The sequence below is a fragment of the Vulpes vulpes genome, chromosome 16 (assembly GCF_048418805.1).
Source record: "Vulpes vulpes isolate BD-2025 chromosome 16, VulVul3, whole genome shotgun sequence".
Classification (NCBI taxonomy): domain Eukaryota; kingdom Metazoa; phylum Chordata; class Mammalia; order Carnivora; family Canidae; genus Vulpes; species Vulpes vulpes.
The window spans coordinates 17806901-17878989 of record NC_132795.1 but is presented as its reverse complement, the minus strand read 5'-3'; the positions used below and the strand labels follow the sequence as shown (position 1 = coordinate 17878989).

The 72089-nt window shown below is 39.5% G+C and overlaps 1 pseudogene; it reads left to right on the top strand.

Moving 5' to 3' along the window:
* The first annotated feature begins 45166 nt into the window (after positions 1 to 45166).
* Positions 45167 to 45266, top strand: LOC112922953 (U6 spliceosomal RNA; annotated as a pseudogene).
* The last annotated feature ends 26823 nt before the right edge of the window (positions 45267 to 72089 follow it).

Here is a 72089-nt window from a genome sequence, read left to right as displayed (position 1 = left end):
GAACTTTTCTGGTTTAAGGATTCTATGATTAAAAACAAAACTTTAAAAGCCATTACATTAATAGGCCTCATTTATAAACCATCAACTAAAATATCACCTGATAGACATCCTGCTTCTAGTTTTTAGGAAAAGGCAAAGTCTTTTCTTCATTCAGAGGCACATTTATATATTTGGGACATGTACAAATCAAGAGATATAAATGCAGATTGGACTGGAAATAACTGTTGTAAGATATTAAATAAGTCACATCATTATCATAAATACCATTTTACTTATATTTATGGTTTCCCATCTCATTAACTCTTCTCTACTTTTCCATACTTAAAAAACAAGAAAGTACCTTTTCCCTTGATTCTCCAAGTTCTTCATTCTTTTTCTTACTTCTAAAAAGCATCCACAGCTATCAGTAGTAGTCTAAGGGATATATGTTCTGTCCTTAAAAGAGCAAAGAGTTAAACTAAAGATTGTTTTACATTCATGCATTAATTCTAGCGATAATGATAACTGTAATGATAATAGTGTATCAATTGGGTCTCAGAAAAACAAAACCAACTCCAGGTATTTCAAGTAGAAAGGGATTCAATGCAAGAGATTGGGTAATTGTAAAACCATTGCAAAGGCTGGAGGACAGAAGACCAAGGAAAGCCAACATGACCTCAGGCACTAGCTTTCATATTTAAGAAGTTGCAAGAACTTTTGAAAAATGCTGGCCCAGTTAATAGGTGCCTATGCCCCTGAAGCACATGTGAAATTGAGCTCCTGGTAATAGAGCCAAAAAAGAATTCGGGTCTTAATTTCAGTTCACCAGTCTTTCTACATCTTTTTTGTTTCTCCTCATTAAACGTGCTATCATTGTCCTGACATATATACCCGCCCATGTCTTTATCCTTGCTTTGCTAGTCATTTCCTCTTATTTTTAAGCCCTTAGTCACACAAAGAATGAACTGCCTGTTCTATTAAAAACCATATAGACTCTTGGAATTCTTGCTCCTGGAACTTCCACTCTACAGCATATCCAATATCTCAACAGGCACCTACTTTGGGGGTAAAAAAAAAATGTAATTTTGCTTGTGAAATAATTTGGCTACAGATAGCTAATTTAATTGGAGATTGGCTATGATTTCTTGGCAATTACTTTGCATAGTTGGAAATTCTTGCAAAGTCAGAAAAACTTAACTTTCAAATTGTTTAAATGTAATGAAATATTTAGGAGCAGTAAACATGATAATTAATGAAGTTGGCCCAAGATTACATTTTGTAGACATTTAAACATGTATTAAACTCACTTTTGCAGTTTTAGTTTTGAAGCTAATCCATTTTTTTTTCTGGTCTCAAACCCTAAGTTTTGTGCTTCTATAGTGCTGAATGGTGAAAATGGTTCAGAACCCTACTTCTTTCAGAGTTAGTTCCTGCTGTCTCTCTCTCCTCTCTCTCTCTCTCTCTCTCTCTCTCTCTCTCTCTCTCTCTCTCTCTCTCTCTCTCTCTCTCTCTCCTCCCTCTCTCTCTCTCTCTCTCTCTCTCTCTCAACATCACCAAGCTTAGCTCCTGGAACAGGTGTGAGCCTTCACACACTGCTCCCAAAGAATGGAATGACCTCCACTATCCCCAAACACTTCCGGGCCTGGTACACACTCTGCAAGGTTTACAAGTCTTTGTTAAACCCACTCACAGGACCCACCTTCCTAGAACTTGATCTATTCCTCTCCTCTCATGGAAACTAAAGTTTGATTGAGAACATTTGTTTCCATGTCTGTGTCCCTTCTCAAAACAGGGACAATTTGAATGGTCTAAATGTTTATTGGAGCACAGATCCTTATACATGTGGAATCCACTACTAAAAACATTGTGAATGAATACAAATTTATTAAGTACCTTCCACGCACTCCTATGTGCAAGATAATATAGGGAGTATCAGTGAAGGGTTTAATATCATCCTTATCACTATCCAGACACCTCCAATTCTTTTCTTTTCTTTTTTTAGTTTCTATTTAGTTATTTGAGAGAGAGAGAGAGAGCACGCACACACACAAACACAAACACACACAGGCATGCTTGAGCAGAGGGGAGGGGCAGAGGGAGAAGCAGCCTCCCCACTGAGCAAGCAATCCAATGCCTGGCTCTGTTCTCAGGGTTCTGGGATCATGACCTGAGCAGAAGGCAGACACTCAACCAACAAAGCCACCCAGGCGCCCCTGGACACCTCCAATTCTTAAGAGTTTTGACCTGGGAGATGAGAATGATAAATATCATTCCTTAATTAACTAATTAGACTTAAAATTCTGTATTTGGTGTTGTAAGTGTAAACATTTCTAGTTTATTTTCATATGCTTTTCTTTTTTGAAAACTGTATAACCAAAATGTGGGCAAAATAATATGGTGTAATAATGTGTCCCACTGTGGTAGGTTTTTGAATATCAGAATATGTTCATATACATAATTTTATTTGAGCCATACAGATAGTATGGCAAAAGCAGACCTGGTAATATCATCCCCACCTTATAGATAGAGAAATGGACGGTTCAGGAAGCTAATAAGAGGCAGAGGCAGAATTTAGGTTGATATCCAATCCCAGCTCCACTCTCTCATGACACACTTTGCCCCAGGTTCCAGAATGTTAAATTGAAGGCAGAATGGTTATAAATTAGCAAGTTGGATAATTCAGCAGTGAATGTAAATGAGAGTTATAAGATAAATGACATTTAGTGACATTAATTAACTGATTAAATTAAACCTGATATTTTAATCAGAATTTGTTTGTGTAAAGTGCTAGATAAAATGAAATGTAGTTTAACCTAGTTACTTTTAAAATTTCAGTTACCATAACAACTTCTTGTGATTTCAATTAAAGGTGGTCTTTTCTTTATATTATTTTTAGAACTTTAGTTACCATAACAACCAGATGCCGTGTATTTGATCAGTTAAATTATTCCCAAAGAGTTAAAATATGGTGTTCTCTTGGAAACAATCAAAATATGACAAGTGGCGTGTCAGGAATTAATGCCCAAATGGTGACGCAGACTCAATTTTTCAAGGAGCTCACATGTGAAATAAACGACCAATGAATCTTCCTTTGTATGTTGGGCTTATGATGTTTCTCAGTTACAGAAATCAAAAAGAGATTATTTATCAATTGGAGGAAAGTGGAGATGTCAGGTTCTGGGGTAATATGAATTGTCAGAGCTACAAAGAGAAATGATGTAAATGATAAATTCGTTTTCACTGGGTTTGGGGGCTTTACAGGAAACGGTATTACTAGGGCTTCGCCCAAGCTGGGGGTGGGGAGAGGAATTTGGCTTTTCAGAATAGATTGCGTCTGAAAAGAGCTCTGCCTTTCTGTGCTCATTTCCTCCCTCCCCCTCTGCCCATGGAGGAGATTTTTTAAAGGAGGCTGCTCCTATGTGAAGGAGCAGGTTTCCCCCATCAATGAGAAGAGCCACCACATACTGATAAGCTCTGAAATTAGACATCGGGTACAAGGGGCTTCAGAAACAGAAGAATGGCAGATGGAGAGGAAAGAAACGCCCCGGGAAGGGTTGGAGAACAGGATGAGGCCAAGCAAGGGAGGGGGGCAGAAAAGAAGGAGGGGCAAGGTAGGCAAAACAGCCTCCTGTGTCAGCCTCCACATGCCCCTGGTAGGACAGAAATAGGCGGACGTTTAAAGTGCTGATGGCTACCACTTCCAATCATTCAGGAATCTTCCTGACATATTGGGCCCAAACGCACAGCTGAGTAACTTCAGGAGAATTCCTTTGCTCTTGGAATCAAAGTCCCTCACCTATTTGAGGTAAATTGGCCCTCCCGGGCAGATGTCTTTCTTTATTTGATGGGCACCCATGCACAGTGGAGGCGGTTAAGGACAAAAAGGCACATCTGGCTGCCCTGAAGGGAGGGCCAAGCTGCCCATTAAGTGACAGATAAAGATGGCCTCTCCCTCTTACTTGCCCTCTGCCCATAAAATGTGGAGAGAGCTGCCTTTCTGCCCACTGCTGGATGCAGAAGCCATAGACTGATGGTAGGAGTGTCAACCGTGGATTCCGGGTTTAATTATAGTCCTCTTGCTTAATGAGGTTTTGTGAGGAGGAGGAGGTGGGGGATTCGTGTGTGCTCATGTGGCTGGGGGTTATTTAATTAAAAAACAATAAAGCTACCAGCTGCTGCTGGTTAACAATCTGGAACCCTCCTCGTCCTCCACACAGACAAGAGCAGGCCGCAGAGAGATGAGGCCTCTCTAACCTGCCCTGTGCTCGGGGTATGTTAGCACCCCACATCACACCACCCAGTTCCTTCCCTAGCTCTCTGGCTGCCAGAAACATTCCTGTCAGAAAGATCTACAGAGCCAGACTATAGAAAAAAAAAAAAAAAAACACACATCCTACCCACCCTCTTTTCTGGGTGTGCTTTTGGAAAAGAAAAAACATGTCTCTGGAAATAGGCACAGGCACATTGACCAGAAACTAGTATGTTCCAGTTCTCCTCCCCTCTGTGTAGCTGACCGTGGAGTTGGGAAGGAACATCTCCCACTTTCAATTGCAAAGAGGATGGACATGTGGCCTCCTACTAGTGAGGTTCCCTGTCAAGTGTTCCCAAGGCTTGCCCACTTTTAATAATCACCTGGGGAGCTTGTTTAAGGGTATATTTATATATGTTTTAAAATACATGTACACATAGCTTCCCAGGCTCCTCCCTGGAGCTTCTGAATAAATTTGTCTCTGAATCTGTGCTTTGTTTTTTTGTTTTGTTTTTCTTCTTCCTCTTCTCCTCCTCCTCCTCCTACTCTCTTTCTTCTTCTTTTTTAGAGAGCAGGGATGGGGTGGGAAGGTGCAGAGGGAAAGGGGGACAGAGAATCTTAAGCAGGCTCCATTTGCAGCGGGGAGGGGGCTCCATACGGGGCTCTAGCTCACAACCCTGAGATCATGACCTGAGCCGAAATCAAGAGTCAGACGCTTAACTGACTGAGCCACCTGGGAACCCCACTGAGTCTGCGCTTTTAGTAATAGTTAATTTTCAGTCCAAAAAATTTAAGAAATTCTCTTATCTCTTTGCTTGTTCACGAGGGACCAACGCAGGGACTGGAGAAACAAGGGTGGAACAGAAAGGGCTTCCAGTGGGGGACTGGGGCGGGGGCCCAGTCCTTTCATATATTTCCGTTACCAACAAAGGACCAAAGCCTGTCTATGATTTTCACTTTTAGTGGAATCTCCCATCTCCTAACGCAGCCAACTCAGCTAGTGGGAAAGTCATCTAACAAAAGTACACTGTGTGTTTCTAGGGGGGTACAGCTCTGTACTGATTAGGTGTGATATCTAACAACGTTCTTATTTCCACTAGAAGTTGAAGGATTCCCATGGCAAATTATTGACTCACTAGTGTGGTACTTACACCAGGAGGCCCCACTTACTAATTAATCAGATTCACAACAGACTTTCAGCTTTCACTCCCTAATGACAACCATGCCTTTTGCCTGGGACTGCCTAGGGCTTTAGCACTGAAAATCCCATTCTGGACAACCCCTCAGTCCCAGGCCAACAAGGCACCGGTAATAGTAACAGTGCCTTTCTTAAGTTTATTGAGCCTGATTTTTGGCTAACCCCAGGGAACCATGAATCTCACAGGAGTATCATCCACCTTGGGATACTCAGCCTCATGAGAGCATTCTCTGGACTCCACTAGCACCCTGTCTCCCATTTTCTCCTCTTTACTTATCAGTTGGCCAGACAACTAGTTTATACTCTTCCCAGCTTCCAATCACCTAATCTTCCTGACTAGCAGACTTTCAGGTCTGAAAGCCCTGTATTCTCCAAATCAAGGTCTCCTGTGACTTTTGCTCTTTTAAGTCCATCGCATAGGATGGCCTGGGATTAAATCATCTTCGTAATTACATTTTATTTGCATTTCTAATGTACAATTTGCATGACAATTGTTTATGTCTCAGTCACATTGGCTCTGATCTAATCCATATTTATTTGCTAGGAGGAGAATTATAATGGCAAAATGCTGTGGGCTCCTATTCAGAAAAGCTGACTCCAAATCCTGGCCCTGACATTTCCATGCTCAGCAGTCTTAGATCAATCAGTTTTGTCACATGAAAAATGGAGACAGTGTTATGGGTTGAATTGTGTGCCCACCCAAATTCATGTTGAAGATCTAACCCCCAGTACCTCAGAATATGACCTTATTTGGAAATAGGGTTGTTGCAGATGTAATTAGTTAGAGGTCATGCTGGAGTAGAATAGACCCTCAGTCCAACCCAACTGGTGTCCTTATAAGAAGGAGAAATTTGGAGACACCCACACACATACACACGGAGAATACCATGAGAAGACTGGAGGTATGCTGCTACAAGTCAAGAAACTACCTGGAGATTGTACCAAATAGGGGAGAGGCCTGGAAGTGCTTTCCCTAGAGCCTTCAAAGGGAGCATGATCCTTAATCTAGGACTTCCAGCCTCCAGAACTGTAAGATACTTCTGTTGTTAAGCTACTCAGCTTGTGGTGCCTTGTTATAGCAGCTATAGCAAACTAATACAGATTATAAAATCTATTTCAGAGGACTTTTCTGAGGATTAAATATATGATTATTTCTGTGAAAGTACTTGGTGCATGGGAGTCCTTAATGAGTAACAGGAAAAATAATATGGACAAGGTGAATTACCAGAAAATTATATGCTTGGAGTTGCAGTGTCAGGGTTTCAACTCCATCTCCTGCCCTCTTACGACTTACATAACAACAGCAAACCACTTCCACCTCTAAGTTTTCTGCTCCTCATTTCTCCTCTATAAAATGGATATAACAGTACAAGCTTGACTCTAAAGCTGTGGTGATTAACTAAGAGAATATGTGAAAATGCCTTAACCGGCCTATAACGAAGGGCCACTTGGCTTTTTCCCTTACAATGTAGAAGGTACAGAACCATAAGCTGCCTCTTCTCTCAGCAACTACCCCCACCTATGCCCCCTTAGCCCCTCATCCGAGGCCAAGAGCTATGGCAGCTGACAGATAAATGGAGCTTGAGATCCTGCCAATCCTTTGTGTGCTGGGGGAAGGTGGAACCATAAGGACTCCCCCTTTCCTTTCTTTCTCCCTGCCCACCCTCCCATTTGAGGGCAAGTTTCATGCTTCTTTTCCCGAGGATCAAAAGAGCTATGACTCTGATGGTTGATGGTTTAAACCCCCTTTCCTTTCTTTTTTGGAAGAAACAATTTGATAGCTATAATTATTCCTACAGACCCAATTATTTTCACAGAAATTAAATATGTCTGTGGTAGTACTTCAATAGATCAATGTGTTTGTTATACTATCAAAACCACTTTTTTCCCCCTGCTATGTTGAAGAAATGAACAATTGAGTGCCAGATTGCAGAACTGAGGTTTTGTTTAATATTTACTGCTAGCAGGCACGTTTGCTCTTCAAAAAAAAAAAAAAAAAAAAAAAAGCACAGAGCAGGGCCACTTGTATCCAATAAACCTCATGATTGCAATTCATGTACAACCCCTCCCCCAGAATTAAGCATATACTATTGCTAAGGAAATATTAGCTCCAAAATGAATAGCTAAAGCCTTCAAATATGAATGCCCTTTGAGCCAATCAGTCTACTTATAAAAATTTTTCCTAAGGAAAGAAATATTCAAGTGTTCAATGATGCAAAGATTTGTATATTAGGAGGGTGCAGTGGGGAAAAAGAGAGTATTCAGTGGAGATTACATTTTTTTAGAGAAACCTAAATTTAAATTATAGGAAATTAGTCCAATCAAGTATTGTTCATTTTATTAATTACGTGTTATCTAATCATTAATAATGGAAAAATAGACTGCTACCTATTGACACAAAAAACCTTTTACCGTGTATGGTTCAATGAAGCAAGTTATAAAACAGTATATAAAATATTATTCCAGTTTTGGGCTAAATGTTTAGATCTATGGGGATGAAGAGTATGAGAGAAAAGAGAAGAGAACAGAAGAGAAAGGACATATACCAAAATATTATAGTGGTTATTTCTGGGTGGAAATATTATTACTGATTTTAGCATTGCTCTTCATCTCTTTCCCTCTTTTTCATTTTTTACATGAATGTGCATTATCTTTATAATCAGAAAAGATCATTAAAGCATTATTAGCCCAGAAACCTTAAGGGGAATTACTTTAAATCAAAGGAAGCAACAGGGTACAGCATTTCCCAAACCACATTTTAAAATATGTAGTAGGAATTCTTCGAGGCAAGAGTTTCATTGTAAAATAAGTTGAGAAAACACAGTTTTTATTCTCTCTCAATATATACAGTGTTGGATGTTAAGGACTTTGGTGGTGATCATCTTTCAATATATACAAATATTGAATCATGTTGTATAGCTACAACTAAGATAATGTTGTATGTCAATTATACCTCACTAAAAAAAAATACAGCTCACATAGACACAGTTAATCAATGCCGCATTCACCTGTTTATTCTACATGCATCCTTTATATTATGTATATATATTTACATTTTCTTAGTATTATAAAGTTCTAGAATAGATTTCCACATTTCACCTGCAGTTGGGAAGGCAGAGGATATATTAAAGTTTTCTTATTGGTTTTCTTCCTGACACTCCAGAACACCACATCCTTAGGATGAAACCAGCAACAGTGGTGGTCTGGTGAGGATTGGTGACAATTTAGTTCATAATTTCCTCCTACATTATGCAAGTGCCAATGAGTTATAGCATCATATCTAAAGCAGCTTGTCTTCATCCAGTGTCTCCTCCTATTTTTTCTATTTCCTATTGCCTCCTGGGCTGATAAACTGTTACATGGAATTCCCTGGAAGTACCAGCAATCAAATAGAAAATGGAAGCTTTGAGGAGACACTACGCTCCTTGGCTAAGATTTCTTTCCAACAACTTCCATCCCGTCAGTTAAGTGACATCTGACACAAATGGTGCCATTACATCATCAGAAAGAACTTCCCTGAGAATTTAATTGGATATACCAATGCTGGCATTCACCAACCCTTTTTCACCATGATAAAAGTGCTCCTTAAAAAAGTATCCAAGTTCTACCTGTAAGCCATGTTCCAAGAGGCCTGAGAGCCCATCTGCTGACACAGTATATAATTTCTTTCTACAAATAGCTCTCGTGCATAAATGTGGCTGTATATAAATGTTTGCTAGCTCCTGTACTCTAGCAAAATCAGTCAAGAAATGATAGATACCAGCTTAGATACAAGTCAGTATAGGGGAGAAGAAGGGCTCAAAGAGGTATCAGTGATGACTCACATTCTTCATGGGTGTTGCAACCAAGTTGGAGATAAAAATCTGTTACTTTTTTTAAGTAAAGGCCTTCTAATAATAGCTATGTGTGACAGGTGCCAAATGTCCTGAGCTTTTGCTTTATTCTCAAAGGCAGGCATATGCCAGTAATGTCCACTGCTATATAAGCCTACGCAGTGCCTTTTTCCTGCTCTATGAGCTTGAAATGGAGAGAATTCGATCGTGACTAGTTTGCAATTGGTGGTCACCCCAAATCAGGGTTTTTCAACCGGGCACTACTGACATTTTGGACCAGATAATTCTTTGCTGTGATGGGGCTGCCCTGTGCATTGTAGGATATTTAGCAGCATCTCTGGCTTTTACCCACTAGATGCCAGTAGCTTCCTCCCAGTTGTGACAACCAAAAAATGTCTCCAGACATCGTCAAATGTCCCCTGGGAGGCAAAATAACCCCTGATTGAAAATCACTGCACTAGATTATTCTTATTGTGGTTGTTTTGTGCTACCAAGCTGGAGCAAATTCCCTCCAGAATTCCCTCTGTTGCATGGTTGCAGGTTAGCATAGATTACAAGCGACATTTTGTATAAGATTTGGGAGGTAGATTGAAGCCTCAGATGTTTAGTTATGTTCTGCAGTTGGTGGAGAGCACCAGGCTCTGTGACCACCCATGTGCATTGTTGCTGGTCTGCTGGCTCACCACGCTGGCATGGGTGGGACCCTGGCCTGCAGCCCCTCTAGCATCTGACACATCTTTGCTGGCTTCCCTGGGTCTTATGTTGAAGGGCACCAGCTTTTCTTCCCAGTTGCTAATTTATCTGACCTATAGTGACTTTGGGTTCAACACTAGACACAGAGGAAGCAGCCCACACAGACTGCTTCACCAGCACCCACAACTGAATTAGGTCTAATCTCTATAATAAATCCTTTATTCTGTGCCACTCACAGCAGATTTTTTTTCCTCTGATTGAAGCCTGGCTGATATACTTGTAAATGGGGGATTTCAGGGTACAGTGACATTTTGGAGGAGAACTGGAAGACTTTCCAACATTCATCCTACCCTAGATAATTAGTCTAAGCCAAACCAGGTGGTTCCATCCCTCTTGCCAAGGTTTGGTTCAGAGATGGGCAGAGCTAAGTCAATTTAAGCCAGCAAGATGCAAAGAGAAGTTTGCTTGGGGTTTCTGGAAATAAAATTCAATCTATCTCATCCAACTAGAAATAAACACAAAAGTATGCTGTAACAGTTGCTGCTGGCATCCATCATGTGACCATGTGGAGAACCAGCTTTAGGATAATGCTGATACCACTGATAGCAAAGAGAAAAACCAAAAGAACCTAGGTCTGAAGATACTTTGAGCTGTGGAATCAATAAACCCTGAAGCCTTCCCTCTTTCTGAACTTCCTTTTGCATGAGATAATAAATTTCCCTATTGTTTAAGCCAGTCTGACTGGAATTGTCGTATTCTCAAAGTATCTCTGGAGTCGGGTTTAGACCTTGCATACAAATCATTCTCTTCTCATTTTTTAAAGATGACTTAACCTGGTCACCCTGGGGCGAAGGCTCCATTTCTTTTTCAAATGTAGTGTGCTGCTTCTATTCAGAACTGGAAGTCCAGATGGTCTTACTTGGCTGCGTCTACCAATTTAGGTTGAGGCCTCTCTGCCTACTTCTTTCAGCCCCAAACATCACCTAATGCTTTTGAGTTAAAATCAAAGGACAAATAGAACTCAGCAAAAACATTTTCCAGGACCTTCAGTCATGTGTGATCTTGTTTCCGTTAGGACCAGGATTTACCTGAAAGATTTGGGTCTTCTCCCACTATGATCAACCCACTAGCAATCCTGGGAAGCCCACATCCAATAGAAAATAAGCAATAATAGAGGCAGCAAGTTAAAACCTCCCAGAGTATCAGTGCGTCCTTTTATCTATCTGGGACCAGCCTTGTCACTCTAAGCTTTTGGATCACTCTTCCCTTCCCCACTCTTCAGAAACTCAGTCCATGGGGACAATAGAGTAGAATGGAAGTCATGGAGGGGCTGCTGCTAGCAAAAGTGCCTCTGGCTCCAGATGGTTACAGTGGCAAAGGGGGTCCTAGCTGGATCTCATCTCCCATTCACTCCCTCTGCCTGGCACCTCTGCACCAGGACACAAATGACACAGTCCTAAGTGATAACCCTGGTCAAGAACACTGGAATTAGATGAACTGAGCTTCAAAGTCCTATTGTTTTTACCAGAAAATGGGCATGTCATGCAACCTCTCAAACCCTCACTGTCTTGGTAGTAAAATGATAATAAGAACACATTGTTGAAATAAATAAATAAATACTTTGGGGTTTTTTGGAGGGTTTTTTTTTAAAGATTTATTTATTTATTTGAAAGAGAGAGAGAGCAAGTGGAGAGAGGGGCAAAGGGAGAGAATAACAATAGACTCTCTGCCGAGCACAGAGCCTCATGCAGGGCTCCATGTCAAACCCTGAGCTCATGACCTGAGCTGAAATCAAGACTCAGATGCTTAACTGACTGAGCCACCCAGGCGATCCAGTAAATACTGTTTTGTTTGTTTGTGTTTCATCTTCCTTCACTCCTCCACTGCTTTAGCTGGCCTTTCTGAACCACGGCCTCCTTCTTCTGGGTATTCATTAGATCCTCCAGCTTTTAACAGGATGGCTGGTCCTACCTACAGTTGCCCACACTCTGGCAGCTGGAAGGAGTCCTATCAGGAAAGGCGTGCTAGCCAGGTTCAAGGTAAGCCGTGAATACTTTCTGGCTGTGTAAATAGAGGGAGGCACACAGCCCACAAGGCCAGAGCCTCACACTTCTCAGGGAAGAAATGGAGTTGTCAGGAAAACTTCCTGCCATGCACCAGTGGTGCCTTTGCCATATACTCATGTCATGCCTGACTTGGGGCACCTAAGCCTAATGTTTCAACCCTGGTCACACCAATGATTGTCAAGTTCACTCATATACTAATGGCTTGAAGGAAGTATAATATGCACATGGCTGTGATCCAGCAACCCCAAGCTTAATCCTGCTCTACTGTTGATTAACTATGTGACTTCAGATAAGCCATTTCAGCTCGGTTTCCTCTGGAACCTAATTGGGGGGATTATCTCACACCATCTCAGATCCTGTATCATTTGGGGGTGAGGGTGGAATGAATGCATTATGAAGAGTCCCCTCCTCTAGCCTGTTTTAAGGATTCAATATCTTTTAGACTGAATAATCCCATGAAAGTCTTGGCTTCCTCAAGAGTCAAACAGAATGTGTGTACTAGCCCACAGCACCGAGGTATAGAACATATTTGGTTAATTGAATATCATTATATGCTTTGCAACTGGCCCTGCCTTTCAAAAAGGCTGTTTCTTATCAAGCAACATATATATATTTTATATATAATCATTCAAACTGTGCTGTAAGAAAGCAGCTGCCTTAAGAACATTTCTGTGGAGAAGCCAATTGTTTGGGAAATGAGATGCATTCTGTCCCTTGTGAAAAGATGCAAAAGAGAGAGAGAGAGAGGAAAAAAGAGAGAGATGAGAGGCACAAATATATTGACAGATGAGAAGAATAAATGTTTTTGTTGCGTGCATCGTGCAGAGGTGTCACACATACCAAATGATGACATCACTTTTGGAGTAATGGCTGCAGCTGTTGCCTTTGTAAAGTGATCCACAATACCCCACGCTAATAAGCACAGCAACGTGTCCAAGTCACTTCACACAATGAGGACAGCCTAATCCCATGCCACGTGAGCTCTGTGCCAAACGTGGCCATATCACAGCAGCAGGATCAAGCCAGGAATAATCACATCCTTAGGAAAAAATCCCTTGTGTAATGCACAGAAATCCCTCTTAAACAAAGCAAGCATGTGAATCTACTGGTGAACAGGACAATTCCTTGATGAATTGCCAAGTAAGAGTACCGGGTAAAAATTCCATACGGTGCCCCCATTACCATGGGGTAATAACTCCTAGAGAGAATAAAAATGGACTTTGGTGAACATAGGAAGATGCTGTCAAGCTGTGGTCATTCATCCATTTATTCACTCATTTGTTCAACAAATCCCTCTTTTTCTTAAAGATTTTATTTATTCATTCATGAGAGATACACAGAGAGAGAGGCAGAGACATCCTGCGGGGAGCCTGATGCGAGACTCAATCCCAGGACCCCGGGATCACGACCTGAGCCAAAGGCAGATGCTCAACCACCAGGCCACCCAGGTGTCCCTCAACAAATCTCTCTTGTGGAGGTGTGCAAGGCGCCAGGCTGTGGACCAGAAATACAGTGGGAAGCTCAGAGACGGAGGTAAACATCGAACAAATAACAAAACAAATCATTAATTCACTACAATTGTGATAACTGCTTTAAAGGAGAAGAACTGGGTAGTAGGCGTGTCCTTTACAGGCTGTGTTTTCTCTGAGAGCAGTCTGAAATGTGCACACTTGCAATCACTTTAAGCCTCCTTTGAATGACAAGAGACTTGGGAGTTGGTGCCCAGAGAACTAGAAGTTCCACTGAGGATTAAAAAAAAAAGTCATCCTTTAACGTTTTATTTGAGAACATGTTCCTGTCATCGAATATTCAACATTTGGCAGTGAATGTGTCACGACTATCTTCTCAACTCAGCAAATGAGAAGCACTAAACATAATTGAAGATATGGGGAAAATCCCCTTGATACGAGTATCTGGGTTTGTTCCATGTGGCAGTTGGTAATGGGCTCTGGAACCAGCCCACCTGGGTTCAAGTCTGTCTCTACTGCTCACTGGCTATAAAAGTCAACTTAGACTCTTTTGGCCACAGTTACCTCATTTGTAAAATGGGAATAACTCTACTACTTCTTCCATAGGGTTATTGTGGGGATGAGGTAATTTAAATACGCTTAAAGCACTTCCTATAGCACGTGGGTCCTACTAAATGCTAAGTTAATGTTGCTATTATTACTGTTACTTGAACCTAAATCTAGGACCCTATACCAGAGCTAAATTATGATGTCCTCTTTAAATATTTGATTTCTTGTATCTGAGAGGCACTTAGAGTTACTCTTTAAACTTAATCTTGGATCTCTGTTTTTTCCAAATGTGAAATCCTTTGACCCTTATCCCACCCTCAATTATTCTCATTCTATCACACCAGATATGCAGCCAGTTATAAAATCCATATCCATCGTGAGTGATCATCTTCTCATTTTTCAGATTTTTGTCACCAATGACTTTGCTAAATATCCTGTCTTCTGCAGGCCCGAAGTCACATGGCAAACGTGCCACAAGATACCTCCATAACTGCTATTTCCTTGTTTAGGAATTAAAATTAAGTGAAAGACTATAGCAGCCAAGTCCCCCAAACCTCACTCCACTCCCTAGCCACACAGCCACCTTCAAGGAATATAAACAGGAGGAGCCACGGAAAGATCACACACCAACATATACATCCTTACATCCTTCATCCTTGAAGATCACAAGATAGAGTAGACCCCAAAATGAAAGGAAAAGTCTTATTCAGTTACATAATCAGCTCCTTGGCTTTTGAATTTCATTGTTCATGGAGGGGTAAGGACACCTTGGATATCTTGGAAGCAGATTGGATTTCTTGAGTAGATGATAGAGACAATTTTGCTGAGTTTTGATCATTTGTATATTCCCAAGTTCCCCCACCCAAGCAGACTGTGAAGGAAAACAACTCTAACGACACGTAAGCACTCTGGTTAATTGTGTATGCAGTAAATACAATTTAGTCCTGAAGAAACCGTTTGCTGTTTATTCGCTGGGGGAGGAAAAACCAGCTTGATGATGCTGACAGAGCAGGACCATTGCGGGGCAGGTTGAAGGAACATGTTATTTAAAATGCTTTTGAGGGGATCCTTGGGTGGCTCAGCAGTTTAGCACCTGCCTTCAGCCCAGGGCCTGATCCTGAAGACCCGGGATCAAGTCCCACATCTGGCTCCCTGCATGGAATGGAGCCTGCTTCTCCCTCTGCCTGTGTGTCTGCGTCTCTCTCTCTCTCTCTCTCTCTCTCTCTCTCTCAATCTCTGTCTCTCATGAATAAATAAATAAAAATAAAAAAAATAAAATGCTTTTGAAATGGTAAATAAAAGCAATCTGATAATTTTTTTTCTTCCTTTTGTCAATCTGCACCCTATTTCCTCACGTGTTCTTTCCTTTCTCTCTTCCTCTTTCCTTGCATCTGATCCTTTCGTAGTTTTGCAGGAGACATTTCCCAAAGAGAGTCTGCTGAAGCCTGTCAGCTAATTAATTATTTTTCAACATTATTTCTATACCTGACCTGTGATTTCCTGGCAGCCCTACGAAATATCGTGTTGCATTCTTTGTTCACCCAAGAAAGACACTGGGAAGAGGTAATTAATTGAAAAAAATGGGGAAAAGTACATTGTCTGGAGACACACGGAGCATAACAAAATCATTCAGACCCGTGTTCTTGAACCCAGTGCCATTTCCCTTCCATGTATGTAAACCCCATGGGCAACTGGTACATCTTCTGGCTTGGCAGGAAGCCTCGTTTGGGTAAAGGCAGCCCACAGATCTGTTTCACCCCGATGTGCTGCATGTGCAAACCCACCTCTCTCTCCCCCCATTTACTCTAGGGTTCCAAAAACGAAGACCTGGTGCTGCCTGACAGGCATCACTTACCTCTGGCTGAGCAGGCTGGTGATGATACTTGCCCATTACTGACTCCGGGAGGTACCTACTCCTGATGGTCTGAAGGCGAAGATGTACATCTGCTGCCTGCCATTGGCATTTTGTCTTTCAAAACATACTGCCTTCCCTCTTGTCCTCCATTCCTACTCGAAATTCACATTCTTTTGATTTCTGGGGGTCTCTCTGCCACGGTGTGTTGGTGGATATTTTGCTCTTCTGGTTTCCCATTGGATGCAATAATTGAAGTGGCCTCGATGCTATTAGGCATGGAGGAGGGTGGATAACTTCCTCTACAGGCATAAAAAATGTCACCCTCTAACTCACCACAAGTCATAGGATGTAACTTCTTTTTCAGTGATATTCAGTTCTGCCCACAGAAGGGCATATCATCAGCAGCCATCAGCAATGGCAAACTAAGGAAGCTAGGGCCAACTCTGTGTGCCTTCCAAGGCCCTATGCCATATGACGGCAGTCTCCCTTTCTGAGGTGGGCCTGATACCATGACCCAAACTCATCACTGGATAAGAAACTGAAATCTTGCTCGCCATGGACTAAATCCCATGATGATCATGTATCTGGCACGTTCAGTGTATACTGACTCTACACTCATGCCCGGTGAGCCCACGTTACGTTGCATGCTTGTGATGTTCGTGCCGCATCGCAACAAATTGAATGCAACGGTTGAAGCCATGAGGAGTTCACCCTTCTACAATTTTGTTTTTCATGTCCACCCAGAGGAGGATGTTTCTCATGTCAGAATTATGAAATAGGAAGCTTTCTTATGAATAATAAATAGAACTGTGAAAACTAAAAAGAATATGATGGGATCCTACCATTGGTGCTGACGTTCAGTGAGTGAGAGGAAAAGTTGTTTTTTAAAAAATCAATATGATTTGTGAAACTTTGCAAATTTTTAATTCACATACACTAGATAATTAGTTCATATATTTAATTTAGCCCACTGCAATCTATTCAGGAATTTTTTAAGGATAGCACATATTCTTTTATTCTTACATAAGTTCAATTACTAATAGAGTCACAGAGACAGTCCCCACTCTCCCTGAAATGGCTGTTTGGGGCTCCATTTCCAACCAAATGACCCGGATAATTTTCTCTCAATGCCATGCATCACTTTGTCAGTGAATCTTTGACCTTTGTGAGAGAGGACATGAGAGGAGGAGGGGGGCAGAAAGACGAGGGACCAAGGGAGCATTTGGAATCAGAAACTTTCATTTGGCTTCACTCTGAATGCTTGTGTGTGGCTTCTGGTGACTGTGCATGGGTTCGTCTCTTCCTTGTCAAATGGGAATACCACACATGATGGGATAGCCTTGCTAAGCAGGAATTTTTTCAGGAGTGAAGGCATTAGTGGAGAGTGAGCTCAGAGGACCCAGCATTTTCCCCTTGGGAACCACAGTGAAGCCCAAAATATTACCAAAATAAAAATATTCCAACCTTTTGTGGAGAGGAGGAGGGCAGGGCAAAGTATGTTGTTTGATTCGTCTCTCAGAGCATCCCAAGTGGGAAAGGGTCCCTATCACTGCGGTGGGGGCCTTGCCTTCCAGTCCTAGAGCTGGTGGCAAGGTGCAGAGAAACCAGCTATGGGTAGTTACAGATACCAAGCAACATTATATTCGTTTTTAAAGGAGTCTTCTTTCTTTCCATTTTCTTTTCTTTTTTCCTTGATCTCTAATGAATTTCAGATGTCTCTTCTTTACCATCTTTCTTTCCTTTCCTTCCAGGGCTTCTCTCTCCCCCAGCAGAGTCTGCTTTCTTTTCTGTGTCTGGTCAGTCCTGCAGGAACCATCCCCCAACCAGAGCCCGTGTCCGACGAGGACGTTCTAGCCACCACATGTTCAGCAGGCAGGGCACATCATCATGACCGTGTCTGTATTAAGTGGGGGAGGACAAGATTGTTTACTTTCTCAGAAGGCTAAGCATCTCGGCTGGGAGTCCTTGACTGTGTGCTTAAGGACACAGGCAGAGGGGACAAAGGGCAGCAGGAAGTGCTCCTGCCACCGTGATTTGCATCTGCCTTCAATTCAGCTCTGCTTTAAAGAGTCTCATTTGAATACACAGTACATTAGCTCAACTCCTGCCTCGGATCCAATATGGGAAATACATTCATAGCTCAGTAACCTCTCCCCCACCTAGTCCAGACAGTTAGGGAAGAGGATGGGGAGGAGGGTCCAACAACTGCAGAGAAATTGTATTTCAAATGAATGTCTTTTCATCAACTGCCTATGTATCCCTCAGCTGCAATCCTACAGATTTGCATATTTTTTCTTACTAATGGAAATAAATATAGGATGAAGATTTTGTTTTGTCCGTTTAAACATAATGCTTTTGTCCCCCGTGCTTGAGGGCTTCTAAATATGCGATGGGAAGAAATGGCTTGTTAGACTAAAGGAAATCAGAAGAATTTTAGATGACATGTCCACCATTAGTATCGATGCAAAGAACTCTGACTAGAAATCACCTGCAGAGTACTTTCTGGCAAAAAATTAAAAAGTAGGTTTATAAGATAGGGAAATGTGAATTTAGTCATGTAAAGGACCACTGATCTAAACTAAATCGGCTTGCAGAGAGCCTAAATTATGCACGAGGTTGAAATGGCATTAATGCACATTGTCTATTCTCTTTCTTTTCAGTTTGCTTGGGAATTCATATATACCTTGGGATCTTTGTATATATTAACCCCTTGTCTTCTTTTAGCCTGGGAAAGCACAAGGGCGACTGAAGAATGAGATTACTTAAGAGTGTAAGAAGGGTGACACTGGCAAATGTTTGAACCCTCAAATGGTTCTTTCTCTATCTAGTTAATGCCTAACTAGTATTTGAAGTGTACAAATAATAAAGGAATGATATTGACTTTTTCATTTTTTAAGTTTTTATTTATTTTATTTTTTAAAAGATTTTATTTATTTATTCATGACAGAGAGAGAGAGAGAGAAAGAGGCAGAGGGAGAAGCAGGCTCCAGGCAGGGAGCCCAACGTGGGACTCAATCCCAGGTCTCCAGGATCACACCCTGGGCTGAAGGCGGCGCTAAACTGCTGGGCCACTGGGACTGCCCGACTTTTTCATTTTTTAACACGTATGTCAAAGCATGTACGTGACCCAGACTTTTACATATTGATACTTTAAAAGGAATCACCTTGAGAGACTGAATTTTTGTCATTTTAACTTGTAGTTTTTAATAGCGGTTTCTGTCTTGTTTTCACCCAGTGGGACTTACTACTAAGGCCTAGAGCATTTTTATCGAATACTGACAATGCAGAAAAATTCTTGTCATTTCAGGGTGGTTTTGGTTTTTGCATACAAGCAAATATTATCTGGATCTAGGATAACTAGTGAATGAGCAGCTTAGTGTTAATTTAAGTAAGATCTTCTTGTGTAAGGGTTAGCAGTGGAAATGTGTCTACTGAGCTTAGTTAAGTTCCTGCTGAGAAGTGCAAGATACATGGAAATTCACATTCCTTGTGCCTGACAGTCCCCCATGACTTTAGTCAAAGAATTGAAATATTAGAAGAAACCTATGGGTCATGGAATTCAACTCCATCCCTGAGGGAAGTAAAAAGGCCATAATAAAATTTTACTTAAAATAATGCATTTTTTCCTGATTAAAGAAGTGTGAGTAATTAGAATTTTGTTTGACTATTTCTTAAATACTGGAGATATTTGGATGCTGTTCGTGAGTGTTTGTGGTGTGTGCTTGTGTATGTATGCAGTCAGTGTGATTGGGTTCATATTTGTAGAATATACTTTCAGGGTATCTGCCCAGCTCTCAACTAATTTTCCTAGCTTTGGGACAGTCCTCCCACACTCCACATCTGAGTTTTGAAGTCACAGGTATGGAACGCTGTCAGCCATGCTAGCAGGGTGACACCTGCCCTGGAGACAGCAAATTGGGCCTACAGTAACACCTGAGCCAAGAAAACCCAATCAAATCCTCTCTTGTGGGAATTTGTAATTGGCACTTAGGCAGTCCTTCAATATGGCTGGATCTAGAAGATAGAGAGTCGGGAACTAAAGTGTTCCACATGGACTGGATAGCCAAGAAAGTCGGCTTGTAGAGAAAGAAAAGGTAATAGAGAAGACATGAAGAAAGACATAAAAAACTTGATTAACAGAGACAGCATTGCCAAGGAGTCTAAAGTCTTCAGTTCTGGGTTAGAGTCCTTCCTGATGCCTGACTATCCTTAAATTCCCTGAGGCACCATGGCATCTTTAAAAGATGTATTTTAAATGTTTATTTTTATTTATTAAGTTTAGATTGAGTTGATTTGTTTCTTGCAACCAATTAGATCATACCTATTAGGCTATGCCCCCCAAGAAAGGACAGAATCAATCAACCTTTCTCAAGAACCAATGTTCTTTTCATAAGGACCCTGTGGGCTCTCTGAGAGAAGTGGAAATGGGACAGTTAGGTCCTGTGCCATAAGGTTCTAGTCATCTGCCAACTAGCCTTCCAGAGAATAGTGGGGAGCAGGACTCCTGCTGAGGTATGAGGGAGTGGAGGTATCTGGCCCGTGGCCTCTGTTGATGCCTGTGAGAAAGAGACAATTTTGACTGTGGTTGGTGTTGTCCCATGAACTATCCTTATCTGACATAGTCCCAAGAAAACTGGGAGGAGGAACTATAACCTTATTATTCTCCTGTACTCTGCTAGGTCAGTAGCAGCCCCCTCATTGTCTAGATAAAGAGATAAAAAACATTCTTATAGCAGGCGCACAGGATCAGCACTCTATTTTCATCTTCACTCTCATCTTCTAATTCATTCAGCTTCATGTTTTATAATCCAGAGACACAAAACTACTAATGTCTCCTTCCCCAGATGTATACCTCCACACATAGGTGGTTCCTTCCATTTGGAATAACCTTATATCTACCTCTCCTTACTCCATCCTAACTCCCTACTCCCTTGGTTTAGAAAAGTCCTATTCAACTTCAAAATCACTTCCACATTCTACTTTGAAAGGCCTTCTCTGGGCCTTCTCTACCCCAGGAGAGAGCTAATACCTTTCTTCTCCAAAGTACTTCAATACCTTATACATACTTCCATTATTGTCCTCTATTGTAATAACCTATTTATATATTTTCTTCCCAGCTTTTAGAGCACATAGGCCCACAAGGAATATCTTTACTGAATATTTTCACTGAAATTTTTTGTCTTCTATAATTATTTCCTATCTTACTTTTAACTCTTACCTTGGCTTTAGAGCAATGGTTTAAAGCAGTAACTATTCAATAAAATATTGCTCTAAGTCTTTTCCAAGTAGGTGTTTTGTGGCAGCTAATCTAATTGTTAGATTATAATAATATAATAACTATTTGATTATTTCATAATCTAATGTGCCCACATTAGATTATGAAATGGAACCACGGAAGGCTCAAGCTCAACACGTGATATGAAAAATAATCATGGATAAGACCTTCATTTTACAATTGACTTAATTCAGTCTTCGAGAAAAGAGGGGACTTGCCTAAAACTATAAATGAAGCCAATAGCAGAACGAAAAGAAGAATTTCAGTCACGCATATTCCAGGTCAGGTGTCCTTTCTATCATGCTACATAGAAAAAAGCCAAGTAAGATTAAATGATACATGGCATGACAGCAAATGAGGCCAAGGTCAACTTCTTCCGATATCTTAGACTGAAGAGACCTGAAAGCATAGGTTGACAATATTACAGAATGGTGAAGAGAAAGGGCTTTGAATGCTTATTTGGACTTTCAGATCCAAGATTTAGTAGTTATGTGACCTTAGGGAAAGTGGACCTTTCTGAACCTCAGTGTTCTTATCTATCAAAAGAGCATAATAAGGGAAACTACATCAAACAGCTGTTGTAGAAACTGAATGATATTAGCACAATGTTTGCACATAGTAAATACTCAAGATAGCAGAATTGTATCTTCAATTTAACTTGGGCTAATTCGCCTCAGCATATGTCCTACACAGACGAAGGAAAAGAGAGAGAGAAAAAAAAAAAAAACGATTTAGTCTGCACTGCCATTAAAGGAGTATGTGCCCTGGAGCCAGCCTGAGAAGGGAGCTATGAGTCTGTGGGTCACTCTCAGCTGCTGCATGACTGCATTATCCTGCCCCGAGGAGGTCTTCAAGGTATGTGTTTGTTATACACCAGGTCCTTTACATGGAAGCCAGTTACCCCATCTGGTGCACACATGGGGAAAAACACCAATCTGCTCTAATGTTGACAGAACCACTAGATGCAGTCAGCTCAGAATTGTGGGCTTTTAGTCTCTAGCATAACTCTAAGGTATCAAGGAAAATTTTGATGGAATGTCATTTTTGCCTTAGGCTCTGACTTCATAATCTAATTCCCTCATTAGATACATTGGCACTTGAAATATCATCATTATGGTAGTCATCGTCATCACTAACAACCTGCCACAAATCCCTGTTGTTAGTAAGGAAATCTGTTCCTCCTGAGTTGTGCTTAGAATTCCCCTCAAAATATTACACTTAAAGAGTCTCTCTTCTTCACACGCTGTATGATCGGGTGTCTAGGAGAGAAATACAGTCGACCTTCTGGGCCCTCTGTCAATTAGCACATACTCAGTGATTAATTCTAGGGTCCTGTGTATCCTTTCCATGGCCAGGTCTAGGGGGAGGCCATTGAGGCACTTGCCTCAGGCACAAAGTTTAAGAGAGCATGACAAACTCAGTAGGCAGATTAAAAATATCTTAATGTCATATTTTTAAAAAGCTATGCAAAAAATCCACAGTAAACAAAATATCAAAATGTTGAAAAAAAGATGGGATGGCACTACTGGTTTTTCATTTTGCTTTAGACCCAAAATGGGTTGGCCTGGCACTGGACCTACCTTCCTGGGCCCTTTACACTTCTCAGAGCACCCACCAAAGTTGTGTTAACACTTTGGAGCTTCTCCTGTGATTATAAAATCACAAAAATCAGCTCAATTTAGTCATTTGCTTCACAAATCATATTACTATATGTCAGGCACTATTCTAGATGTTAGAGATATCTGGTTAATGATAACCAGACAAAACTATTGCCTCTGTGGGGCTTGCATCTAAGTAGAGGAAACAGACAAGAAAGAAATGGGGGAAAAATGCATAGTATGCTAAAATCAGAGATTCCATGGATGGAGCTAGGAACTGAATAAGATGGTCAGGGAAGACCTCACTTAGCAAGTGACAATTCAGCAAAGACCTAGAAGAACGAGGAAGCAAGTGATGGAACTATCTGGAAGGAAATCATCCCATGTGTAGGGACCAGCAGGTGCCAGAGGCCTGACAATGGTTTTTCCAGGGAGGAGCTGTGAAAAAATAGCCACTTCACAACCAGAGTGGAAGGCTTCATGTGGGTGTAGGGTGCAGTGCCTGACAGCATCAGCAATAAAGATAGCAAGCTCGATAAACCCTAGTGCTTTGGATGGGTATATACTTTTTTTAAAAAATGAGGGTTCCCAAAGGAAGAAAGGTTTGGTAGGTGGCCAGTAGGGTCTATATTAGGAACTTGTTTCTGATAATACAAGATGGGGTAAATTTTCAGAATAGGTGGTATCCATACGGAGGTAAGAGCACTGATAGAGAAAGCAGGGAGGATTACAAAACAAGTATCTGAGTTTGAGGAAAATAAGGACCTCTTCTCTTTTTTTTTTTTTTTTTTTTTTTGTTCTTCCTGGAATTAGAAAGCAGGTGTCAAGCCAACAGCGAGAGCTGGAGCAAATAATTTTTGATCTACACTTCAATCTCATAATAAGAAAATCATTAATTATTCCAAAGGTTAGCAGAGCTGTTCCTTGTCCATGTGACATTGGCTATAAAGTAATGGACTTGGAGTCCATTTTGAATAAGTTGAGGCTTCTATCTACAAACTTGTTAACACAGACAAAACTAGAGTTTTCATTCAGGCTTTATTCATCTGGCAAAGACCAAATGCCAAATATGTGGGTGATATGGATTGCAGCAATGGATACACAATCCATGTTCCAGATACCTTTGTAAGGCAAGGACCGTGGCTCCATTCTGATGACTAGTTTTCCTTCTAGTTTTCAACCAAGAAATGCCAAAAACATTGCTAAAGAAACTAATATAATATCTAATATAATATCTGTTATGCCTAGATACTCGGTGTTACATTCTACTATGGTATACTGGCTTTGCATCATTTAATAATAAAAGGTCCAAAAATCTAGATGAGAGTGTTAGTCTACAGCATTGTCAAAGATTTTGAAAATGTTTACAGTTGAACCCTACATTGTTTGTTTTTTCTCAAAACACTGTTACGGGTTCTTGGGGGGCAGATCTTTCTCCTGACCGAAAAGATAAAAGAACACCACAAAGATTTTTCTTGGGAAAACTGATGCGTTTGAGCTCAGAGGAAAGAAGACTTTAAGTGTCAAGACAAACCTTCTATTTAGGAGGCAAGAAAGATCAAATATAGTGGCCAAACCAATATTTATAGTAATGGCAGAGTGCAACCTTTTTCAAAATAGATTTTCTCCAAAACTTGTTTGGAAAAACTTAGATCGTTGGATTTGATTTTCAGTTTATATAAAATGTCATCTCATGAAATTCTAAAATTTTATTTCATAAAAAAAAAAGTAACTCTGCCTGCCTTCATCCCAAATTTGCTTAGGGCAATGTTACAAAACCATCCTTTTCCCTAGACTGAAGAAGTATCTCAAATTTCCCCCACATTCGTAATATTCTCTCATAGAATAGGAAAGGATATTAGTCAGGATAAACTAAGCTATGATACAGTTACAATAAACTCTAAAATCTCAGTAGTTTGATTTCATCAATGTTTCTAGTTCACACAATGTCTGAAGTGTGTGGGGCATTTCTCTTCCATCTTGTCAACATACCATCAGGGACGTGAGGTTTCCATGATCACCATGACAGAGAAAAAGAGAGCTGGAAAATCATGTAGACTGAGTCTACCTACATCTGATGGCCAGAACCCATTCACGGCTCTTCAGCCTACTAAGGAAACTGGAAAGGAAATGCACAGGGGCTGATGGATAGCACACTGAGTACCAACAGTTCTGCTTCAGTTTGCTTTATGCTTCCAAATACCCCCTTGCTCCTTCCTCCCACACACAGAAACTAGTTACCACTGTCCCAAATCCCCCAAGAGTCAACCCTAAATCCACTGCAGTCAGCTTAAAGCCCAAATCTCTGAGTGATACTCAACAGTGTCTATCAAATCTGGGTGTGGTTTCCCCTGGCCCAGAGACCAGTGAATTTTAAAAAGGTTAATTATCTGTCCTGTCTAATGTATGATAGTGGAATGAAGACAGAATCATCACAATAAAAGCTCCTGCTCAGAAAAAGGAGGAAAGAAAGATACAAAACAATCACGTATCTGGAGTTGTGAAATTCTCCCGTCCATATTTTGGAGACCACTACCCTGGGTGAGGGAGTTTCCTTTAATAGGCCTCGTTCTGTCCTCGGGGAGGAATTTTTCTTGTTTATCATTTTCTTTGGTCACACTTGAAATGGGTGCCAATGAATCATCTCTTCTCTAGACTTCTCTAGCCTTCTCTAGACTTCTCTAGACTTCTCTAGCCTTCAACACTTGTGCTCATGGAAGATTAGGAACCAAAAGTTGTAGTACAGCTCAAACCATCAAAGGCTTTTTATACTCTAGGCTCATTGGTTTTAGGGGGAATACCATTCCCTTAAAAATACAGTAGACTTTTGATCTATTTGACTCCAATCAGCTCCATGTGGTAATAAATACATCCAGAGTTACCTTTTATTTTTTTTTTAAGATTTTGTTTGTTTGTTTTTGTTTATTTGGTACAGAGAGAGAGCACAAGTAGGGGAAGGGGCTGAGGGGGAGGCAGACTCCCAGCTGAGCAGGAAACCTCAAGTGGGGCTCCATCCCAGGACCCTGGGATGATGACCTGAGTCAAAGGCTGACATCTGACTGAGGTACCCAGGTGCCCTCAAAGTTACCCTTTAGACACACTCTTCAAATCTACTGTATTTCCTTGTTCTTACCTTCATCCTTATTTCTTTTGACTTAATGGTGGCTACCTTTCAATTTTGGAGGGAAAGGTCACTCCCTTCATCTGATTTGTGCTAAGTCATTTTACGTTTTATTAGGTGTTTGCTACTCAAAACCTTTTCTAAACTCCACCTCTTACCTTTTGGATTCTAGAAGCAATTGGCTTTTACAGTCCTATAATACCTCAAATTACTGGCCTTGATTTCTCTTTGTAAAGAGGTCAGGTCTCTTCTGAGCTCATTTCTTCTTTATATCTTTCCAAACACAGTTAATAATAAGCGACACACAATATTTTTAAGATGAATTTATTTAACTAATCTCTACAACCAATGTGGGGCTCAAATTCACAACTCCAAGATCAAGAGTCACGTGCTCTACCAAATGAGCCAGCCAGGTGCCCCAACAATACACAATATTAACACACCATTTTCTAAAATTTTTCCTTAGACAAGCCAGCTCAGTAAGTACATAGTCTATTTCAAATTATTGCAGGTGGCTATTTTCCAAATGTTTTGCCTCTGCATGATGTGAATCAGGGATTTTCCAGCCTCCAGTATGTTTCTTTACCATCTGGTGGCCATCCACTAATCCAATGTCACATACTGGTACCTTGAATTCCATGACTATTAAAAAAAATCCCTACATAGCAGAGCAGATGAGCTCCCAACTTTCAGTGATTTAACAAAATAAATATTATTCCCAGCTCACATAATGTGTAATGTATGGCAGGTGGCCCTCTCCCATCTTACAGCTTTCATCTTGAATACCTGGCCTCCAAGGTCTATGGATCTTGAGAATAAAAGGACAGGATAAATACACTGGAAAACTTTGAGGAATGGTCTAGAAGTGGCTTACATTATTTCAATTCATCCTTTATTGGTCAGAACCCCATTGAAAAGCCCCAACCTAACTGAAGGCTAAACTAGGAAGCATTATGGAGATGGAGCATTCTGTTTCTGTCACATATATCTCCAAAATATCAAATCCAAAATACCCACAAAATAAATCTAAAGTTTGGGCAAGTTACTCTATCATCAATTTTTTGTTTTCATTATAAAATGAGCTTAATTTTATTTAACCTTAATTTTTTTAATAGAGTGACTGTGAGGATTTAATACTATGACATATAAATTTCTAGCATACTACTTGATGTAGAATAGTTTCTCATAAAAAAAGTTCATAAAAACTCAATCAGAGTGCCTGGGTAGATTAGTCAGTTAAGCATCTGCCTTCCACTAGGGTCATGATCCCATGGTCCTGGGATCAAATCCTGAGTCAGGCTCCCTGATCGGGGGGGGAGCCTCCTTTTTCTCTCCCTTCGCCCCCCACACACAGCCCAAGCTCTCTCTCTCTCTCTCAAATAAATAAGTAAAATAAAATCTTTTAAAAAACAACAAAACCAAACCCTCTATAGAGTATTTCTAATTTTTTCTAGTTTTACATATAGGGATATCATATTCTTATCTAGTGCTTAGTATTCTTTGTAAAATACTCACAGGAGGTAGTTTTGACCATTGATAGACATGCAAGTTCCCTTTCAGAAGCCTGTTAATTGTATCTTTAACATGAAGATTTCAGTTTTTCATTAGGATGTTGGCATTCCTTATTGGTGTTGCTTTCAAGAGCCCCAGTTCAAGTGTAGGTTGGAAAACTAATGAGGGATATGATAGAAGGGATGATTCCATTGACTATAGGGGATGATATTATCTCTGGATTGGTCCTCCTTAAAGAAGCATTTGAGACAAGGATTTCAGTACAAACACTAAATTTGAGAGGTTATCTTAAGAAACATGGTGAGGAGGGTAGAGAACTAGAGACAGAAGGAAGTAAAGGCAATAAAGTATGTGTTAATTGTGAGATTACCACAGTGGGCCACTGGGAGTTTCCTGGGGCCTTTTAGGACATTCTGTAGAATATACTTTATCACTATCACATGAAGGCTTGAAGAACCTGGGTGTTTATCTCTCAGTGATTGAAGTTCATTCCTGCGGTGTTACTCTCTATCACTTCCAGCCCACTTCATGCACAAATGAGCATGCTCCTCCATCACAGAATTCCCACCGGTAGAGAGAGACAAAACACCCTTGGCAGATCTGGGAACTATCTGCAGGTGACTCCTGGAGTGGGTCTGGGGATATGGGCAGGACACAAATAGCATGGAACCTATGTTTAAAATAGTTTTCTTTGGAATTTCTGAATCACTAGGCCAGGTAGCCCCAAGTCCTTCTCTCTCTCTCTCTCTCTCTCTTTCTCTCTCTCTCTCTTTATTATTGCTAGCTCTTAAAAGTATCTTAAAATCTGCAGATTATGATTTCTGACAAGGAACGAAAAGGTTATACAACAGAAAATTTGCTTATTTTCGAGTCCATGATGTCTTATCTCTCAGTACTAGATGTTGTCAGTCTTCTCCTTGTTGTATACAAGTGTCAGGTTTCCTCCTTTGGCAGGAAGTTGCTGAGTGGTTCAGGCCTGCCAAGCTGAGAGAATTCCTGAGGAGTGGAGGAAACTTTTTACTGAAGCTGACGAGGTGGCTACAATCAAGGTAGCAAGCAAGACTGAAAGCGGAATGGTAAACCTGAAAGAGAGAAAGAGAAGAAGGAGGATTGGTGAGTCCCAAAAGCTAGAGGGGCAGAAGCAAGCATCTACTTGGAGGTAGAGTCTAGAATCCGAGCATCAGGGAAACCAGAAAGTGAGCAAAGACTGGTTAAATATAAGTAGGAAGATACAATTGTGCGGAAATGTTTCACTGTTTTCAATTTCGTTTTAGAAATTAGTGGGATCACTGTGAATGGGTGAGCCCCTAACTTTTCAAGTCCAAGATGAGGCAGGCAGTAGAAACCTCTAGATTTTGCCTTCCTAGATTTTGCTTTTCTAACCCTCTAGTCTAAATTACTACCATTGATCATTTTTATTATATTTTTAACTCATTTGTGTTCTCTTATGCTCTTATTTTTCAGCTTAAAATGTATCTGTGGGTTAGAGATCCTTTTTGTTCTGGATTAAAAAGTTATACTCTTCATAATTCAAACAACAACATTTTGGCAGGAAGTTAGCAGGAACATATGGGCCTTAGCATTTTGATGCCCAGACTGGCTTCTGCCAAAACATTTCTTTGCTGTCATATAGAGAGCAGCAGTGTTTGGGACTGTTGGGGAATCATCCCACACAGCTCGGGCTGGGGAATACTGCAGCCTAACAGCCTTCATGTGTAGCTGAGGAACTTCCTGGCCCTGAGAATTTTCTGAGAATATTCAGAGGTGGAGGGAAATGGGGTCAGCCAGTGTCCATCTCTTAAATCCACAGCTATAGGCAATGTCCCGTAACTTCAAACAGCCCACAGACAGTGGTAGGGTAATTGGGATAGGAATGCAGAGGCTGGTTATTGGTCAGAATCAAAACTGGGAAACAGAAACCACTCTTTTTTTTTTTTTTTTTAAAGAGGGGATTTAGTAGAAGTGATTGGTTGTACAGGTGATGGAAGAACTAAAAATCAAACAAGAGACAGTAATACAACACAGAGAAAAGCCAAAATAGGAAACTATTAGCACCTTAGGGTGGAAGGGTGATGACAGAGGCAGACTTACCAAAGCTTAAGGGAAGATGGAACCATGATGGCTTGCATGACAGGAACTGGAGCCAAAAAAGAGAATGAGCAACTGCTGGAGACACCTCCTGAGGCTGATAGGGAGTGGGAAATACCCTGGCTTGCATTTCTCCCACCCTCCAATCTTTTTCCAGTGACCCTCACTAAATAAAACATAAGTTAGTAGACGTGGGATCCTGGAGTGTCAGCCTCAGAGGTTAGTCCCCCTTTAATATAGATGGATCTGAGAGCAAATGGGTCAGAAATGGTTTGCGTAGTTGGAAGAATTAGTAACTGGGACAGGATAAGCTATTCACTCCTGAGATCTAAAGTAGGTATATCCAAATCCCCAACAAAATTTTTAGAGCCAACTCAGTGGTTGGAATATTGGCATAAGAAGGAAAATAATAATAACATCACCCTCATCTGACATTTACTGAACTCTGTGTGCTGGGCACTTCACACCAGCTATTTCATGTAACCCATACTATATTCTGATATACTATTATATCTTCAGTGACTACATGAGAAAGCTCAGGACAGAAAAATTAAAGATTTGTCCTAGTAAGCAGTGGAACCAGTGTTTGGACACAGGCAGTCCAGTTGCAGATCCCATTCTCTACCTACTTTTCCCTCACATGTCCCACCCCTACTCCCTCTGCTCTGCTACCTCTGCTCACTAGAGATCTGGAGCTCCTTACATGTCTTTATAAGAAGGGCCTGAGGCTCACACCATGACTTGGAAGTATGTGAACCCCTTTTGAGAGCCCCTGTGAATAGTTATCTCAAGTAACTTTGGAAACATCTAGGAGGGATAATGGTTTTTTGGACCCTGTATTTCTCCATTGCTTATTGTTTTCTGTGTTGATTATTTATTCTTAGCCCCCACTATCTTTATGGCAGAGGTATATGGGGGAGTTCAATTTTTCAATTTGCTAATCATAAAGCCATCTTATTTTCTCCTTTAATCTATGCCAAAAATTTCTGCCAGGTACTTACCAGCTGTCCTGAACCCTGAGCATAATGATCTTCATGCTGCTTTATTTTTAGGTATCAGGAACTCAAGGGTTAATTACTACTAAGGTGGCAAGGAGAGGCCAGTAGGTGACAGAAGCTCTTTGGGCAAAAGTTACATAGACTTTTCACCTTGCAGCTAGAGGAACTTCAAGCTAAAAAACAAAGCAATACAAACAAACAAAAAACTGGATCTGGAGACTACAAGAGACATAGAGTGCTCTACAAAAAAGCCCAAACTACCAGCCAGTGCCTAGACTTCTTTTCAATACATGAGGTTAGAGCAACTGGACATGTACATGTTAAAAAAAAAATGAATCTAGACAAAGACCTTGCATTCTTCACAAAAGCTAGAACAATGAAATACCACTATATACATATTAGAATAGCCAAACTCTAAAACAATAACAGTACCAAATGCTGATGAAGATGTAGAGCACAAGGAACTCCCATTCATTACTGATATTAAAGCAAAATGGTACAGGCACTTTGGAAGACGTTGGTGATTTCTTACAAAACTAAACATACCCTTACCATACAATCCAGGAATTATTCCTTGGTATTCACCCAAATTACTGGAAATCTTATGTACCTATAAAAATCTATGGATGATTATATCACATTTATTCATTATTGCCAAAACCTGTATGCCACCAAGATGTTCTCAGTATGTGAATCGATACATAGACTGTGGGATATCCAGACAATGGAATATTATTCAGTACCAAAAATAAGAGAGCTCTCAAGTTATAAAAACATGTGCAGAAACATTAAATGCATATTATTAACTGAAAGAAGCCAACCTGAAAAGACTACATACTATATAATTTCAACTATGTGTCTTGGAATAGGAAAAACCATGGGATCAATAAAAAGAGCAATGATTGCCAGGGGTTTGGAAGGGAAAGGAGGAATCAATAACTAGAACACAGAGAATTTTTAGGGCAAAATACTTTGGATAATATGTCTAATAAAATTGGAAATAAGGCAATGATTTTAATTATTGCTACTCCTTTCAACATTGGATTTGAGGTCCTAGCCAGTGTTATCAAAATCCTAGCAAGATTTACTTATCTACATTGACAAGCTGATTTTAAAATTTATATGAAATGCAAAGGAGGGGATCCCTGGGTGGCTCAGTGGTTTAGCGCCTGCCTTTGGCCCACAGCATGATCTTGGAGTCCTGGGATCGAGTCCTGCATCAGGCTCCCTGCATGGAGCCTGCTTCTCCCTCTGCCTGTGTCTCTACCTCTCTCTCTGGGTCTCTCATGAATAAATAAATAAAATCTTTAAAAAAAAGAAAAGAAAAGAAAATGCAAAGGCCTTAAAATAGTCAAGAGAATCTTGAAAATGAAGAAATTTGGAGTATATACATTGTCAGATTTTAAGATTTCTTTTACAGCTATGTAATTAAGAGAATGTGGTGTTTGGATATACACTGGTAAATAATTCAATGGAATGGAATAGAAAGTTCAGAAATGGACCCACATGTATTCAATTATTTGATTTTCAGTAATGGTCCCAATGCTTTTCAATGAAGAAAGGAACGTCTTTTCAATGAGCCCTGCTGTAGTAACTGCCTATCTCTATTGGGACAAAGTGAGCCTTGACTGCTGACTTACACTACACATATAAATGAACTTGGAATGGTAATATACCTAAATGGGAGGACATGAGTTCTAAAGTTTCTAGAGGAAAACATGAAAATAGCATTGTGACCTTAGGGTGAAGGAAGATTTCTTGGGCAGAATGCAAAAAGCACTAACTACAAGGAAAAAAAAATAATTGGACTTCATCTAAACTAAAAACTTCTAATCAAAAGAAGTGGTTAAGAAAGTAAAAAATGACAGCCCAAGGCTATGAGAAAGTATTTGCAATACATATATTCAACAGAGGATTCATATACAAAATATATGAAGAACTACAAATCCATAAGAAAAAGACAAATATCCAATAAAATAGTGGACAAAATACTTACTAGGCACTTAACAAAAGAAGATATCGAAGTGGTCAATAACCATATGAAAAGACAGACAACATCACCATCAATAGGGTGCTGGAAATTAAAACTACAATAGGCTAGTATTCTACAAACACAAGAAGAGCTAAAAATTTTAAAAGATTGACAAAACTAAATGTAGACAAGGATGTAGAGCAACTGGAACTCTTGTACGTTGTTAGTGAGGATATAAAATAGTACAATCAGGGGTATCTGGGTGGCTCAGCTGGTTAAAGCCTCTAACTTTTGGTTTCTTGGTTTGGGCTCAGGTCATGATCTCAGGGCTGGGAGATGGAGCTCTGCACTCAGCCGGGAGTTTGCTTGAGATTCTTTCCACCTCCCTCTCCCTTTCTGCTCTTCCCCCTGCTTGTGCACTCTCTTTCACTCTAAAATAAATAAATAAAATCTTTAAAAGAAATGATATAATCACTGAAATGAGTGTGTATGTCCACAAAAAAGACTTATTCAAGAGTGCTCATAATAGCTTCATTTATAAGGTGCCCAACGTGGAAACAGCCTAAACATTCATCAACAAAGAATAGATAAACCTATTTTGGTATATCCATACAATGGAATACTACACCATAAGAAAAAAGAACCAGTTACTGAAACATAAAACCACACAGATAAATTTCAAAAACATCCTCTTAAGCAGAATTAGCCAAACACAAAAATATATACACTATGATTCTATTTACATGAAGTGAAAAAGAGACCAAGTTAATCTATAGTAATTGAAGTCAGAATAATTATTATCTTTGAAGGAAGTATTGACTGGAAATGGCAAAAAAAACCATTCTGGGACAATAGAAATATTGTTGATTTGAGCCATTTCATAATCTGGGCCATGATTACTTGAGATCTCTCTCTCTCTTTTGCTCTCTTTCTCTCATTCTCTCTCTGTGTGTCCTCCTCTGTCTCTCCCTCTGTCCTCCTTTCTCTCCCTTTGCTTCCTCTCTCTCCCCCACCCCCCTCTCCCTCTCTCCCCCCTCCCTCTCTCCCTCTCTGCTCCTCTCTCTCTTTCTCTCCCTCTCTCCCTCTCTCTCTCTCTTTCCCTCTCACCATGTATATAATTAAGTTGTACACTTAAGATTTATATTTTTCTATATGAAAAAATTAAAACAGAGATATAATTCTAAAATGCATCTCTTTCTTCATGGAAGGATGTTCAAGTACAATAACCTGTCTTTTACAGTAGAGGGAGTGTCTTTCTACACTTCAGACAATTGACCCCTAAAAAACATTACCAATGTGAGAAGTCTTTGAATCTTCATAAGATTTCTCTCTTGCCCTGTTGTGCAAATTTATTTTACAAGAATCCAAGTACTTGCCATTTCCTGCTCAACTGGTTAACATGATATCATTAATATGTTGGATCAACATCTTATACTTTGGAATATCAAGACTATCAAGACTTGGAAGGTATCATAATCCTAGGACATAACTATAAATTACTCTGTATTTCTCTCATTCCCCAGGTGAATTTGACTGTATCTTGATCTTTCTTCCTATTGGGGATTGAAAAGAACACATTCACCAGATCAATAACTGCATATCAGATGCCAGAGGCTATCGTTATCTTTTTTAGCAAAGGTGCCACATTCAGCACAGCAGCTGCAACTGGGGCTTCCACTTACTTAAATTTATGGTAGCTCACCATCCCCTGCCATGATCCATTTGATTTTTCAAGGACTGTACAGTGAATCAAAAGAGAATAGGATGTACCGCCTTAGCATCCTATTTGTCTTTGAGAGTCATACTCATCTCTGCCATATCCAGGATGTGTCATTGCTCTAATTTTAATTCCTAGGAGGCATGGAGAATTGTGGTGCAGACTTAACAGCTTCCTATACTAGTTTTCTATTGCTGCTATAACAAATTACCACAAATTTAGTGCTTAAAACAACAAAAGTTTATTATCTTATAATTCTGAAATTCTGAAATCCAAAATGAGTCACACTGAAATAAAATTGAGGTGGTGGAGGAACTATGTTCATTCTGAAAAAGTCTAGAGGAGAATCTGTTTCCTTGATTTTTTCCACCTTCTAGAAGCTCCCTGCATTCTTTTGCTTGTGATCCTTTCCTCCACCTTCAACACCATCATCATAGCATTTTCAAATCTCTCTCTGACTCCCTCTTCTGCCTTCCTCTTCCATTTATAGGCTCTTGTGATTACACTGGGCCTCCTAGGTAATCCAGAATAATCATTCCAGCTCAAGGTCAGCTGATTAGCAGCCTGAGTTCCATCTGCAACCATAAATACCCTTTTCCATTTCCATTTAACCTAACATCTAGATTCTGGGAGTATGGACGTCTTTGAACATCACACTTCCACCAACTTCCCCAATTATAACAGTCTACAATCAAGTAATAAATGTGAGGATTCGGTCAGCTTCTAGGTAAAAACCATCCTAATGATGCATTTATGGCTGAGAAAATCATTGTTGGGTGATCTGCAGATCCATTGTATTGACTGTAAGATGAACCTGGGACAGGACTCCATTTATCACATGGCTTCTATAACCTCTATAGGCATTTTGATTCCCTTCGTTTATCAGTATCCCCTATGATCCAGTACCCAACAGCCCTGGAAAGATCTGCTTTCCCTAAGTGTATGATCCCTAAGTCCTCTGGGGATGGATTGGGAAAATAGCTACTGCACATACTTCTTCAGACATCACAGCGAATTGCCTCCAAGGGAAATAAACTCCCCTTCAATTAACTCTGGGTATGAGAAGAGTATAAGGAATCATTATTTTGCAGCACAGTGCTTGACATCAGCTTTCTGCTCTCCCACTATTGACTTTTTTTTTTGGTTGTATATGTCAAGCAATACCATCATCAGCTGATCAACTTTCTTAGCCCCAGGAATACCATGGTCTATTAGACATCTTCACAGACTCCTGTGGGTCATGGACTCCTCGTTGTCATTCCGTCTGTACACCCATAATGGAAATTGCATTCACCTTGCTTCTGATGGTTAAAAGCTGCCACCTGGCCTCTAGTATGCCAGAAACTTATCATCCCCATTGACGCTGAGGAGCCCTCGTCTGTAGCAACCTTCCATTCCACCCCTGGCCCACAAATGATAACCACCATTAGTTCTCCGATTCCTTATTGCTTTAGTTAAGGAATAGCTTCTGGGCCCTCTGAAAAACACAGACAGCTGGGTATTTTTCTTTTTATATTATGTAATAAATCCACTCAAACATGTCCTATCTCTGATTCTTTTGACCCTTTCCTTAATACTCTGCCAAGACAGTTCTGGCATCTCCAGTTCATTTACTATAGGCCTCCAAAAAATGGGCGGCTTGAGAGTTAAGTTGCCTTTCCTGCAGTATATTAGGCTTGGCTCCAGAAGTCCTTGCCAGGAAGTTAAGTCTTGCCAGAACTCATATCAATATACTCTTCCCCATCAAACCTTATATTCATCTTCTCTAAGCAACCTCAAAGTTACATTCCTAGAGATGTTGTCCTGAAACTTGTTAGTATACATAAGCCCTTTGGTGAATAATTCTTTTTCTTTCCACAGCATATACAGTGCTTCCTACTTGCACCACACTAAGACCTGACCATAGTTTTTATTAAAGACTGGGGGTTGACAAACTAGGGCCCATGGGCTCAACACTATTATAAAACTATTGTAAAATTCAGGAACACAATCACACTCATTTATTTGTATATTGTCTATGGCTATTTTCATGCTAGTCACAGGGTTGAATAGTAGAAATAGGGACCATTTGGCCTAAAAACCATAAAGCATTTATTATCTCACTCTAAAAGAAAGTTTGCCAATTCCTGGTCTAGGTCAGTTTTGCTCAATAGACCTTCCTCTGATGATAGAAATATATTATCTGTACTGTCCAACATGGTAGCCACTAGTACCATATAGTTATTGAGAACTTGAAATATGGCTAGTGTGACTAAGAAAAAAATCATTGATTTTATTTCATTTTAACTGATTTATAGTTGCATGCTTCCAGTGGCTATTGAGTTGGACAACACAGGTGTAGAACCAATAAAAGAATTTGGGAAGGGGGAGAGATCTGAGGAAGACAAATATATCTTGAGGTCATCCATCTCAGTAAGGATTTTGTATAATCTGCAGAAAAGATTGGAAGATTGTCTTTTAGCCAAGGGGAAAGGATCATCCCTGCTGGTTAGGGATCAGAGGATTCTGGGGGTTGACAGTACACAAACACATCCACTTAGAAGTTCTCATCTTAGGTTTCAAGGTCTTGATTTTAGTGTAGGAGATACTGACTCTGTGAATTCAGTCTCGAAGAGTTTTACCAGTTTTACATTTAAGTCTTAGGTTTGATTATTTGTATAGCCTTCTGAAAACAGGAGATGAGGGTCTCTAAACACCACACTGAGGCATTCTGGTTTTCATACCATGCCAACCATGTCAACAAAAATTGACAGATTTTTGTTGTTGTTGAGATGTAGTTGACACACAGAGTTACATTAGTTTCAGATGTGCAACACAGTGATTCAACAAGTTGATAGGTTATGCTATCTACACTCTCCATGAGGTTAGCTACCATCCTGAATTGACAGATTGTTGACCTCTTTTATTTTACTTTTTTCTGTGGATGTCAACAACCACCAACTAATTCTCAATCTTTATAATTTCCCATATTCTATATCTTTCAAGTATTGGAGCTATTGCATAAGTCAGTACACCCTCTTCCACACATTCTCCCTCTGAAACCATTATAGGTGAAATCTAATGATTAGATGAATCTAATGAAATCTATGATATGTCATGCTAGAGATAATCATTGCCTCACTTTTCAGTAATGGGCGCTATCCCATTTATTTTATCACTATCTCATTTTGAGTATCTGCTTATAGCTACTCTTGGTAGCAACTTTTTCATGTTGCATGCTTCCAGAAGGAGAAGCTGAGACAAGGATTTGAGTGCATATGGTTTATGAGGGATGATTTTAAGGGAGAGGGATCACAGAGTGGGAAAGCAAGACAGAAAAGAGTTAAAAGACAACATAGGTATGTGAATAAGCAGGTTTTCCTGGAGGGAAATGGGGCTCATTTCTGCTGAGACCCCTGGAAAACAGTGTGGAACATACCTCAGACTTGTCTTACATTACTGAGAGATATTCCTACCATGTCAATTCTCTGGCACTTTTCACCTGCCCTGCACATTAGATGAGATGAAACTATCAGGTTTTCTGAGGGGCACCCGGGTGGCTCAGTCAGTTTAGCATCTGCCTTCAGCTCAGGTCATGATCTCAGGGGCCTGGGATTGAGCCCCATGTTGGGCTCCCTGCTCAGCAGGGAGTCTCCTTCTCCCTCTCCCTCTGTCTCTCTCTCTGCCCCTGTCGCACTCCTCCCTCTCAACTCATGCTCTCTCACTTTTTTCTCTCAAATAAGTAAAATCTTTTTTAAAAAAACCTCTCAGGCCAAGAGTTGCAGGTGCTTGCAGTCTTCATTTTTAGGAATGGTGAATGTTGAAGTGATGTAAGTAGGGCACATCTTGTACAACATGGAATACAGGGATGACTGGGTGGCTCAGTGGTTGAGCGTCTGCCTTTGGCTCAGGGCGTGATCCCAGGTCTGAAGATCGAGTCCCACACTGGGCTCCCTGTGAGGAGCCTGCTTCTCCCTCTGCTTATGTCTCTGCCTCTCTCTGTGTGTCTCTCATGAATAAATAAATAAAAATCTTAAAAAAACAAACAAATGTTGAATACACAAAAAACTCGTGAGTCCATGAAGAATGTTGGCCAAAGTAATCAAAGCAAAATAAAAAAGAAACACACACATGCACACACACACAAAATCCTCCTTAGTCCTCATTGGAAGTAACCAGTATACAATACTTAACCCTGATAATTGGCAATTAGAGAGGAAAAATTAAGCATTGAACCTAACTTTCCTGTATGAACTGTGTTGCAGAGTAATTAGACATGTTCAATGAGGGAAAGTTCTCTTCTTTAAAGAAAAATTTCATGTTTCACCATTGTTTTGCCAGGCTAAAATAACACAAAGTCATTGATTTGCTTTAATATATTTCAGAATAGAAAGAAAGGGATAGATGAAACGAATGGGGGAACTCTTGATAAACATTGAATCTACATTAGATCTGCTATGTGGGGAGGTTTACTCTATTATTTCTCTTTCTGGTTTTTTACTGAGAAAGAGAGACAGAGTCTTTCCTTTTCTTATTCCCTCCAGCACTATCATTAGCCTTGGGTTGCATACACATTCTTATAAACCTGATTACCCATTATTAAGATAAACAAAGCACTGACTAATGCAGTTGAACAGCAAGCAACAGTTTTCTTTCTAAGATGCAAGTTCCGAATCATGATGCCTGTTCCTGCTGTGATCACATTATAACCTTAAATTTTCCCTAATGAATTGATCCACTTATACATAGCCAGTGCTTGTTATGAAATCTTGCGTGCATACACACTTTATAGGTTTGTTGTGTGGATTTTAAAAAATGATGAATGTGGAGCTCCCATCAGAGTGTCTGGCACATGGGGAAGGAACTGAGTGTAGACACATTTCCCACCTCCTCCCCTTCCCATATCTAAATAGGAAAGGCTCCTTTTAGTTCCTTCCAAATGTAAATATATTACCTGAGAAGGGTACTAAGTTAACTCATTAGCACCTCCTAACACTTGAGCAGAGTTTACTTTATCAGATTAACTACAGAAAACAAGGTCCTGAGGCAATGGAACTTCAGATGCATGGATGTTGACAGGGACAAGGCAGTATGGAAAGTAAATAAATAAAATTCTATTTTACCTTTGTTTGCGGATACACACATTCTGGGTTGCTTTTGTTTTGAATCTTATCTGATCCTCACAGACCTCACTAAATTCAACACAGGAGACTCAATAAGCATCAAGCATAGACCTAGCCTTAAAGAGCTAATAAATGGCAGAGCAAGAATTGGTACTTGGACCTTCTAACTCTGAAGTGCAAAGGAGGCTTCGACATCTGGAGCCCAGAATGAGAACACTGAGGAACACAGAATAGCAGAGGAAGAAGAGACAAAAGGTGGGATATTTGCCCCCTTCATAAAGGGATCCCCTTAGGCTCCCTACTGTGAATAAGATTTCAGTTTCTATATTTGTCCTCATCTTATCTACACTGAATCATGTGCAGGACAGTTTTCTTGGTGACCTGTAACAGCCTCAAGTTGCATTCACAAATACCTTCCCCAGAATATTCATGGCTGTGTTGTTTTACCCACAGCTAAAAGCAAAATAAGATATTTCAAGATTCCTGGAATTATACCTACAGATTATGTTCTGATTTGAGAAAATTCTAGCTTCATTTTTCCTATTCTTGACTACATATGTAATATTAAAAAAACTATTGATAATTACCCCTGTTTTAGGTATTTGAAACTCAGGGCATGGTGAATTTTAATGGCAAAAGATAGACTGTTTTTACATTCTTCCCCATGGAAAGTACTCTTTAAAAAGAAGATTCTTATAGAGTTTGCTGGTTCTACAAGTTGTACATATCTGTAGCTTTCAGCATTAGAGATTCAAACATTAGAGTAGTATATAAATGAGACAGTGACATTCCCCCCATAATCCTGTTCTTCAGCATGAACCATAGTGAATAGCTGGGCAGCTCTTCTTTCAGACTTTTTATTTTACAGAGTTTACAAAGCACTTTCACATACTTCATTTCATTGAAACCTCACAACAGCAGTATTCAATTATAAATGTGAGATTGGGGAAATTGTTTTCCAGTGAACTTTAATAACCTTCTCACAAAGGGAGCTACCATGACTGACTACCTTCTATTCACATTTTTGCAAACCCAGGCCAGGATTGATTCACTGTGACCTTTCCTGCTCAATTCATACAGCAAAGAGCAGACTGGGCTGTGGAGAGCAGAATCAATCCAGAATCTGCTAAGCATTTTGGTTCTATCAGCCATAGCCCTAGCTAAACACAGAATATTTGCATGGGTAATAGATAAAGATGGAGCAGTCTTCCAAAACACTATAAAGGATGCTTCTTCAAGATCACTAACAAAGAAAAATGTGGGGCTAGCTGGTCTAAACTCCGGTATAAAATTGAGTTCAAATTAGAGTAAATTGTGGTATTTCCTCCTATAGAAGTGGGTAGAGATAGACTGAATGCACCAATTACTACTGGAGATAAAGTAGCAGCTCTCAAATTAATGGAATAAAACAAGTCCCCCAGGCTAACAGCATAGTCTTGGGGTTAGCTGCTTAATTAGTGGGCTCTTTGTTCTAATAGATCTTTTAGATAAGATCTTGAAATCAAGTCAGATGGGGGGAGGAGGGAGTTAGAGAGAGCTTGGAGTCTTAGGTGAACCTGGTTACCATATTTTTAAACTAGACTAATGGAAAGATAAGGACCTCGATTCCAAAGAGCCAAATCAACCTTATCTCTTGAATTAGTTTGTGTATAATGAGCTATTTATTTTGGCCCGGAAAGTTGCTTCAATGAACCCATTATGATGGCCAAGCATTAACCATGATTAAATTTCCCTCCAAGGACAACTGAAGGATAGTTAACATCTTTATCTTCCTCCAGTTTCCAAATCATGAGCAAAAATATTTCCGAGGTAAAATCTTTATTATTGTGGCTTTAACACTCAGTGCTTACATGCTTCTCTTAAACCCTTGGTCACAACCTGTAGCAGGAGGAAGTGGTGACACAGTGGATTTGATTTCCACTGAAACAAAGAGCAACAAGTCTCCGAGCTCCCTGGCCCCTGCGCAAAATGCAGAATGACTTACAGTAGTGTGACCTAGCTTAAAATGTTGTAATGGCCTTGATAGTGATTCATGCCCACACAAAACAAACAGCTATCTTTCTAAACCTTCACAGCCTAGGCGGGGCCTCCACCACAGAGCTGCCTTTGGTCAGCTCTGCTGGCTTTGATGATGAGGCTCTGGCAGCCAGTCTAAGAGAAAAAAGGACATTCAGGGAATTTTAAGTGGTTTTGGATCAGCAGTTGTCATGTACAATTGATGTTCATTTATATTTTACTAGCCAAAATCTAATGCTGCCCAAAATTGGGAAAGAAATATTTCAAATACTAATCAGGTCCAATCCTGCTTTAATGTAAAAAATGAGCTGTCCTACCTTTTTTCAATCCTAGTCTCAGAAGGGAGATTTAATGTTTCCTGACAGTGCTTTAAATACTTTGCTGTTCAGACTTCAATGAATCCACAATAATTATATCAGTTAAACCAGCTTGGTTTTTCCAAAGCTGTTTCAAGCTTAGGGTGCTTTTGAACTCCTTATCATGGCATTCATCCTTTGATACCAGGTTTAATAGAAGAAGGGCTAATACTCAGATGGATCACCACTTAACTATTTAACCCATTTACCTATGTTGTTTTTGTTTTTGTCTTTGTTTTTTGTTTAGTCTATCAACTCCGTATTCTACAGTTTCCCAGCCTCTTCCCTTCCAGGAAGCTTAATTGCACAGAATATAGGAACCATATGCTATTCCCAGTGGAGAGTTTCAGGGAAGGCCCAGTGGTTTTTAATTCCCAGAAGATCAAGCAATAAAGACTTCAGCAGATTATCATTAAGAATTGACTTAACATTTAGCATCTAACTAAGCCTTTTGTAAGAGCTTTTATGTTGTCGTTTCTATGAAGGAGGTTAAAAAATTATCTTTTTCACAGATAAAGTGTGAATTATCACTATACCATTGTTTTAGGAAAAAAAGTACCAGCATCTCTAGGTGGAAATTAGTTCTATCCATCCCTCACCACTCCCTCAAGATGTCTAACAATTTCATCATAATTTTGGCTTCAATCAACGTTCATTCTTACTGAACCACACTTTCCCATAAAATGAGATCTTCTCAATCTGTTGTACTGGCAATCTCTAGCCTTCACCTCTACAACAACTGAACAAACAAAAGAGCACATTTGAGAACGATTTCCCTTCAGAAGAGCAGCCAAAGTGTGCTAAATACATTTACGTAAGGCCATAAAGCAAGTGTAGGAAGCAGAAGGCTTCTTCTCCGTGTGAGTGGAGCAGTGAGCCTAGCTTCCTGAAGAAGCGTGGAAATGGTAGCGGTAGACCCTCTTTATTTCTTCAGACAACCAATGAATTTCCACAGGAGAATCTGTCTTAGCATCTTTGAAAGTGTAAACAACAGCACTATCAACCAGTGATCACATGTGGGAACTCTTTCATTGTTTTTCCATAAACAATTTTGCTATATAAAAATAGATTCAAAGTTGTGGAGTGGATGCTTACTAATAACAAAAGAAATTATCAAAAGGATGCACATAAATGGTTATAAACTTGGAAGAGGTCTTGCAAAACACAAACATTGCAGGGTCAAAGTATAGGAGAGATGATAGCAAACAAGGTTTGCTTTGAACTTCTCATTCAACATTTATCATGTGTTCTCTTAATTTTCTAATAACCAATTATGTATTATTTTGCATGTGACTCTTATGCAACCAAACTTTCATAATTTGATGCTCTGTTCTTTAAACCTGCCATATCCATTCACATGATGCTCCAAAATTAATGTCAGCAACTAAATTTGTTATTTTCACTTTAAGTGGGAAACCTACCTTTTGATATTAATAGGCTGATTTAGAGACGGTTACTTCTTAAGGCAACGAGTTTGGACTAGTTGTAGGATTATTGCTAAGCTGGGATATTATACTGGCAAAACTTTCTAATTTGGGTGTCAGAAGAAACAATGTAGTTCTAATTTTGCCCTTTATTAATTACATGGGCTAATAAATAGGGTGCAATTTAAACTCCCCACACATACCATAATAGGAAGTATATGGGTATGTCAGTTAGATTAAGCTACAGCATAATGGTGGTCATTTGCTCTAATTACAAATCCACACCCTAGGAGTCATCAACTAGTCTTCTAATCAACTAGTCCAACCAGCCTCCAGAGGTGCTTTCTAGCCAAAATTCAGCTATCTTAATCTTCTAAAACACCGCCAGAATATCCTTAATTAGTATAATTTCTGTTAGTAATGCCTTTTCATTGGTAAAATTAACGTGTGTCAATTAGCATTAGGGATGTTACAAATGGGTGAGAGTGGTGGAAATGGAGATATTAAAGAGACATGGATTGTATAAAATATCCTAGAGACTTTTCCTTGGCTGTATAAACAGAGTAAGAATCTAGAAACTCTGTGCCCTGTACTGTATTAGGGATATTGTTTCCTAACTTGTCCTGTGCATAGCCATTGACTCAACCCTCAGTCCACTGCTGGCCTGATATCTACTAAATCAGATTACAAACTTCTATGTTACATTATATAAGCTGTTTTGTGCCTATTTCCTAATAAATGTTTAATATACATCTTTATGTGTGGAAGATAGTTACTCCTCATTCATCTCTAATTTTTGATGGTTCTCATTATTCACAAAATAACTTTTGCAATATTGCCCTTCACTCAGCATTGATTTCTCTTTAGCCCTGTGCCAGATATTTGTAATGTCACCCAGGTGACTGTAGGCAATTAGAGGTAATAAACTCCTAGATCTCCAGGCTATAAACTCAGAGGGATTCAGTGGGATTCAGTGCATGCATAGGGCTCTCTGGGTTAGCAGTCCCTCTCTTCAGGACTCTATGGTTTGATCTGACAGTTGCCTAGTCCTTGCCCTAAGTCCCAGAAGCAGTTAGGATTTCTCTAGTTCCCTCCAGGGTCTTCAGTTCCCTGGAGTCTTGATCAATACTTCCTGTAGCCTTTTCCACAGGCCGTGGTATTTGCTATTTGCCAACCTTTGCTATTTGCCCATAAGAATAGAACACCGGAAAAAAAAAAAAAAGAATAGAACACAGGGCAGGGTAGGGAATGCTTGGGTGGCTCAGTCAGTTAAGCACCCAACTCTTTAAAAAAAAAAGATTTTATTTATTTTAAGATTTATTTACTTGGAGAGAGAGAGAGAGCAAGTGAGAGAGAGAGAGAGAATGAGAGTGAGAGAGTGCATGAGCAGAGGGTGAAGGAAAAGGAGAAACAGTTACCCCACTGAGCAGAAAGCCTCACTTATCAAATGAGGAAACCAAGCCTTGGAGAAGTTAAGGGGCTTGCTTAGAGTCACACAGATTATAAGAAGTGAAGCTTGAGCTTAACTCAGTTCTGTGTGAATCCTTAGCTCTTGACTGCTCTACTACACAGCTTCTGCAAATTCCCTCACTCAAACTGTGAGCACTGTCACCATCATACTAGGATAGGCACCGAAAGAACTAGCCAATGGTTAAATACCAAGAAGGCAGCTAAGAAGGAGTAAACAGAGAAGGATCCCTGAGAACGGAAACAAGATTTAAGAAATAGCAAGACAATGAGTAAGATCCAAGCTGGTGTTAGCTGTGTACCACACTATGCACTTAATGTTTTTCCCAGACACAAAGGGCCTCTTTTTCTACATCAATGTGTATTTTTGATGAAGTCGCAGGGAAATATCACAGAAGATGACCATTGCCGATTGCCTATCCAATAACCATTCTCCACTCATTATTAATGGAACCCCCATTTTACTAAGGGTAACATCAGACTCTGTTAAAATGGCTCACTTCTACAGACTTCCCTGCCTCTATGGGGTTGGTCATATGGCACAAAGCTGGCTAATGTAAGAACAGCAGTCTTTTGGTGAAGGCTTCCTGAAAAGTTATGTTTATTGTTGAAAAAATACAAGCTTGTGCTTACTTTGGCAGTATTTATACTAAAGTTGAAACGATACAGAAATCAGCATGTCTCTTGCACAAGGATGACCTGCATATCTCTGAAGCACTCAATATTTTTGCATAGTTCCCAGAGGTCACTTGACATTTGCTGGTTAATACCAGGAAAACTACATGAGTCAAAGCACAGCATATGGCATCCAATGTTGAAATTGTGATTTTTCCCTACAAGGAGAGAGGGGGAAGGAGAGAGGGAGGACGTGTGACAAGCTCAGCTCACTCATTATTTGCCCTTTATTCATTCTTCTTCTGGCCTGGAATCCAGTTGTGATGTCAAATAGGGCAGCAGCTATCTTATCAGCATGAAGATTATAGTCTCACACTAAGGATGGCACAGTGGAGAGAGAACAACTGCTTAGAGGCTGAGTCCCTGATAACATTCTAGAGCCTCCATACCAACCTAAACTTGCCTATTTCTGGATTTGTGATGATTTATGAAAAATAAACTAGTTAAGCTGCTATTATATTATAGTTGTTACATAAAGCTGAAAATAATACCCACTGACAGAGATGACCATGTTATGCTCCCCTTCAGTTTCATTTACTTTTAGTTTACTACCAAAGTCATCTCCAGCTAAAGCATATCATTGTCTTTGCCCCAGCTTTGACTGCATGGGGGATCAGGTGCTCCTTTCTTTGCACTAAAGAAGGGCTTAGAGTAATAAAGTGATATTGTACAAAGAACAGAGGCTTTGGCAAATCTAATCTCCATGGCAATTTTACTCACTCTCTCTGAACTTCAGCTTTTTTATCTCTACAATGAAGACTCTTCTATCTACTTTAAATATTTACGGAGAGGTGTGTGAAATGCCTAATTCAAGTGGTACATATGTGTATGGTTGTCTTTATTATGAATTCCTCTTTCTCACTAATACAGATGGAAAAAATTATCTTACCCTCTCCTCCTCTGTTCTCAACGTATCCATCATCTTCTTGTTATAAGGTTCTTCAGAAAAATAGCTGCCCCTAGAATTTGGTCTTGGTTTTCATTTATGCAGATTTTGTGTGATTAAAAGACATGGCTGGAAAAGGAAGTGGGGAGAAGAAAAAGAGTAAGACCCTAGGCACGGATGACTCTGCTGTTGGGCAGAGGAAAACCTACAAGAAGATAGCAGGCAAACCTTTCCCTTCACCAGAACTTCCTTTCTTCCCCAAATGAAGTTGGAGACCCAAGGTTGGGCCCATAGACTTTAGGTTCACAAAGTCTATCTACATATTTAATTAGAGTTTTTCTTGAGAGCCAAGTCTTCTGAGATGTGCTCTTGGAATAAAGTCATAATCATCTATAGTACATATTTATAATACACACACATATAGATATACGACATACATATTTATATATAACATTAGAGTCTGTTACTATGGCAACTGTTGCGGTACTAACAAATTAAGCATTGTGACTCCACTGTAATAAGAAAAAAGAAATTCAAATGAAACACCACCAAGCATTTGTTTAAGCACAAATACCGTTAGTAATTAAATACACAGAAACAATACAGAAAACCACAAATTAATGTGTAGAAGCCTTTTCTAGTATGAAAGCCGGCTTTGCTGTTGTTTTCCATTTTCCATTGCGTTACATGATACATCTTTGTAAATTAAGCTCGGCACTGGGTTAACAAGAACAGATCTACTGCATTGGAGCTCTCACACACCAAAAAGCTCAGCTTTCCTTCTAGTTACACCTTCCACAATCAGTGAGAAAGATTTTATGGCTCTTTTTATTCATCAAAAAGAGGACTTTAAAAAAGAAAGCTCAAATGTGAAGTTGGTCTTACATCCCCTGTTTCATTCAGACAACATGTAGAACTACCCCTGGGGTTTTGAATACATTAACATCCTTTCACAATTAACCCTAATAGGACAAGTGTAGCATTTTTCCAAGCAGATATATTCAAGGCTGAAAAATACATAGTGTTTAAATAGATCTCATTATATCAGCTACACCAAATCTCTCCTCTTTATATACAGAGGATTGTACCTCTTTTCACTGTCATGCAACATTAAAATAGGAAGGCATACACAAGGATGACATGGATTTGACAAAAAATTAATGATTTGTACATCACTTTAATGCTTCAAATCTGCAATTCATGTATGCTAATTAGTTCATAATGGGCTGTTGAAGAACAGAACTGTCATCCTGCTGCTTCCCGGGTTTCTGGAAGCTCTGATTCAGCACAGACTTGCCCGGTTGCCTGCTGGATTCTGGGCTGTAACCCGGCAGATCTATGAGAGCATTTCTCCCCACATACACAATTGTTTCTTGGATGTGGTGCTTTAATCTATCAGAGTTACGATGGCATATCTCAAATAAGTGGTTCCTGGGTGCTGCGATACACACCGGGAGCAGTAGCATGGCACCAGTATATCCAAATGATTGATTCCTGGGTTTTAGGCTGTCAGGCTATACCTCAGAGGGCAGCTGTCAGCTTCCTAAATGGATGAAGTTGTATTATGCAGCACATTTTGAAAATGTATGTACAACTTTTTTTTTAATTTATTTACAGATTAAAAAGGCTGTAAAACTTTGAGAGAGGAAACAAAGGGGGTACAGAGATCAGATATCTCCCCTTACTGGAAAATCATGTCTATCTCCCCAGTGCAAGAAAAGCAGCTACCGAGTCCCTTTTTCCTTTGGTCTTTGTGCTGCTGAGGTGGAGCCAGACTGTCACTACTGCAGGAGAGTGCGAAGCTGAACTGCTTCAGGAACCAAAAGTAAACACCAGGACTTGCTGGAAGCTGCGAGATTTGAAAACAAGTTGCTCTGTTTTTACTGGAGAGAAAACTGATTTTCCCTGATCTCATGATAGAGGCTTAACCCAATGTGTTTCTCATATCACACCTGCTGATCTGTACACTCAGCTGCTGCGCATGTCCAGACAGGAGACGACACAAAAGAAAGAAGCACTAAATTTGTTTCCAGGTTTGAAGTATCAGATGCCTCATGGCTGAAATTTTGTCTTGAAGTCTCCGAAGTGAAAATGCATTTAATTAAAAAAATTTTTTTATTTGGAAACTCGAACTAGTGGTCATAACTGAGCCACGCCAAGGGGGAAAGATACTCCCAATGCAGATGAGCTATTAAGAGATTTTAGATGATCAAGAATACATGCTTCATAAATATGCAAAATAATGATACACTACAAGAGTTTAAAAGTGATCAAGTCAATAAGAATTATTTTATTTATAGTTTCATCTAAGGTCTTTATACAAGCAAGCAGGCAAAAAAATGTACTTATAAGACTAGGTATTTAACAAATGTTGAATGAATGAAGGATGCTCTTTGAAAAATATTGTGATTTGGAGTGCCTGGCTGCCTCAGTTGGTTGGCTGTCTCTTGATTTCGGCTCAGGGCATGATCTCAGGGTTGTGAGATCAAGCCCCATGTCAAGTTTTGCATTGGATGTGGAGCCTGCTTGGGATTCTCTCTCTCCCTCTCCCTATGCCCTTCCCCTCACTTGTGATCTAAATAAATAAATAAAATCTTTTTAAAAAATGTTATGACTTAAGAAATACGTGAAATGATATTCCACCCTTAGAGGCCGCACATGGCTGTCTAGTCAGCACCAGGAAAACTCACATAGATGCAGACAGTGATGACAACATTTTATCTGCATTAGACATCTGAGTAACACTTTCTTGTGAAGGAAACCAAACCACACACTTGAAGCTCCCTCCGCTGGTTGGGTTATTCAAATCTGCAGATTTTGAGTTGTGTATGGTAAATATTTTTTATTAAGATGGAGGTTGGGTCATTTAGTAGATGTATGCTTGGCTTTTTGAGAAAGTGTCAAACTGTTTTCCAAAGTGGTTGTACCATTTAACTTTCCTGCCAACAGCACACGAGAGTGCCTGTTCTTCCACATTCTTGCCAACACCCGAAATCTTTTTCACTTCAGATTATCTAATAGGCATGTAATTAGATCTCGCTATGGTTTTGATCTGCATCTTTCTCATGAATAATCATGTTCAGCATCTTTTCATGTTCTTATTCGCCATCCAAATATTTTCTTTGGTGAAGAAACTATTCAATTTTTTTAGCCGTGTTTTACTTGTCTGTTTTTTTTAAATTATTATTGTCATCAAGTTTTCAGAGTTCTTTATATATTCTGGATACAGTCTTTTATCTGATATATAATTTCACACATACATACATACGTATATTCTTTTGGTATCTCCTTTCCTTGATCAGTCTGCTACAAGTTTATCTATTATCTTCTCAAAAAACGGATTTTGTCTTCATTAGTTTTTATCCACTGTTTTTCTATTTCCTTGAATTCTGCCCTGATCTTTGTTATTTCTTTCCATTTGCTTATTATACATTTCTTTTGCTCTTCTTTATCTACATCTTAAGGTGGATGCTAAAGTTCTTGATTTCAGATAAAAAAGAAATGAAACCATATGCGTATGCAAAGACTGTTATGCAAATATTTATAGAAGCTTTATTTTTCATAGCCAATACCTGGAAACTACTCAAAGGCTCATCATCATGTGGATTAATTCCTAAATTGTGCTATATTTATTCAACGGACTATTACTTAGCAATAAAAAGAGAAAAAGTGGTACACAAACTGCGTGGCTACATCTGAAAATAACTATATTTGTGAAAGAATCCAGAAAAAAAAGGAAATACTATATGATTTCATTCATACAAAATTATAGAAAATGCAAAGTAATCTATACTGACATGATAATATGTAGAGAAATCAACCCAATAAGACATTAAGCAAAATATTTCAATAGCTATTTCATAAAGAAATATATATGTATGGCCAAGAAGCCTATGAAAAGATGAACAACAATATGAGTCATCGGGGAAATACAAATTAAAACAGCAGTGAGATACCACTACACAGCCACTAGGACGGCTAAAATTAAGAAGTGATAACACAAAACATTGGTGAAGATGTGAAGAAGCTGGAATTTTAATACCTTCCTGGAACAATTGCTGGAGTGTAAAATTTGAAAATTTGTTTGACACTTTCTTCAAAAAGTTGAAGATATGATCTCTAGGACCCAGCAATTTCTCTTCTGAGAATGTACCCTAAAGAACAGAAAGCAAATGTCCACACAATATATGAATATTCATAGCAGCTTTATTCAAGATAGATCAGAACTAGAAATAATCCCTCCCTTGCTCTGGGGACGCCAATTACATATATGTTTGGTATTTAAAGTTGTCTTACTGATGTTCTGCTCATTTTAGTTTTCAATATATTTTTAAAATTCTTTGCAATTATCATTTTAGAGAGCTGCCATTGCTATTGTCTTCAAGCTCACTAATCTTTCTTATTTCAATGTTTAATCTGCTGTATTTTTTATATCAAACATTGTAGCTTTCATCTTTAGAAACTCAGTTTGGACCTTTTTTTATATCCTGTATGTCTCTAGTCTTCATGTGCAATCTTTCCTCTAGTCTCTTGAACTTATGGAATACTGTCATAAAAACTCTTTCAATGTCTTCTCTACTAATTCTAACATCTCTATAATTCTTAGATCAATTTTCATTGATTGATTCTATCCTCATTATGGGTCACACTTTCCTGCTTCCAAATGCTAATTGAAAAATGTTAATTCTGTTCACTGAATGGATGTCAGACATTGTAAATTTTACCTTTTGGGTGCAGGGTATTTTTGTATTCTTATAAATATTCTTGAGTTTCTGGGATGCAGTTGCATTACTTAAAACATGCCAACCCTTTCAGAATCTACTTTTAGGCTTATGTTATGTGGAAATAGAGCAGCCTTTATTCAAGGGTTACCTTTGTCTCAATATCAAAGCTTAACCTTCTTAGGACTCTACCCAATGCCTCACGAATATTGAGATTTTCTACTCTGCCTGGTGGGAACAGGAATTATTCCTGGCTTTGTGTGAGGTCTTCGTACAGTCTCTCTAATATTTTCATAGTTGTTTCCCTGAACATAATGTCTTTACAAACGTGCTGATCAGTACTCAGCTGAAGACTCCAGCAGCACTCTGTAAACTAACCACACAGACTCCCTTCTCTCCCCTACTCCAGGAGAACACTACTCTGCTTGGGATCCCACTCTCTGCACCTCAGCCAGAAACTCCATGCAGCAAACTAGGGCAAGTGTAGGGCTCACTGCATTTATTTCCTATCCTTCAGGGCTCAGTGTCTTTCATTGCCTCATGTCCAAAGTCTTGAAAACATTTGCACCATATATTTTATCTAGTTTTTCTGTTGTTTTAGGAAGGAAGGTAAATCTGGTTCCCGTTATTTAAACATGACTAGAAACAGAAATCCATCTAATCTGCCCCACTACTCAATGAGGTCTTTGGATGAACAATTTTTAATTTTGAAAAAGTCCATGTTGCTGACTTTTTTCTTTCATCATTAGTTCTTTCTTTTTTTTTTTTTTTTTGTATTGTCTAACATGAAATTTTGCCTATCCCAAGGCTCCTATGTTTTCTCTAAAAGTGTTCTAGTCTTAAAGTTAATTTTTGGGTATAACATAAGGTAAAAGTTCAAGGATTATTTTTTCCTGTGGATATCCAGTTGTTCCACCATACTTGTTGAAAAGACTGTCCTTTCCCACATTGAATAACCCTAGAATCCAAGGCCCTCTGCCATATTTGAATGAAATTATGTTTTCACTCTCACCAGTCCCTCCTCCACATTGAACTTCAAAGTCTACTTCTCTACAGCAATTTTCTTTTCCTTTTTTTTAAATCACAAAATTTTCTGAGCATATATTTTATACAAGGCACTGTGCTAAGATCTGTGAAGAATACAATAAAGTAAAATATAGTATCTCCTTTTCTAAGAAGCTCTCAATCTTAAAAAGAAGTAGGAAGTTACAGATAGTACTTTGGGGTAAAAGAAAAGCCAGGTGGTTTATTGAGATGAGTTAAGAAAGAAGAGTCAAATATAAAAATAGCCAAAATCTTCTAGTTATAAAATGGAAAAGAGTATCGTATTAGGCATAATAATAGCCTCCAGAGATGTCCAAGTCTTAATTATAGCAACTGTGAATATATTACCTTATGTGGCAAAAAGGGGACTTTGAAAATATGAAGGTAAGTGTCTTGAGATGTAGTGATGATCCTGGATTATCTGGGTGGGCCCAGTGTAATCACCAGGGTCCTTATAATAGAAAGCAGAAGGCAGGAGAGTCAGAGAAGGAAAAATGATGATGGAAGCAGGAGTCAAAGTGATGAAATTGCTGGAAGTGGCCATGAGCCAAGGCTGGAAGGCAACTTCTAAAATTTGAAAAAAGTAAGAGACCATATTTCCCCATAGAGTCTCCAAAAGGAACAGAAATCTATTGAAACCTTTATTTTAGTCCAGTGAAGGCCATTTTGGGCTTCTGAGCTTCAGAACTGGAAAGTGATACATTTGTGTTGTTTAAACCACTAAGTTTGTGGTAATTTGTCACAGCAGTACTAGGAGAGTAATACAGGTATTGAATAGAAGGGCTACTTTTTGCCTTAGTCCTGAGTGAGGTTGCTAGGGAAGTGAACTTCCCACATGGAGGTTTCCTCATACAGGAGTGATCATCATTTACCTGTTGGTGAATAAAGAACTAAATTCAAAGTGTCTGTTACTTTCTGTCAGCATCTGTTGCTATAAGAAATATTTTGACTCAAAATAAATTTTTAGTCAAAGTTTTCTATATTTGTAGCAAACACTGGCTTCCTGTGAATCAAAAGGAGTTCCCCAGCCCTAGAGGGAACCTAAACTACACAAGGACTAAAGAGAAGAGGGTGGCTTTACAAGACCTAAAATCTGAAATGCTGTCATATTTGTAGCACTCCTAATTGGAAATCCTCCCTCCCTTTGTAAATTTAAGTCAAACTTCCTACTGAAGTCCAGAAACATGAGCCTGAATATTCCCAAATAGAAGATTAGTTGTATATGACTCTTGGCCATATTTCTCTTCAGCTTGATTTCTCTTTGCTTGAAGAAATTTTCTAGTATTTATCCAGTGAAGTTCTTGTCATAATCCATGGATACCTTGTGTCCACATGAGGCTAAGTCAAATGCTTCTTTATTAATGAACATTCTTTAATAACCAGCATAAGTCATCTATATTAAGACCAAGCAAATGTAAGTCCTTTGCCCAGATCATTACATTGCTCTCAGCAATGGTGGAGACAAAATGCAGAGAGCTGAGCAGTGGCCTTCCTCTCCCTGGTGGGAACAGAGCCGCAGGACACATGGTTGTCACTTTGGGTTGTAAAAGTCCTCTCTGCATGTGGGGATCTGCACAGACAAGCAATGAGCTGAACGTGCACAAGCATTGTGTTGGATGAGAACCTTGCTCCTGGCTAAATAGCAAATAGCAGTGTTCATTGTTGAGGCTAATCCCCACTCACTTGGCCTCTCTGTGAGAAATGAATAATGCTCCACAGCCTCATATGTCCGGGCATCGTGCTGTAAATCCAGGCAAGGCTAGGTGGAGACAATGGGCTTAACTAGATTAGATCGCTCCAATGTATTCATGTGTGGGGGAGGGAACCTTCATAAGGTCCCTGCAAAGCAAGCCATGGCAAGATTTCAAAACACAAGAGGTAAGACAAGAAGATGTTCATGAGCAGAATTAAGTTTGCAGTGTCCTAAATCTCTATGGTGAATTAGCTTATTTTTCAAATGGGTAATGCTTTCACATTCAGATTGTATCTACATAGGATGAAAAAGATGGTAAAACTTAAAAATTCAGATAACCAATTTTTCCTTTCTTGACCATATGATATCAAGGAATTGGTTTTAACTTTTTATTTATTTTAGTTGATTAGAAGAATTCACTTATTTCACCTTACCTAAGAAGGTTTCTATTTTGAAATGGGCGTAATGTGCATTTATAGTTTGTCCCCACCTTAAACATATACACACATATTTCGCATACTCTTCTTCCATCTTTTCTTTCAACCTCCTGACCTGGAAGATTCTCACAATGAGAGGTTAGGAGTTCTTGGGTGGCTCAATCGGTTAAGCAACCAACTCTTGATTTCAGCTCAGTTCATGATCTCAGGGTTGTGGAATCGAGCCCCCTGTCAGGGTTGAGTCCTCCACTCTCTCAGGATTGAGCTCCACATCTGGTTCCATGCTGTGCGTGGAGCCTGCTTGAGATTCTTGGTCTCTCCTTCTGCCCTCCCTTTCTCTCTCTCTCTACAACAAAACAAAACAAAACAAAAACAAAATTAATGATGAAAGCTAAAACAATATTAGTATAACTGAGCTGTAATTATTCTAAATTTTTAATGCTATTGTTTGGCTCTCAGAATACTGATATCAAATTTTCCATTTGCAATATTGCCAATGAAATGGTGTATAGAGGCTGGGAACAGAGTTTAAAGGAATCTAGCTTGGAGAAATACTACAGAAGCATAAATCTTTTAGAAGCCTGTTGGCCTGGATGATGCATGCTGATTCACGTGAATTGTAGCATTCATGAGGCAGGTGAGAACACTATTAAAGTAGGAGGAGTTCAAGGGAGTTTGGTCCTAAATGTTAGATAATTAGGCAAAGAGAATTTAATGCAGGAAGAATCTATGAACAAAAATAGTGAGTAATGGATTCAAGGTTGTGATGGTTTTTTAGAACAATTTTGACTTGAGATTAGGTGGTCCAGATACAATTGGCCCCCTTTCCTACAATTAGGTGGTCCAGATACAATTGGCTACAGAACAATAAAAGATGTTCTTGTCTTAAATTTGGAAATGAAACTGACAAGTAAGTATTATAAAATCTAAGCCATTTGCATGAAGTGGCTTCAGTGCTCTTACTTTACACAATAAATGAATTATTTTGTACCTGAAATGTGCAAGACTCCAGGTAGGCCAAGTCCAGTAGTGGACACGACAGACATGGTTATTATCTTCAGTGGAGCTTAAAATGTGAAGAGAAGACAAATGTGATAGACTGAGGAACACCCCCAACTCCAAAGATGTCCACACCCTAATCTCTGGATTTTAATTTATAAAATGTCATCTTACACAGCAAAAAGGACTTTGCAAATGTGATTCAGTTAAGGTTCTTGAGATAGAGATTAGTCTGGTTTATCTAGACGATCCCAGTGTTATTTCCAGGGTCTTTATAAGAGGAAGGCAGGAAGACCAGAGTCAGAATTGTGATAGTCAACCAGAAGTGGAAGCAGACATATGATGCTACACCACTAGCTATGCAGATGGAAGAAGGGGCTACAAGCCCAGAAATGCGGGTGACCTTTAGCAGCTGGAAAAGGCAAGAAAACAGATTCTTCCTGAAAGCCTCCAGACGGACCATGGCTCTGATGACACCTTGATTTGGGGCCAGTGAAATCCAGCTCAGATTTCCAGTCTCCAGAGCTATAACATAAGAAATTTGTGTTGTTTTAAGCCACTACATTTGTGGTGATTTTTTAGAGTAGGAATAGGAAAATAATAAAAATAATACCAACAAAGATGAGCAAATAACCATTCTAAATGCCATTTCATGATCATTGTTGAGGGTGTCTGAGGGAAAGCACAGAAAGCCAGCAGAAACACTATCAGAGTCCTAATCTAAAACAGGACCAGAGCTGACTTCTCTCAACTTCAGCTTTTCTGAAGAAGACAGGAGTAAGTTGACAAAGGAGATGATGGGGAGTGATGTGCTGCACCTAGAACCACCTCGGCAACACCCCCTGCCTGAAGCATTGTGACACACCCAAAAGAAAGACTGAGAGGAGATAGCTGTAGCACAGGGAGCAAGGGGACAGCCCCTAAGGCTAATCAGGAAGCGAGCTTGGTCGGGTTTGGTGGACTAGAGAGAGTTTAGATTTTGCCTCAAAGGAGGGAGGTATTATGACCCTGGATGGTCATAATAAATGGATGCTAAGATCAGATTCAGGTTTTTGAGAGATCACTCTGGCTCTGTGTAGGGAATGGATGTGAGGAAGGAAGAGGGGAAGGGAACATACCAGATGAAGACTCTTGCATTGTCAAAGGGAGGAATGATTATGGGAATAGAGACCAGCATTGTGGTAATGGGAGGAAGGAAGCAGATACATTTCGGAAGTAAAATCAACAGGACTTGGCTATTAGTTGATTTAATCAGTAATTCTTTTTTTTTTTTCATTACTGATTAGTATTTCATTGTATGATTATGTGATAATGCATTTGTCAATTCTCCTATTGATGAACACTTGGGATTTGTCCAGTTTGGGGCTATTCTGAGTCATACTGCTATCAATATTCCTGTGTAACTCTTATTATGAACCTATAATTTTATTTCTCTAAGAGTGAAGCTGTGGAGTCAAAGGGGAGGTTTATATTTAACTTTTTAAGAAACTGCCACACTGTTTTCAAAAGTGACTGTGCCATTTCATACTTCCTTTGGTGATTTATTTGGACTGTGTCAGGTATGTTCCCTCAAACTAAAGAAAGATATGCTGAGTTCTTTAAACATTTCCCTATGCTTTGAGTGTTAAGAAAGACAAAGAGGTGAAGATAAGCCCATAGGTCTAGTTGTACATTTCCTAAGCAACAGAATCCCTTGGTTCCTTGGGTAGAAGGTGGAGAGGGGGGTTGCTTAAATTGTCACCAAATCATTCTGGGGAGTGTTTTGCTTGCAAACTTGTCAAGACCATATTTTATTGAAGCAAACAATCAGACTGGATCAGAGACTCAAACTTCAGAAGCTGATCACTTTTAGACCATATCAGATAGGGAAACTGAGGCCCTAAGCTGTTAGTGGAACAGAAGTGTGGTTTTGATCTATGCTATGGTCTCCAGGTGTGTGTGTATTTGCAGCTCTCCCCTTCAGGTCTTCCCTGTTCCCACGTTAACCTCCAAAGTTGCAGGTTTAAACAAAGGCCTCTCCCTCCTCACCACTCATCACTCTGTAAGCAGAATCCTTTCTGTCAATTGTTCCTCAAGTCCTCCCTCCAAAAAGGAAAGTGTTCTAGCTGGGGGTATTATCAGAATGAGGGTTTTGAGCATTAGAGAAGGTGACAACCAGAAAGGACATGGGGATGGATGAACAGGCTGAGTCTTGGACTGTCTCAGGCAAACCAAGATGTACCACCACTGGTTTGGAAAGCCAGACTGACCTATGTAGTAAAGCAGCGAAGGAAGAACTATGGACAGAATACTTACTAGACTGACTGAATAATAGAACCCTAAAGCCAAGTAGACTGTGAGTTTTGAGAGAGATTTGAGGAGTCGTCTACAAGAGAATGATGATCTTAAACAGTTTTGACTCATAAGGAAATTGAAGAGGCAAGGAAAGGGTATGTTAAAAGTGCCATGCTGCAGTATGAATGGATTATTTGTTCATGGTTAGCCTCTTACCTAAGCTATAGGAAACACTGTACTGAATTTCTGTGTTGCTAGAGGGGAGGTGGGTGAAGGATGGAGTATCTGGGTGGTGAGCATTAAGGAGGGCACTTGAGCACCGGGTGTTAGTGATGAATGGCTAAACTCTACCTCGGAAACTAATAATACACTATGTATTAACTCACTGATTTTAGATTTTAAAAAGTCCTTGGATTTAGAAAAAAGGGTTCAATGGTGACTCCCATACCCACCAAAGGATGTGTCCACCCAAAACCTCCAGGCGGAACTTTATTTTGAAAAGGGGTCTTTATAGATGTAATGAGTCAAGGATCTCAAGGTAAAATCATCCCAGATTATCCAGGTGGGCCCCAATCCTATGACAAGCATCCCTGCAAAAGAAAGGCAGAGGGAGAGGAGGGGGCCGTGTGAGGACAGGGGCAGAAATTGGAGTTCTGCAGCTATAAGCTAAGAGACCCCTGGAGAGACATCAGAAGCCAGAAGAAGTAAGAAAGCATTTTCCTTTTGACCCTCCAGAGGCAGTTTGATCCTGCCAACATACTGATTGCAGACTTCTAGCCCCCCGAGTGGTGAGTTGTCCTGTTGTTTTAGGCCACCAGGTTTGGGGTTAGTTGTTATACAGCCACAGGGAATTAACATAGGGTAGAAGGGAGGTTCTTGTTCAGCAGGCCTGGGGGTGAGGTGGAGGGAGGCAAGGCATATGTAAGTGTGGAAAGAGGGAGCTGGGTATGAATGGCTGTGAACTTCTCCCAAGTCCAGGAGCAATAGAATCTAAGGGTGAGGTGGGGCGGGAGCACAAGTCCATGTAGCCAGTTCCTCATCTAGGGTCACAGCTGGGGAACCCCCAGGACAGATTTCTCATGCTGCTTTTATATTATCCACCCAGTTTGAAAACAAAATCCAGTTAGAGATTGGGAGAAAACGACTTCCTCCATCTCTCCTGCAGGTTCCATAAATACATGCAACTTCTGCATTTAGTTCAGGCTCATTACCAGTAGAGAAGCCACACAATTCAGTTCTTTTAATCATTTTTCTCATTATTTTTTGTTCTCTGTTTTAGTTGTCTCATATTTCTTCACTTCTGTCAACCAGTCCCTTGGTTATACATTTTTCTTGTCATTCGTCTTAGAAAAACAAAACTAAACAGCATAATTAGTAGTGCCTGTATGAGAGATGTGACTTTTTAGGGGGAAAAAAGTTGCTATTAATTGCTGATTCACATTGTAAACATCTTCAGCTCCTCTGAGTGTACTGAATTTCTGGTTCCCACAGGGCATTTCATGGGGTCCACAGGGCTCTGACTGTCAAGAAATGGTGACTCAGGCATGACTGTACAGAGCGATCTGGACGCAGAGATGCATGGCCAAGACTAGGGTCACATCACACCAGTGTTTGTGTTGAGAAGAGAAGCCCATTCTCAGCTAAAGCTCCACAAAAGTAGGTGTCTGGGTTTTAAAAGGAGAACATTTAATCCAATGTATATTTGAAATACAGTTTCTTTAATCAAGCAGCACTTCATGTTTGTGGATGATTCTCCTCTGTAGAGCTTAGGAGGCAAACCTCCCTACACCTGATTCTTGAACATCACCCCCCCCCCCAGCATCAGGGGATTAAACTGCTAAATTTGATTTAAGTTTAAAATTAGGGCAAGAATTAGAAGAGGCAGTGTAAGGCAGTGGCTAAGAGCCTGAGCTTTCGGTTGAGATAGATCTAGGTTTTCAAGTGCAAGCGTGCGAGCATCAAATGAGGAATATATCCAAATACTAGGTACAACACAACCGCTCATTAAGTATATTAATTTTAATAGTACTGGGTAGGGCTACTCCAAAGCAGGGTGTGGAAGGGAGGGCCACTCCTTTTCTCCTTTTGGAGTCCTTCTCAAAGTCTATGGTTTCAACGGTTCAGAAAAATTGGAGTGAGGTCTCAGCAGTGCTTCCTGGGCTCTCCACTGCAGTCCTTACCACTCACCTGGAGGCATATGGTCTGCCTCCCCTGCGCCAGCACCGGGCTGTGAAGCTCTTGGCCGAGATTCCTGAGTGTGGCATGCAATGTCCAGCCTCTCCAGGGACACATGCAGCCAGCCCTATTCTGGTCCCTCCTACCCTGGTAAAGACCCCTCACCTTCTCAGGGCCCGGAACAGCCCAGTCTCCTGCCTTTGGATTAGGTCACCTCAACTCTGAGAAACATATCGGGACAATCCAGCCCTGGAGCATCAGGGACCTAGACTTTGGGGAATGAAAGCTTCTCAATTCTCTCCCAGATTGAGGGAAGTGTAAACAATTGTGTACAAATCTCAATCCACGTTTCCAAGAGGAATAAAGAGAAAATGCCCCCTTACTCTTTCTCAGATGACCTATAACAAGAAAACACAACTTGATTAGTGTTTTGTTCTGACACATGAGCAGCCCAATCTTCACTGGAGGGGCAGCTTTGTGAAGTACTCATAAGCCTGGAGTAGTGAGCTACACTAGTGGGTTCAGGTCCTACTCCTCTACTTACTGGAAGTCTGTTCCTAGAGCTCAAGTTGCCAGATAAAATGCAGGATGCCAAATCAAATTTGAGTGCCCAATAGATAATTTTTTAGTGTACGTATGTCCCATATATTTCATGCAATATTTGATTAGCAAAAAATTGTGAGGCTGTGATATATGGGACATACATATATTAAAAGATTATCATCTGTTATTCTGAAGTTCAAATTTAACTGGGCATCCTGTATTTTTACTTACTAATCTGGCAACTCTATCTTGGATAAGGCCCTTGACCCCTCTGAACCTCAATTTCCTCATCTGCAAAATGGAGATAAAAATAGTATTGTCTTCTGAGTATCTCTCTCACAGAGTTGTTACAAGAATTCTATGAGTTAATATTTGTAAAATGCTTATAACAGAACTTGGCAGATGACAGGTACTAATAAAGACTTGCTAAGTAAATAAACAATCCAACCAACCTCTTGTCAAGCTGTCTATACATGCTTTACATAAACAACTATCCCTTGTTCTACAAAAACAATATTCACAGTCTCTGAGCAAGCTAGAAAAGGCAGGAATCCTGGAAGGCATGGTTCATGGGAGTCATCGGTCAATGGTCTACTACATCTGTTTTGTAGGTTCTGTAGTACTTCCAAATAATACTCTGCCTCATGTCTACTATTGGGTTGAACACATATTTATTGAACACTTTTAGTATTCAAGACACTATATTAAATTGTCTTTTTATTTGTGGAGGAGGTGCTTGTTTATACCTTTACTTAACAATCTCACACGGTTGAAACAGAACAAATACATGGGTATACACAATTCCAGTGGAAGGCATACTATGAACCCTTGCTACTTAAATAACTCTAAAAAGAAGAGGATTTAGTAGAGGGAAAAATTGTTCTAAACTACAGGATTATGAGAGTTTTATGGAAAACTGCCGAGAATGTGCTTTAGAAATTACAAACCAGAACTCCCGGGTGGCTCAGTGGTTGAGCATCTACCTTTGGCTCAGGGTGTGATCCCAGGGTCCTGGGATCGTGTTCCGCAACATGTTCCTCGCAGGGAGCCTGCCTCTCCCTCTGCCTGTGTCTCTGCCTCTCTCTCTCTGTGTCTCTCATGAATAAATAAATAAAATACTTTTAAAAAGTGTAAACCACACACACAAAAAAAGACAATATAGGGGCACCTGGCTGGATCAGTCAGAAGAGTGTTCAACTCTTGATGATCTCAGGGTTGTGAGCTGGGGTCCAACACTGGATATAGAGATTACTTAAATAAGTAGAACTTTTTAAAAAAAATAGTTGATATAATCAATGTTGCTATAAAGTTTTTACTCATTGAAAACTATATTTAGGAGATTCTGCTTCCCCTAGGTCTAGTGTCCAATCTGTTTACATCTTAAGAGGGTCCTTAAGTCGGTGACTTTCACCTAAACTCTCTGTGCCTCAAAGGCATGACCTTAAGGGGTTTGATAATTTAGTATATTCGAAGTTCTTATAATAGTGCTTAGCATGCAAAAAAAAAATGCTCAATAAGTGCTAATCATTGGTGATTATGATGTGCTGAGTAATGCCTCCCCCCAGAGATGTCCTCCTGCATAGGAACCTACGATTATGTTACCTTACATGGCAAAAAAAAAAAAAAAAAAAGAGTTTGCAGAGGTGATTAAGGAACTTGAGACAGGAGAAGGCATCTTGGATTATCCAGTGGGCCAGTGAAATCACAAGGATACTTATGAAAGGTAGGCAGGAGGGTCAGAGTCAGAGAAAGTGATGTGGTGATGGAAGCAGAGGTCAGAAAGATGTGGAGTCAGGGACCGAGGAATGCTAGCAGCCTGTAGAAGCTGGAAAAGGCCAGGGACAGAGTCTCCCCTAGAGTTTCCAAGAGAAGCACAGCCCTGCTGACTCATTTTAGACTTCTAACATCCATAACTATAAAATAGTAAATCTGTGTTGTCTTTATCCACTAAGTTTTTGGTAATTTGGTAATTCAGTATAGCAGCAAATAGAAAGTTAATGCAATAATAATGATGACAATAATCTGAAAGCCAGCACCTACTATACATAATCAAGAAGTAAAACTTAACGAACCAAAGAAATCTATGCTCTCTGGCCCTAGAGAAAGATATCAGGTAGGAAGCCTGATAAAAATGAAGTAATTCTGTGCATCTGATTCCATCAGGCTGTCACTGTTCTTTACTTTTTAGATTTCGAACATCAAAACAATGCTAACTACTTTGCATTTATATTTTATGACTTGTTTTTGAGAATTTCCATTAATATTTTATCACAAAGTCATGGGTTTTACTTTAATTATATATTTTGTGAAGGTTTTCAGCATACTTAAGTATGATTTTCTCATATGTTGGGGCTGTTTTGGGGTTCTTTACCCTTTTAGGTAACACATCCCCAAGAATGCTCTCACAGGCAAAGGGAAGTGTTCAACATTCTGGAATTACTAACAACTCACTTCTGCATGTCACTTCACAGTTTACATAGTTCTTTTGTCAACCTAATCTCACATACAATGTTCCTGTGGGAGGGGCCGTAACTAGCCTTAGGAAGATTAAGAATGAATTATGGAAGTAGCATAGATAGTAAGTAGTGGAGCCAGGTTTTAACACAAGCCTCTTGACTCTCTGACCACTATCCTCAGAGGTATCGTCAAAAAATTTTAGGAGAAATTTCAGATATTTGCCTCTTTGGAAAATGAAGCTTCCTATCTCTCCCCACTTCTCCCTCAGTGCTCCTTGATGTTGGAAGGGCCTAAAATGTTCCAGATGTGCAGATACATGCATGACATGCAATACAGCTGTCATGGCAAGTCCAAGTTTGAATACTGGCCCATTAACACATGTGTATTCCCTTGATCAAAAGCAAGGCATTGGGGATTGAGTGCTAAATATTTTTAACACTGTCAATAGAAGACACATTTCTTCAGAATTTGGAGATATGAGTGAGGGCTGTGGAATGAGGGAAAAAAATATGACTTCTTGGCTAACAGTCATTCTTTCAGAAACCATTGTAAGTTCAATTTCAATCTACTAAGCCAAAACTCTAAAATGTTGAATAAGAAACTTGGCTGTGAGGGATGCCTGGTGAGTCAGTCAGTTGAGTGTCTGACTCTTGGTTTTGGCTCAGGTCATGATCTCAGGGTCATGAGATTGAGCCCTGTTTTGGTCTTCTTGCTCAGCAGTGAGTCTGCTTCAGATTCTCTCTCTGCCCCTCCCCCTGCTTCCTTGCTCTCTCTCTAAAGTAAATAAAAAAAGAAAGAAAGAAGAAAGAAAGAAAGAAAGAAAGAAAGAAAGAAAGAAAGAAAGAAAAAGAAGAAAGAAACTTGGCTGTAACCTTTCAATATATATCCTAGTAAAGAGAATATGAATTCAGGTCTCAGATCTTTGGATTTGAGAATGAAAGGGGAATCTTGATTACCATTAAGAACACTGTGAGCAATGATGGATATGCTTTGGGATTTTCTATCACAACCCTCACTCAGCCTATCATATTATATCACCTTCGAAAACAATTGTGTAAGTAGGAATTAAACAATAAATAAATGCAGAGGAGCCTACAGTAACCTTAAATAGACTGTCACAAATAATAAACAGATGCAGAGACATTCCCACCAGAAGAATTAGACACCCTTAAATAATGCTGACAATGAAATCTCATACCCGCCATCAAGCTCTTTCATTGACATGGACCAAATATAACTTCTTCCAATTAAGAATTTCTTTAATACCTAAGTTCCAGCACTTTTAGGGCTGAAATGGGATCATAGAAGGCACCTATGGGAAATAATTTAACCAGCTGGCTGAATACAAAATCAAGATTAATAAAAAACAATCACTTTACTATAAACTGGCAAAAACCAATTTGAAAATACAATGGAAAAAAAACCCCATTCACAACAGGAACCAACAGTATAATACCTAGCAATAAATCTAATAAGAATGTGTAAGACCTATATAAATAAAACTAAAATGCTACTGAAGGATAATGAAAGCCCTGAATATATAGAGAGTTACGTTATGTTCCTAGATGGAAATGCTGAAATTTTTAAAGATTTAAATTCCTTCCAAATGAATCCATAAATTCAATTTACTCCCAATCAAAATTCTACTGAGTTTTCACAAAACTTGATAAGCTTGTTTTAAAATTCATATTAATATGGATAAAATTAACTATAACCTTTTTTAAAAAAACAAAGAGGCATTACTTTAACAGATTGCAAAACATACTATAAATCTATAACTATTCAAGGTGTGATTTTTAGCATAGAAATGTATTTTTAAAGTCAATGAGACAGTTAAAGACTACAGAAAAAGAACCATGTATCTATAGGAATTCAGTATATGATAAAGGTGATATTTAAAATTAATGGATATAGGAACACTTGGGTGGCTCAGTCAGTTAAGCATCTGTCTTTGGCTTAGGTCATGATCTCAGGGTCCTGGGATTGAGCCCCATATTTAGCCCCCTGCTTAGCAGGAAGCCTGTTTCTCTCTCTCCCTCTGCCTGCCACTTCCCCTGCTTGTGTTCTCTTTCTCTATGTCAAAAATAAATAAATAAATAAAATCTTTTTTAAAAATTAAAAAAATAAAATTAAGTATAAGTTATGAATGCATGTTTAGTAAGTAACAGACACCTGAAAAATAATGGCTTAATCAAACAGGGATTTATTTCCTCACATAAGAAGCAGAGCCTTGGAGATCCACATTCCCTTTAGTTTTCCATTCTAGCTTCCTTATCACCTCCTTCTTATCATTAAGTTGGTCACCTCTTGGGCAATCTTCTGATCCTCCTGCCCATCCTCTGATCTCATGTCCCTATTTTAAGCAGGAATAAAAAGAAGAAGCAAGGATTAATGGATGTGCCTTGAGATCAGAACTTTTCCAGAAGTCCTGATAGGCTTCTACTTCTATCTCATTGTCAGAACTCTGTCACCAACACTCTAGCTTCAAGGAAGTCTAGGATATACAGGTGCTTATCTGAGCACCATGACACCATGAACAAAAATATCTATTTTCCTTTTCCATAAAGAATAAAGGAAGGTTGGCTAAGTAGACATTTTTTTTTAAGATTTTATTTATTTATTCATGAGAGACACACAGAGAGAAGCAGAGACATAAGTAGAGGGAGAAGCAGTCTCTCCGCAGGAGCCTGATATGGGACTCAATCCCCAGACCCAGGATCATGCCCTGAGCTGAAGGCAGACGGTCAACCACTGAGCTACCCAGGTGCCCTGGCTAAGTAGACATTTAAAGGTGTCTGCCCCACAGGGTCAATCTGATGGGTATGAAGCCTATGCAGCCACACAGGACGCCATGCTTGGTTAAATGTTTTATCATAGTCATCTTGAAAGCCTTAATAACTTTATCTTTGAATTTGTGTTTTATAAGTGAGGTCTAATGGGACAACAGACCATGTGCATGAGCCCAGAAGGTATGTGTAATATGCATGTTCATGGTCTCATTGCCCCTTTTTGCACATAACATTCATGGTCCCTGATAAACAAAGAATTCTGGTGGACTCATGATTTATGGAAGCTCAGTGAAACTCAAAACCAATACAAAGTAAGTATGTTACATCCCTAACAGTAAATAGAGGCACTAACTGCCCTGAGAGGCTGTGCTTTCCATTCAAATCAGAACTTGCTTCAAATACAGAAAAAAAGTAATGGCATTTTGAGAAAAATCAATAATTTAGATACTCTATCATACCATTTCTTTTTTTTTTCTTTTCTTTTTTTTTTTTAATTTTTATTTATTTATGATAGTCACACAGGGAGAGAGAGAGAGGCAGAGACATAGGCAGAGGGAGAAGCAGGCTCCATGCACCGGGAGCCTGACGTGGGATTCAATCCCGGGTCTCCAGGATCGCGCCCTGGGCCAAAGGCAGGCGCCAAACCGCTGCGCCACCCAGGGTTCCCTCTATCATACCATTTCTTATGTAGGTTCCATCCCTACGTTCGCCAATCACCTAAGGTGAAAATAATGATGTAAAGGTAAGATAAACAGGGAAACCTATAATTCCTTTTCCTTCCAGTCATTCCTTACTCCTCAATAAGTTAAAGGTAGAGACTACTGGTAGAATGTATCAAAAAGTGACATTAAAAACAGTTGAATTTGTCTTGTACAGTGTTCTCACTTTTCTAGTAAGAATAAAATGCATATGCAATCAATAGAATCTATCCTTGAGGAAGCACAAACATTAGACTTACCAGTCAAAGACTAAATCCTCTATTTTAAATATGCTCAAAGAACTAAATGAAGCCATGTTTAAAGACCTAAAGGAAATTATGAGAATGATGTCTCATCAAATAGAGAATGTAAGTTTAGAAACAGAAAATAAAAAGAAGGAACCAAATAGAAATTCTGGAGTTGAAAGGGACAATAACTCAAATAAAAGATTCACTAGATGGGTTCAACAGCAGCCCTAAGCAGGCGAAAGAATCAGTGACCTTGATGTTAAGTTAATTGAGATTATCCAGTCTGAAGAAGAGTAGAAGAGTAGAAGAATGAAATAATTTATCTTTATTAAAAAAACAGAGTCTCAGAAACATGTGGAAAATCATTGGGCATACTACCATGTGCATGATAGGAGTCCCTGCAGGAGAGGAAAAAAAGTAGCAGAAAGAATATTTGAATAATAATGGTTGAAAACTTCCTAAATTTGATGAAAATTATTAACTACATATTTAAGAATTACAATAAACTCCAAGTTGTAGAAACTCAAAGAGATTTACATCATACTCAAACTTTCCAATGCCAAAGGCAAAGAAAAAATTATGAGAGCAGAAAGATAGGAATTTATCATGTAAATAAGATTAACAGTCAATTTTTATCAGAAACCATGGAGGCCAGAAAGTAGTGGGATGATATATTCAAAGTTTTAAAAGAAAAAAATGTGTCAATCAAGAAATCTACATCCTGCAAAGCTATCTTTTGAAGAAGAAATTAAGACATCCCCAGATAAACAGAAACTGAGACAATATTAATGCATTTCTTGTGTAATACTTTTTTCCTTCATCTCTAATTTAAAAGATAACTGCATTAAATAATAATTACAAACCTGTGCCAATGAGTACACAATTTATAAAGATGTCATTTTTATAACAATAACAGCACAAAAAAGTTATTTAAAAAAGGTTTTATTATACTATTAAAATGAAGTTAGTATTAAACTGAGCTATACTTTAAAAAATTAAGATTTTGGGGCAGCCTGAGTGGCTCAGTGGTTTAGAGCCACCTTCAGCCCGGGGTGTGGTCCTGGAGGCCCAGGATTGAGTCCCACGTCAAACTCCCTGCTTGGAGTCTCTTTTTCCCTCTGCCTCTCCCTCTCCCTCTCATTCTCTCTCTCTCTCTCAAAAAAAAAAAAAAAAAAAAGAAAAAAAAAAGATGTTAATTGTAATCTCTGGGGCAATCACCAAGAGTGTAATCCAAAAATATATACTAAGAGAGATGGCAAGACAATTAAAATGATACACTCAAAAATACCTATTTAATACAAAAGAAAGCAGTAATGGAGTAAGAGAGGAACAAAAAGACATAGATATATAGAAAACAAGTAGCAAAATGGCAGATATAAATCCTACTTTTATTAATTTGCTCAGACTACCATAAGAAAATACTAGAGTATACATGGCTTAAAAAACTGACGTTCATTTTCTCACAGTTCTGGAAACTGGAAGGACTGGAGATTAGATTGCCAGCAGAGTTGGATTCTGGTGAGGCCTCTTTTCCTGGCTTGTAGATGGCCACCTTCTTGCTATATCCTTACATGGCCCTTTCTCTGTGAAATATTGAGAGATCTCTGGTGTCTCTTCCTCTTCTCACAAGGACACCAGTACTACTGGATTAGGACCCAACCTTCATGACATCATTGAAACTTAATTATCTCCTTAAAACTATTTCTCCAAATATGGGCGATTGAGTCTTCAACATATGAATTTTGGAGTGACACAATTCAGTCAATAAAGCCATCTTTCATCACAATGGAAGGACACTAAATGTTGATAACAGAAAGAACTTTGGGAAATTCACAAGTATGTGGAAACTAAGCAAAACTTCCCCAAGAACAAATGGATCAAAGGAAAAAAAACATAAGGGAGATAATATGATACTTTGAGATGAATAAAAGTGAAAACAAACATAGCAAAATTTATAGGATGCTGATACTGCAGTGGAGAACTTTTGCTCTATCTGCATGGTTTGAAATTCATTAGAATGCATTCAAGCGCAATAATATAAATTTTTATAATTACTAATTGTGAAACATTTGCCAAATCCCTCAATTAACAGTTGGAGGCACTGATGCCCAGAAATGTTGAACAACTTTCCCACAGTCACACTGTTAGTGGAGACTCAATAAAACCAGGGACTCTAAGTTTCTGCATTATTTGTGGATCTATTCCACATCCCTTCCACTCTATCATACTTTGAATATTCAAATAATTTTTCTTTACTGCAGTTGATTGTGCATTGAGTTTACCTTATCTGCTAGAGTGTTAGTTCATAAAGTATAAAGACTTCCTTATTTTTCTGAATGCATTAACATGGCATTTTGAGTAGTAATTATGAAAGTGTATATTGGGTACCCATTATATTGCAGGTACCGGGCTAGGTAGTAGAGATAAAAGGTGAACAAGACACAGTGCCTTCCGTGGAAGAGGTCAGTCAAAGTCTAGTAGGTGCTCAGTAAATCCTTTGTTGATTGAGTAAACTGATGATGAAGCCTACAAGTGGACAGTCCTGCCTACTTAGCAGCACTTGCTTAGAGTTACCAAAATACTTTTAAGTATCATGTGAGTAAGCTCAGCATGAAGAGCTAATTAGCCAACTAACTTTTCCACAGTATATTGAAACCATGAGCGACCATCCCAAACTTGCCCTTTTTTAGACCAAAAAAAAATCTAAAATAGGATTAAGGAAAGCTTTTACCACCCAGACAGTAATTTCCACTGACAAATGAGATTATGCACTTCCAAATGTGTAGATCCTAGGAGACACTTCCTAAGCTTTGAAAAATAGACCTAAAAGAGACTTACCTTCTTAAATATTGGCAGTAGCAACAGAAAATGCATCTCTAGTTTGGAAGGTAAATTGAATTACAAATGCAATGTTAAAATATACACATGCCCAGAAAGAACCCTATCAGAAGCGGATTATATTTCAGACTGGATTTGTTAGGTTCAGGTCTTTCTAAAGAGTAGTGGGACCTGGGCCTTTCCTAGCTCTGCTACCACCAGACACACGTGTCCTGATGGTAGGGATTGTGCTGAGGCTCCATGGAGTTGTGAGACAATGGGCTATGAGTGTCAGGCTTCTGCAGAATGTCACTCTGGGAAGGCTCTGCACATTTGCTTTCAGAGGTTCCCCTTTCTCTTGATGCTTGGTAGATATCTTCTCCTTGCAAGAAGCAAGAGGAGCTTTTCCTTGTTACTGACAAGCTCAGTTACAAAGAATAAGGCTGGGAAAGCCAGATAAGCATTCTTGGGTGGCAAGAGTCCTCAGAAAAGGACCAAAGTCAGTGGGTCATGGAAACATAGGGCTTAGGAATCATTTTCAATACTTCAGAATTGATGATGGTCCAAATCACTGAATTCAGTCTTTTAAAAATCTTAACTTCGAATTTGTTAATAAATATTTATTGACTGTTTTAGTCAGGACTGGATACATTATGCCTCAGTAAAAAGCAACCCCAAATGTCTTACTGGGTTATAACAACAAAGTTCTATTTCCTGTTCACTCAAGGCATTTATCAGAGTTTTGCAGAAAACTCCATCCTTTGTAGTTGCTTGGATTCCCAGACTAATGGGGCTGCCACCATCTCAAACACTGGTCACCACATTAGAGGAAAAATTGCTCTGGAGGATCTTGTTCTGGCAACTACATGGTCTCGTCTGAAGCAACACACATCACCTCCACTCAAAACTCATTCAAAAGAACTGGTCACATGGCCCCATCCAATCTCGAGTGGACAGGAAGTGTGATCCCACCATGTGCCCAAAGTGAGAGAGCCAGAAAAATTTGGTGAACAACATCGATGATCTTCACAGTAGTGACAGTGATGGTGGAGACAGAACAGAAATTCCAGTTGCTTTAGGAAACCTTTGCCTATGTATTGTCAAACCTTCATCAACAAATGTTTAAGCACCTACTATGTGCCAGGCTCTGTGTCACCAACCTCCAGACAGTTACCCCAATATTCTGTGATCTTTCCCATCCTGTCATTTTCAGCTCATTTATTACCTACCAGCAGGCAATTTAGAACATAACTTCTATATCTCCATTGATTGCAAAATCCACCGTGTAGATAAGCTGTGACTAAATAATCAGTTCAACTGAAAATTGCGGGTAAAGTAGTTTCAGAACAGGTTCTGCTACAATAGAATATGGGACTTAACATGATTTGGAGTTTAATATCTATAAAGACAGGGTTACAAACTCAAATGCCTGCAGGGGACAGACAGGGAACATAAATGCATGAAGAGGTTCAATGTAGGAGGACAGGAGTGACAGAAGCTAAGCTGAATGGGACAGAACATGGCCTATCTAAAAGAAGCAGAAGTTCTCATCCAGATTCTTATGTGAAATCTTGGTTTGGGATTTGGGCTAAAAAAAAAATCTAAATTATAGTTTTTAAATTACACTCTATGAACCAAGTAAAGCATATCATAAGCAAGATTTCACCCACAGGCTACCAATTTGCACCCTCTGCTGAAAAGGTTTGGGTTATTGGCATATGTCCCACGAGGCTGATTATTTCCTGTCAGGTGCCACTTTCTCTTCGGAGCAGGGGCTCCAGCTTTATAGTTGTCATTGGTCTAATGATGGAAGGGGCACGTGAAGTCACAGGCTGTGAGTATGCAGTGTTTGGTTTGGGTTTTTGAAAGAATGGTTGAGAGTACATGGGGCTTACCTTGATGAACTAATAATCCTTCTATTGAAATACCACACTAACAGATTTAAAGGGCATGTGTTAGGAATAGCTAACATTTCCTTTTAAACACAGGGAGTATTGAAATATATTTTTAAGTAAATGACAGCATCCAGTTACGGGAGTATGTAGCTTATCACTAAATTGTATCATGATAAATTTATATCTCATCCAGTGAACCTCCGTAAGTGTGAGCCTCAGCTCCAAGCTCCTCCTCAGCATATATGTGTAGTCTTGCTTAGTGGTTTCAGAACATGAAACATGGAGCCAAATCCACCTTCATCAGCTGTGTGATCTCAGGTAAGTGGCTTAATTCTCTGTGCCTCAATTTCCTTATCAGAAAAACAAGAATAATACCACTGAACCACCCAGGCCTCCCTCTTAATTCTTTCTTATTAACTAGGACACTCCTACATTGTCACTCTTTGCTAGAGACAAAACGCTTTATTTTTTTTCCCAACAAACTCTGTCCTTGACAGCTATTCTTTGAGTGTTACACAAAGTCTTCCAAAAGAGTGGACTGTCTGCACCGGTTATTGTAAAATCTCAACACTACTGTCTCTCTTCGGTTGGGGTTTTCATTATCATGTTACAATATGGTTCCTGTCGGTACTTCTGAGAGAACCCAAGGCTTGCTCCCTTTTCTCAGCAGGAGACTCCCATTGCACACCCTGCTCCTCTGCAGATGCTTTAAAATGCTCTTGAACACCATAGACCAATCAGTTAGCAAAGTAAACAATAATTTCTTCACAGGGGACTCCTGAGGGATCTGTGGTGTTTTGATGATCTGCAGCCATGGAAACAGCAGATGAAGTGTTTGGGTCATTGGAATGCTTTTAACTCATGCTTCCTGTGGCAGAGACTACTAATTGCTTCTCAGTAGCCTTTCTCCCCTTCTTTTAAAGAAATTTTTAGCTAAGCACATTGCTGCCCTACTAAAACATTTCTCTTGAACTTAATGTTGCTATGTGAAAGTTTTGGCCAAAGAGATGTGGGCAGGAATGCTGTGAGCTTTCCAAGGGTTCTTCTTAAAGGGAGAGCACCAATCCTTCCTTCAACCTTTTCTCCATCATGATATCTTGAATGTGGATATAATGGCTGGAACTCCAGCAGCTATTTTAGACTATGAAGCTTAAGACACTAGTTCTCCAAATGTAGAATGAGGACACATAGCATCCCCAGA